The following is a 64436-nucleotide window of genomic DNA, read 5'->3' as shown; positions in this document are numbered from 1 at the left end:
AAAAGCAAAGTTTTGTGTAAGAAGGATGCACAAATGCTAGTCACACTTCATATCTCGTGAAGCATGCTTATAGGGTCTCTTACATGAAATGATGTATCATACCCATGAAATGTTGCCAGAAATAAAGCTAGTCAATAATAACTTATCTTGCCAGAAATAGAGCTAGTCAATAATAACTTGTATCACGGACCACTAAAACAATTATAAGTTGTGTATATTGGACTCCAGGTGGGGTGCATGAATATTATACAAGTTAAGATATCAGAAGGTAATACTATGGCAAAAAACCAATACTTGTGTCAACCATTACCTTACACCACCCAACTTTCATTCTTCTCCATTGTTATTTTCATCCTTCTATCCATTTGTTGTGTTCTTCATTGTCAACCAATGGCACATGCGCAACCCAGACCAATTGATGGCTCCTTGTTGCGCTTACAAGACAACCATATTTCAAATCAAGTGTGGGAAGGCCAAGAGAGAATGATTCGTCTGAGGTATAATTCTATTTGGGCTTTCACCCACTTAGATCGGATAGATAATCAAGTAAAAAATCTAATCACTTTAGCTAGTTTCAGTCATGTTATAAATGTCAAAAAAGTTGATATTAACCAACATTTGGTTAGTGCGTTGGTTGAATGTTGGAGAACCGAGATGCACACATTTCATTTTACACATAGAGAGGTAACCATTACTTTACAAGATGTGGTCGTACAGTTGGGCTTGAGGATTGATGGATTACCGGTGACCGATATCATCACCGGTGATGTACATGTTGCTTGTTAGACATTACTAGGGGAAACTCCACCTGATAAGTATGTAAAGGGTAAAATGATTTATCTAAGTTGGTTACGGCAAAATTTTCAGCAACTTCTCATTGATGTTGATGATGTTGTCATTGCACAGCATGCTAGAGCTCATATCATGATGCTCATAGGCGACTGTTTGAGGCTAGATACATCAGGTGCAAGAGTTCATTTTATGTATCTCCTTTTATTATCAAATTTAACTAAGGCAAGTCATTACAGTTGGGGAACGACAATATTAACATCCCTTTTCCGAGCTCTAGATCGAGCTATGAAGTCAGACCAAACATAAATTGATGGATGTTTGTTGTTGCTACAGTCATGGGCGTGGGACTGTATTAAATGTATTACCCCAAAGATAGATCACCTATCCATGGAAGAAGTACAAGAAGGACTCGAATTTCCTCTTGCACAAAGGTGGTCTCATCCAAGGACCGAAACAAATATTCCCACCAATTCAGTGAGATTGATACGCATCATATTTGATAGACTACATATGAATGAGGTTCATTTCTTAACTTTGATGACTTAACTATTTTTTTCTGTTTCATATTCAATTATAAATATGTGACAATAATAATGTATATGTTGCAGTTCTTGTGGACTCCTTATGATACACTAGAAATAAGGCCATTAATTAATGATGTTGAGGTATCAATGATTATTCGGGCAAAAGTCTCTTTCATATGTTTTGCAATTGTGGAATGACATCCAATTGACAGGGTCATGAGACAATTTGGATTGCGACAAATTATTCCAAATGACATACCAATCCTTGATCAACTCCATGACATAAATATTAAAGGGAGAACAGATATTTTTTGGCCTCACCATCATCATCACTGGATTGCCAAATGGAATCATTGGAATGATTATATTGTTTATGGTGAAATGGGCCAAGGTCTTTTGCATGAAAATTCAGAATACATGCAATGGTATATACGTCGAACTAGACGATATATATCCCGTGAAAGAGCACTATCTATTGAGGTTGTAAGTTTAATTTAAAATTTTTTTAAAAAATATTGATATTATTATTCATTATTATTTCTAACTTTGTAAATTTGAACAACAGTATTGTCTTGGTCATCACCAACATCAATTATATGCAGAACCCAGTGTACCTCCAGTGCATGTTCCTAGATATATGTCCCAACATCATCCATCACAAGCACAATATCAATCAACAACCTTCTCTAGATACACGTCTCAAGGATGTCAACAAAGTTTTCAACCAGTAGGGTTCTCATTATATATGCCTCAATACTCATTTCAAGTCTCTTTTACCTCAAATGTTTTTTTAAGGCCCCTCACAAATGTTTGCCACCACTTTCAACACTCTACCATCTGCATATAATCTACTACCATCGAGCTCTTGTTATCATCCATCATTACCTACTTAAATGCGTGACATGGGTCATGAAGATGAGGAGGATGATGATGATAACAACAATACCAACAATAACGATGATAATGATGATGGTGATGATGATGACAACGGTAATGATCATGTTTCTCAACAACAACACACAATTACACATTACACGTGAGCATCTTAGAACAAGAGAAGGTAGAGGTCGTAGACCAATAGGACAACAAACACTGGCAAATCCAGTTCAACAAGATGAGAAACAGAGACACATATCTAGAAGAAATCGTTATGAGACATCATCTCATTATTAGTTAAAAAAACATGTAATTTTCATTTAAATGTCATCAATTTTTAAATTAATGTGTTTCAAATTTTTAGTATCTCCTTTTAATTTTATTGTGCATTTTTATTAATAGATTATCTAAATTTTAAATAAACGAAAACATTTAAATAAAACAATATTAAAAATATATAACATATTTTAAATAATAAAACATTAAAATAAATTAATAACATATAAAATAAAACCATAAAAAATATACACCATATTAGATAAAAACTATTAATAAGCAAAATTAAAATTATTTATTTTACATTTAAATATTTTTTAAAAAATTAGAAAAAAAATAAACCGTAAAAAAATTATAAACTTTGAAAAAAACAGAAAAATTAAACATTTTTTAAAAACAAAGGTTTACGACTTTAAAGTTGTAAAACAAACAAAAAAAAGGTTTTACGACTTTAAAGTCGTAAAACCAAAAAACAAAAATTACTTACTACTTCAAAGTCATAAAATCTTTTTTTACTAAAGTCGTAAATAATTTTAGGACTTCAGTTAAAAAAAATAGGAAGTCGTAACAAGTGTTACGACTTCTAACTCAGAAGTCGTAACACCTGTTACGATAAGATCTGAGATAGGACAACCTATCCAAGGGAAATAACATGGAATTACCTGTCCTTGATGATGATGATGAACTCTGGCCCTGAAAATTCTTAGCAAACTGTCAGAAGCAAGTTGAAGCGGGATATATGGAGACAATTTCTGCATTATATAGCCAAAACTTTTAAGGAGTAACATTCCAAAATTAAGAACCACATTTTTGTGGAATAAACTCAATATAGTTGAGAGAGAGGGGGGGTGCAACGGTATGCAATTCATTAGAGTCCTATAATTGTGAATACATACATCTACATCCAACAATGACAATTATAGTCGGGTTTAATATTGCTGAATTAGCATACTAAAGCATTTCAAATTTTTTCTTTTGGTGGTTAACTTGTGATATTAATCTTTTGATGATAAGAAACGTGAGGAAGTTGATTCATTTATCATATACATCACATCCAACAAATGCACACCGGGCAGACACTTCCATAAATTACGTTCTTGTTAATAAAACTTGGTATTTTCAATATGCCTATTGAGTGGTGGCTTGCTTATGCAGTAGCTCCATTGACTAATTTATAATATAATTGTTTGATATACAATAAATAAAACTATTCATGAGTCATCTCCTAACAATTTGAGGTTTGGGATAGTAGGCCATTGACATTAGTATTATACATCCCATGCCAAACACTTAGGACTCAGGAGTTTGATTGATGCAACCCTTATTAAAATAATGTTGAATTTCAAAATGATGTGAGTTGGACTTGTGCATTGTTCAATCTTCAAACATGTGTATAGGGCTTGCATGAGGGAACGTCTAATACAAAATCATTTATGTGCCTTCACAAAAGAGGTTAAGTTTTTGGGATAGTTGGTCCTTGACAATAACTTTAGGGAAGAGACAAGGGTAATACCACCCTTCAATCCTTACCAAAGGGCTGAACAAGTTTAAAACCTGATGGTCTTGTAAGGGATAATTATTTATTTATATTCATAATGTTAGTGTTTAAGTGCATATCATTTTGCCAACATAAAAGTCCTTGATATAACACACGGTTCCGTACACATATTTTCATGTCGACAAATCCCTTCTCCTTTCACTTTACACTGCAAAATATGTACTTTTTGTAGTAGAATTAGATGTAAAGAACAATTTGCTGAAGAAATTATGATAATATAGACTGGGTTAAATACCTCTAAAACTTGCAATGGATCTAGTGATTCTCCATGTTTATGGAGAAGGCAAACAACACCAGTAAACAGATGATCCCTACCATCTTGTGGATCCAAATACATTTCAAGCAACCTAAAGACAATAAACAAAAAGTAAAAACATTTAAAACAAACTTGTTAAAAACCTCAGCATAAATAAATAAAATATTGAAAGGGTAAATACGAGACAAACTGCATATATGCATAAGTTCTTCCTATCTCAACACAATATTTGCTCAGCAACTTCATTGTGTTCCATTTTCGTGGGAACCATAATTATAATAATAACAACAACAACAATAATAAAGACAAAACTCATTGTTTGTGATTTAACACATTGAAGGCCAATTGATTCTTTTGCATGTGGTTTATTTATTCACATTAAACCTGATTATACTAAAACTATGGGAAATCCAATTGTATGCTAAAATACATATCCAATGGAGTCGAGCTTATTGCAAAATCCCATCTTCAGACAATCACATTAGTGTGCAAAAAATATGGTAGTTATTTGTGTTGGACAAGTGGCCTCAATAACTTAAGAGGGAGGGTGAATTAAGTTTCAAAATTTTCCACTAACAAACTTTTAACCCCCTTCTAAATGATAGGCTCAGAATGCAAAAGAAGAAGTAGCAATCAATCTAATAATGTTATTTAAACATGCAAGACAAAATTGATTGCAATTACATAAATGAGATAAGGGAAGAGAGAAATGCAAACTCAATTTATAATGGTTCGGCCATTTTTCGTGCCTACGTCCAATCCTCAAGCAACCCACTTGAGATTTTCCACTATCTTTGTAAATTCTTTACAGACTTTGAACACAGCTTGGGATCCCTCACCCTTGTGTTCAAAGATTATCCAAGAGACAACCTGCCTCTTAATTACAATTCTCACTATCCAAGAGACAACCAGCCTCTTGATTACAACTGACTTTCTGAGATAAACAAAAATATTTCTCTCCTTTAGAGTGGATGATACAAATTGAAGTTCCTAGAGGAATTTCTCTCTTTTAGAGATGATAATACAATTTGAAGTTCCTGGATGAATTTTCAATAGATTTGCAAGTGTTTGCCCAAGAGTTATTGAGAGAGCATTTGTCAATTAAGTTCTCTTGGAATATCTCTCTCTTGCTTTTCGAAGTCAGACACACATATATATAGGCCCTTCGTGCCTTTTCAAAATGGTTTGAAGAGATGTGTCTTTTTAAAAAGCTTTTTCTGAAATTCTTCAATGGTAATCGATTACACAGTTATATTTTGAAGGGTCATAACTTTTCAAATTGAATTTCAAGATTTCCGTTGCTGGTAATTGATTACACATCAATGGTAATCGATTACAACTTTTAAATTCAAATTTCAAAACCCTTCTAAAAGCTAATTTTTCAAAATTGTCTTATGGTAATCGATTACACTGCCCGGTAATCAATTACTAGAGCCTTGATCTCTTGGAAACACTTTGTTTTGAGGCAAAAACTTGATCTTGAATTAATCTGTCTTCTGGTAATCGATTACATTGCCTGGTAATCGATTACTAGAGCCTTGATCTCTTGGAAACACTTTGTTTGGAGGCAAAAGCTTGATCTTGAATTAATCTTGAAGCAATGCTTGTTTGTTGAAGCAACCTTGTATTAATCTTGAAGCAATGCTTAACCTTTGAATGTTTGTTGAAGTAATCTTGAAAGCAACCTTGTTTGATTATTCTTTGGCATCATCAAAATTATGTATTCATACATTCACAATTTGATGGATAAGATGGAAGTTCACTATAACATCTCATTTAAGCAAACTGATTGGAGATACACCTTAGTTGATAAGTTATTTGAGGCATGCATATTTTGATCAAATCCAACTATGATACTCTACGATGAACATAATGTGTATACCTTGTCATTCTAAAACTAAGGACATGTTGTTAGCAGTGCAATTTAGATCAACATTTTTTGTATTCTATTCTCTAACAGTCTTCTTGCATGATGAGTAAGCTAATTGAAGTTTGAAAGATGCAAGATTGAACTTTGAAATTCACTTGTTTAAAGTTTTAGCATTATGATATGAGCTTATGATTAGCTCATTTATGTATTAGTTTAACTTGTATTAGCATAGTTTTGAGTGAATTATATGAAAACTAGTGTAATTTTGAAGCCAATTAGACACTTACAAAGCCAAAATTTGGAGGACCAAAGTGTCCTGCCCTAGTCCTCTACATAGAATAGCCTGTCAAGTAAAGCCAAATTAACAAAAAGAAAAAGTAAAGAATGTTTAACATCATTTTGAACATATGGGAGTTTATCAGCACACCTCCAAAAAGTGTATGATGACAAAGAACCATTAGTAACATATATACCAACGTGTGATAAACAAAACTTAAGATAGCACAGTCAAAAGTCTCAAAATTAACTTTTATAATCACAATTCTGATCCTTCAATCAAGTCATAAACTTCTTCTGAATTATACAATTGTGAGGATTGCAAAAATATCTATAATCTTTTCCCTGGCACGAATCTGAGTACACTATCTCTAGTAATATTGAACTAAGTATAAATGTCGTATAACTAATGTAACCCTTTCTAACACTAATCAGCTAGTATATTTATTTTTGTTGAGTTGGAGTAATTATGGGATGAGCGACCTTCTAAGAAGTTTTCCAGAAAGTGTGTGAGTGAGGACAAAACATGTTGGAAAGTCTCATGTTGATTTGTGGGGGACTGTCATTGATCCTAGAAGCAGGAGAAACAAATTGTCGAGGTATCAAAAAGAGCTATCTACGAAGGGTTCTGGTTAATAAAGGGTTGTGACCAACAAAGATGTTGAGTGAAGTGTCGTAGTGTGCAAGTTGCTGATAAGCCAATAATCTGGGATGTTACACACAAGGCTTTAGATGAAGAACTAGAGTGGAGAATCCATCCATTAAGAGACAGCAAATACTTGAAGATGAAGGCTATAAGTAGTAGAAGCTTTGAAGAAACAAGGTACGAATCAACTCGCACAAAAACATTCTTTCATTTTTTTCTTGTAAAACTTTATGTAAATCTTTGTATAGATACTAAGTTCTCAAAATACCTTGTATACCTTGAGAGAAAAAATTAAAAGTATTGAGTGATATATCTGTTTGTAAGACAATTATATCTTATTCATTATGCAAATTTCCAATAAATCTTGTTGATTTGTTTTGAGCCAACAATGACTTGGTAGGAAAAAGAATATCGGGTTGAAGTCAAGCATGGGGTAGAACTTGTCTTTGTAAGAGCCAGAAGTGACAGTAAATAATACTTGTAACTTTTGTTAAAGTTAGCGGAAACTTGGTGAGTTGTCAAGAACTAGACGTAGTTTCGATGGTTAAGACGAACTAGTATAATTTTTTGTGTGATATTTTTTATTGCTTTTCTTTGTGATTATTTGACTAAGGGTCTAAATTTATTTTTAGATCTTATATTTGTTTTTAATCTAATAAGAAAATTGTTTCCTCATCATTTGGCAAAGCTTTTTTTCTAACATATTCTATTTGTTTCCATTGAAACTTGTATCAAATGATAAACGTACATTTTCCTAAAGAAAAAGTTCTCTAATTTCTAAAAACACAATTCAAACCCCTTTCTTATGGTTTTGTTTGTTTGTTTTTTTATTATTTTATCCTCAAATTTGTGGCGATTTTTAACCCAAAATTGTATTTTAAAATCTAAATTATAAAAAAATGTGTCTAAACCTAACTGTGCACTAAAAAATCACACATTGTATATTTGCGATAATGAAAAACAGACAAAATTTTTGGGACAAAACGATTTGTGTATTTTATAGGGACGAAAAGCATATTTTAACCACAAAAATATATTATCTATGAGTGTTCTAATTAAATTTAAATTATATAAGTATCATAATTTAAAATAATCTTCATTACCTTAATTAAAATATATAAGTGTTTATCACAAATTAATTATTTTAAATCAGAATATATATTTTTTCTAATTACCTTAATTACTCATATAATTTTATGAATTAAAAAATAGATAAAAAAAATTCCCCTAAATTTTATCCCCTCAATTGCATAAGATTTTTTTTAGTTACTTCTTTAGTTTTAGGCTTAAATGCAACTTTGGTATCTTATTTTGTTGAATACTTAATTTTGGTCCTTTCATTTTTAAAATATAGAGACATTTTGTCTCTCTATTTAAAAAATCCGTGATTTAAATTTCCATATTTCAAAATAGAGACTTTTGAACCTTCTATTTTTAAAAAATTCACAATTTTGATCTACATATTTTAAAAAAGTGTACTTTTGATCCAATCTTCAATTTTATCTATGTTTTATTTTTTTTATTTCTTACATTATAGTTAATTAAATAAATTTTTTATGATATCTTAAATGAATATGTTAAGTCTTCAACTAGATTAAAATAAAAAAATAAAAAAGTTGGTAAAATTGAAAATTTGACTAAAATTATATATCTTTGTAAAATAGAAAGATCAAATCTCTCTATTTTAAAATTGAGAGACCAAATTACAAAATAAGAGAACCAAAATTACATTTAAGCCTTATTTTTATTTATTACAAAAATATTTTATTTATAACTCATTTTTAAGGAGTAAAACTCCATTTTAGTCTCCAAATTTGCGAGAAATTCTTGTAATAGCATATGAAGATAGAAATATGTTAAATAAATTCTTAAAATTAAAATTACTGTTATTTTAATCCTTAAAAATATACAACTTATCATTCATTTGAGGGTATGCTGGGTGGGCGACCGCCCAGGGCCTTATATTTAGAGGGTCACCAATTTTTTTATATAAATATTAAAATAAAATTTATATACTTTTAAAAATACATAAAAAATTATTATAAAAATAAAATAGTTTTCAGTAGATTTTTTTTTGAAACAATACCAATAATTAGTCAATTAATGGCTATGTATCCATTTATCAACAAAATTTATTTACAATTTCAAGAAAAAAATAGACAATTTAAGTACAATGTTCAACATAGAAGAGAAGAGCATCGCATATTATTTTCTTCCATTGCTATTAGCATTAACATAATTACACAAACAAAGTTCTTGAACCAAAAATTACAATGGTTATGATTCAATTCAAACTACAACAATGAATCAAAATCAAACTTTGATATTGATTTATTTTTTAATATTTAATTGGTTTTCTGATGCATGTATAACTTATAAAATAATATTAAATATTATTGTTATAATTGCATGAAATCCTGCCTAGGTTAGCTTTGCTATTCTTAGCCGGTCCCAAGCCCGGATAAAAGGAGAGGGTTGTGTTAGGCTTTTGACAGCCAACGTAAAACTTTGTCGAATCTCTACGACATGGATCAATTACGTAATAATGTGAATGCTAGGTCGTTGCCCGGAAGCAACACGCTGTATGGCTCGAGTACAGTGTCAAAAGAGCAAGGGCCGCTGCATCGCCGCCCGGATGTAGTGAAAAGTAAGCAAGGGTTCCCACATTTTCGTGAACGGGTGTGGGTAAATAAGCTAGTTCATGACAGGAGGATTCGCTTTGGCACATGGAATATAGGCACACTTACTGGAAAATCTATGGAAATAGTGGATGTTATGGTGAGGAGGAAGATCAATTTTATGTGCCTACAAGAAACTAAGTGGATAGGTGAAAAAGCGAAAGAATTAGACAACTCGGGATTTAAGCTGTGGAATACGGGAAAAATCAGATCAAGAAATGGGGTAGGGATTATTGTGGACAAGGAGTGGAAGAAGGATGTCGTAGATGTAAGAAGAGTAGGAGATCGTATCATAGCCTTAAAATTGGTAGTGGGACAGGACACCTTTAATGTTATTAGTGGGTACGCACCTCAGGTTGGGTTAGCAGAACACTTTAAGGTAAAATTTTGGGAGGATCTAGAAGGGGTACTTCAGGATATACCCCAAGGAGAGAAAGTTTTCCTAGGAGGGGATCTCAATGGACATGTAGGTAGCGTGGATAGAGGTTTTGAAGGGGTGCATGGGGGTTTTGGCCTAGGGGAGATGAATGGGGAGGGTAAATCCATCTTGGAGTTTTCGGAGGCTTTGGATCTTTCTATAGCCAATACATGGTTTAAGAAAAGAGAGGAACATCTTATCACTTACAAAAGTGGAGGGACATGTTCTCAGATAGATTTCTTCCTTATCAGGAAGTCTGATAGGAAGTATTGCTTGAACTGTAAAGTTATCCCGGGAGAGAGCTTGACTACCCAACATAGAGTTTTGGTTATGGATGTAAGAATTAGAGATAGGGCAAAGAGAAGAAGTCCTATGGTAGCACCAAGGATCAAATGGTGGCACTTGAAGGGTGAGAAACAAGGAATCTTCCAACAAAAGATATGGGAGGGATGGTGTGGACAATCACAAGGAAGTGCAAATGATATGTGGAACAAGACGTCCCAAGAGATTATTAAAGTGGCTAAAGAGACGTTGGGTGAATCTAGAGGTTTTGGACCTAGGGGTAAAGAATCGTGGTGGTGGAATGAAAGTGTTCAGAGCAAAGTTAGAGTAAAAAAGGAATGTTTCAAGGAGTGGTCTAGGTGTAGAAATTCTGAAACTTGGGATAAGTATAAGATAGCTAGAAATGAAACCAAAAAGGCGGTGAGTGAGGCAAGAGCCCAAGCTTTTGACGGACTATACCAAGCTCTAGGAACCAGGGACGGAGAAAGATCTATATATAGGCTTGCTAAGGGTAGAGAGAGGAAGACTAGAGATTTGGATCACGTAAAGTGTGTTAAGGATGAAGAAGGCAAAGTCTTAGTGCATGAAAAAGATATCAAGGAAAGGTGGAAGGTGTATTTCCACAACTTATTTAATGATAGATATGGATATGACTCTAGCAGTCTAGACACAAGAGAAGAGGACCGGAATTATAAGTATTATCGTCAGATTCAGAAACAGGAAGTAAAGGAAGCGTTGAAAAGAATGAGTAACGGTAAGGCGGTGGGGCCAGACAACATACCTATTGAAGTGTGGAAAACTCTTGGAGATAGAGGTCTTGAGTGGCTCACCAAACTCTTTAATGAAATTATGAGGTCAAAACGCATGCCGGAGGAATGGAGGAGAAGCACGTTAGTGCCAATCTATAAGAACAAGGGGGATATACAAAATTGTGCAAATTATAGGGGAATCAAGCTCATGAGTCATACCATGAAATTATGGGAAAGAGTGATCGAACGGAGATTAAGAAAGGAGACTCAAGTTACTGAGAATCAATTTGGTTTCATGCCGGGAAGGTCGACCATGGAAGCGAGTTATTTATTACAGCGGGTGATGGAGCAATATCGCATGGACCAACAAGACTTGCACTTGATTTTTATTGACTTGGAGAAAGCGTATGATAGAGTGCCTAGAGAGATTTTGTGGAAAGCTCTAGAGAAGAAAGGGGTTAGGGTTGCATATATTCGAGCTATCCAAGATATGTATGATAGGGTATCGACTAGTGTTAGGACACAGGGTGGAGAGTCAGACGATTTTCCCATCACAATTGGTTTGCATCAAGGGTCAACCCTTAGCCCCTACTTTTTTACCTTAATTCTGGATGTCCTCACGGAACAAATCCAAGAGATAGCGCCGAGATGCATGCTTTTTGCAGATGACATAGTCCTCCTTGGAGAGTCGAGGGAGGAGTTGAATGAGAGGTTGGAAACTTGGAGACGAGCTCTAAAAACACATGGCTTTCGCCTAAGCAGAAGCAAATCGGAGTATATGGAATGTAAGTTCAACAAAAGTAGGAGGGTATCTAACTCAGAGGTGAAAATAGGAGACCATATTATCCCTCAAGTCACACGGTTTAAATATCTTGGGTCTGTAATACAGGATGATGGAGAAATTGAAGGGGATGTGAATCATCGCATTCAAGCAGGATGGATGAAATGGAGAAAAGCATCGGGGGTGTTATGTGATGCAAAGGTACCGATCAAGCTAAAGGGAAAGTTTTATCGGACTGCGGTAAGACCGGCGATTTTGTACGGAACAGAATGTTGGGCGGTCAAGAGCCAACATGAGACTAAAGTAGGTGTAGCGGAGATGAGGATGTCGCAGTGGATGTGTGGTAAGACTCGACAGGATAAAATTAGAAACGGAGCTATTAGAGAGAGGGTTGGAGTAGCGCCTATTGTAGAGAAGATGGTGGAAAATAGACTTAGGTGGTTTGGGCATGTAGAGAGAAGACCGGTAGACTCTGTAGTGAGGAGAGTAGACCAGATGGAGAGAAGGCAAACAATTCGAGGCAGAGGAAGACCCAAAAAGACTATAAGAGAGGTTATCAAGAAGGATCTCGAACTTAATGATTTGGATAGAAGTATGGTACTTGATAGAATATTATGGCGGAAGTTGATCCATGTAGCCGACCCCACCTAGTGGGATAAGGCGTTGTTGTTGTTGTTGTTATAATTGCATGCATTAAAAGAATTTATGATAAAATTCTATTGAATATTATTTTTAAAAATCTTGATTGTAAACAAAGTATTAATGATTTTGCCAAAAAAGTAAAATACAAAAGGATAAAGTTCAAATGATTAATTAGGGTATAATTTTCTCATATCGCTTAGGCACAAAAAAACTCAAGGCGGATCTTGCAACTTATCATTATTATAATTCCTAAATTTTATAACTTACTGTTACCATAATCATAATTTCTAATAAAGCTAATTATAGAGACTAAAATAACTATCAAATTTCAGTTTCTGATATTTATTTGATATTCTTTAAAATTGAATCAATTTATTTATTGTTGAAATAAGTATTTATTTTAATAAAAATGAGTAATTTCCTATTTTTAACGTGCTTGTTTAAATTATTTCAACTTTTAAAACATAATTTTATTTATTTATTTTAAGAAATAAATCTTATATATTTCTTATAATTGTTTATATAAAAAATTTATTTTAAAATTACTTTTTAAAGTTTAAACACACTTATCCATTATCTCACAAATTCAAAGAAAACAAACGGAAACTTACTCTTTTTCTAAGTGAATTAACCGTGTCCGTGCAAGTTAAAAAACACGTTTACTTCAGTTCCTGCGCTGCTCTTGCGTTTGGAAGAACAAAACAGTGTTCAACTATCTCACACTTTTCTCCTCCTACGTTGCAATCCCTCTCATTTCATGGCTCGCAAGCCTTTCAAATTCAATGGTAACCCAACAACTCTGAATTGCATCACACTCTTGTTGTTGTTGTTGTTCTTCTTCTTCTTCTTCTTCTTCTTCTTCTTATATAATTCTATCTTCTTTTCCGTGATTCCGTCACTGTCTCTGTCTCACCAAACAGAGAGCACACGCAAATTTCGAACTCGCTTTTCACTGTTATTCGATTTGTTTTTGTGACCATCATCAGAGGATGTTCTCGAGCAACTTAGAAATGGGACTGCGAAATTCGAGGTTGTTTCTTCCCCGGTTCCTTCAGTTGCTGCTCCTCCTAACCGGAACACGAGCTTGTTTGGGATTGGGAATAGTAGCACTGTCTTATTCGCCAGAATTGGCTCATCCTTGTGAGTTTTTCGTTTCACTTTTGGTTTGTCTCTTTCTTCTGCGTCTGTGATGTGTTCTTTTTAATTTTTTTTTCTAGGTTGAAACGTATTCTTAATATATTTACGTGACATTCATTTTCAATTCAGTCCTTATAAAAATAGATCTTAATTTGTTCCTATACGTGCTATCATTTTTAATATCTCTGGCTATTAACAAGATGTGTATCTCAGTAAACAGTTTTTTTAATGAAATCAAGTGGCAAGAGATTGTACTAGTGGTCTCAAGTTCGAGCCCTGAATATGCAGCTATGTTAAATATTTGGAGGGAGAGAGATTTTTGTTTCCCATAGTAATTTTAATAGGCTCGAGCAAGATTGATTACTATGGAGGATACTCTTGGTCTCTACCAAAATTAATCTTTTTTAATAAGAGCTTATATCTTAAGCTTGATGGTAAAGCATACTGGAATAGGCTAATAAAAGCTTATTTTGATAAGCTTCACTGTCAAGTTTATTGAAATGAGCTAAAAGGAAGCTTATGGAAAGGTCATAAGCCACTTTTTTAAGCCAAATAAAATTTGCACAAGTCCTTTCAATCTCCTCCTAGTTTACAAATTACAAATGAGTCTCATAAATAACTAGCAGAAGGACTATAATTTTTAGTCCTGTGACGGTTCCTATACTTCACAATAACTCCATTAGTCTTATGGTGTTTATAAGGGCAACATATGGTGAAACTGACATTGAAGATGATTATACGTATTGGAACCAAATTGAAAAGGAGTATCATGCATAGGGGTAAAAAATATATTTTAGTCTATTATTATTATTGTTGTTGTTGTTGGGAACAAAAATGGGTTTGTCTATTTGCCTCAAAGCCTTAGTCAATGGTCACTACTCACTAGAAAGTTTGTATGCTAAAATTTCATGAATATATCCTTATCAGGGGCTTTCAGAATAACAGATTTGGTTGATAGGGTTGAATGCTCTAGAAAAGTGGATCATATTTGATCCCTTTTCTCAATGCTTTAGAATTTTGATGAGTTCTCTCTCACTATGCCTTCTCAGTGGTGGACACTCTCCAGCAATGAAGAAACTTGAGCATTTTTCAGTTCAGAAGGTTACAGGGGATGGACGGTGTCTGTTTCGTGCACTGGTATCATCTTTTTACCTTTTGTTTCAATCACTTTTGCGGTTTCTTGTTAGTGGAATTCAATATGATGTCTTTCTGGCCATCAGGACAAAAAAGATTAAAAGAATTACAAGAAGGGAGTCCTAAATCAAAGTAATTTATAATTTGGATAGTATTAACTGAACTATTCATATTAAGTTTGAGGTTGTTGGTAAAGGACTCCTTTTGTTGAGAGTTGAAATTTCCAAACTGGTACTAATCCTTGTGCTCAAGCACTGATATTTTACTCTAGTGCGGTAATAATTTCTATGTCATCAGTGTAGTCTGTGTAATGTAGTGCAGATAATATAATTAGCTTTGAGATCAAGACGATTCTTTGGATGGCACTGCTCTTCAATAATTGGTATAGAAAAGTTGGATGGGGGAATAATCAATAAGCCTGGATAGTGTTTGCAAGATAATAATTCATGATTAGTTGTCTTTTATGGAATAGGCCTTTTTAAAAAAATAAAATAAAATTGTATGAGTTGTGATGGCACATTCTTTTGGCCATATAAATTTGTTAAATATAAATTGCCAAGTTCCTTCATTAGTTTGAGCTTCCACCATGCAATTTTTTCGTATTAATTTTAGTGGTAAGTGGTAACATTTGGTTCAATGACATTAGGTCAAAGGAATGGCTTACAATAAGGGAACCACTCTCAATCAACGCGAGGAGAGAGAAAATGCAGGTATGCTGATATACCACTGGCAATATGCATGCTGATACCCTTTTGTTTGTTTTGCTTTCTATTGCAGAATTTTATTATATGACACAGCTTGGGTATGATAGTATTAGCTGCTTCTGCTATTAACTGTGCTTCTTGTCTGCCTACCATGTTTATTCCTTTTTCATGCCTTATAACCTTCGTTTCCTTTCTCGTTGTTTTTCTATTCTTGTCAATGTTTTGCCTTGCCCATGATAGCACAGATGAATTAAGAATGGCTGTGAAAGAAGCTATATGTGAAAATGAAGGTGAACGTAAATTATACGAAGAAGCCCTCATTGCCATCACAGTTGACGAGCCTATAAAACGGTATGTTTTTGGAAGCATTAACAGAAAATGAAGATCTTGAAGTATATTGTTAGTTTGTATTAAATGTCATGATTAAATGTGTTATTTTGCAGTTACTGCCAGCGGATTGTGCGACCTGATTTCTGGGGAGGAGAATCAGAGCTATTGGTTAGTGCTTCTTATGTTTACTTCCTAAATCTTGCAAGCTTTACTTTGCTATATCTTTTATATCTTAGAGTAAATTAGTATTTTAGCTTATTCATTGCACATGCTAAATGTTTATTTTTATATGATTAAAATTGAAGCTAAATAAATATTTTTGAATATATAAATTATATTATAATTAAAATTCATAAAAATAAATAAATATCTTTGAATATATAAATTTTATTTTGGATTTACAATGAACACTATAAATTGTGATATAAGGTTATTTTGCTATTGATAAATTCTTAAAAAAAACTATTGAAAATCAATTTAGAGTTAGAGATAAAAGAGGGTAAGTTGAAAGGGATAGGTGGTTAAGAAGATCAAGTGTACAAATAAGAGAGTAGTTTGAGATGATTGATATAAATTTTTAGGCTAGTTGGGGGTAGAGTGTGAAATGCATATCCCAAGGAGAGAAAAGAGAGAACATTGAGAATGTCTAATAAGAGAATGGAGAGTGAAAGCCTCATTCTTATGTATTCAAATTTATGATACAAGAGCAGATTATTTCAACATCCCTTCTATTTTTCGCTTCTTACTCAAAATCTGTTTTGTTTTCTAGACCTACACAAAACCCCTCATTTTTAAAAATGTGTTATAATCAAGTCCAATTTTTGATGATGTACTTAATCGGACTGTTAGTCAATAGTCAACAGTTATTTTAAGTCAAATTGACAAAATCAACCTTATTTCAAGTTTTAACTCATCATGCAAAACCCCCTTATAAATAAATTCACTTCAATCTAAATGCTATTCATACTATTAGAATGAATGTATAAAAATAACTGTTACAAACAGTTATTGTAGGACTGTTAGTATAAGCTAACTACTTTTTTTCACTAACAGGATTCTGTTAGTTAGTTTGTGATTAGCTTCAAGGTCTAGAGGTTTATAAATACCTCTTTTGTAACTATATTAAGACTAACTTTTCTAAATCAATAAGATCAGTTTTACTATTTTCTGTTTTGTTCTTTTCCCTGTTCTGAAACTCTGATATGGTATCAGAGCATATCCAATATTATTCAAAAGGGCAACCCACCATTGTTATCCACACACCAAGCCCAAGGACGTGAGGGGGTGTATTGGAAAAAACCCAAGTTCCACATTGGAAAGCCAAGTAATAGTATATAAGTGAGGGGCAATGCTCATCCCTTGAGCTAGCTTTTGGGATTGAGTTAAGCCTAAACTCACATTCTAAGAATCTAAAGATGGTATCAGAGCTTGTTTTCATGTAAAATTCACTTTCCTCAGTTTATCAAGCTTCATCTTCACGATCATGGCTTCCGCATCTCAAGGTTTTAATTCACATTCATATCCGACGACAATAGCAGGAAAATTGGATGATTCCAATTATCTACACTGGTGACAAAAGTAGAGGTTCGTGGTTGATCCAATCGTTCCACCTTAATTTCTCACAGAGGATGATCGGATCATGGATCGCGTTAATCTTGAATACGAAGCCAAGGAAGTGCAGGACCAAACGTTGCTTGTTTGGCTTCAGTCGACACCCTCAAAGTCTGCCCTTTCTCGCGTGCTAGGCTCAAATCACTCCGATCAGGTATGGGAGAAGATTCACAAGCATTTCAGTCTTCACACCAAGTCTAGGGCACGTCAATTGCGAACGAAAATGCATGCTGTCTCACTTGAAGGGAAAATGATGGACGAGTACCTTCGCAAAATCAAAAACTATGTCGACGAGCTCGCCAGTGTTGGAGTTCCAGTTCGCTGTGAGGAGCATGTTGATGTTATTCTTGAAGGTTTACCTTCGGATTATGCACCAGTGGTTTTCGTGATTGAAAGCAAAAAATGTACGCCATCTATTGCAAAGATTGAGACTCTCCTTTATGGCCATGAAACTCGCTTGGTTCGATACAATCACGACACCCAAGTGCTTGTATCTTCATCTGTTAATTACTCTTAAGGCTATTCATATGGAAGTTTGTCCAAAGCTAATGATTTTAGTGGTTTCAGAGGAAGTTATGGCAGAGGTAATGGTGGCCACAATATGTCGTTTGGTCGAGGTGGTGGTCACAGTGGTTCTAGAAGAGGTCGCGGTGGAGGCAGGTTTGCTAACTTCCAGTGTTAAATCTGCCTCAAGTATGGTCACACTGCTAATGTGTCACTTTCGTTCTGATATGAATTTTCAACCTCATGAGTCACTCACCTTTGTTGATCCAACTACACTCCAACCAATTCCTTATTCGATTGCCTCGGGTAAGACCTCAAACACTTGGGTTAATCCTAACTCCAAACCAGTTGCTCAGTCCTCCAGCCAACCTAGTGTGATGCTTACCAATTCGACACCTCAGGGTAATGGTTAAGCTTGCTCAACATTGATTTCAAATTCTGGAGCTAGTTTCCATGTAATTGGTGAATCTCAGCATATCAAACAGTTGTCACATTTTGATGGACTTGACCAAATCTTTATAGGAAATGGTGAAGGTTTAAGCATTTCCAACATTGTTTCTTCATCATTTTTGTCTCCTAATGACTCTCATATTACTTTCAAACTTAATAAGCTATTACATGTTCCTTCCATTTCTAAAAATTTGCTAAGTGTCAGTCAGTTTGCTAAAGATAATGTTGTTTTCTTTGAATTTCACCCTCACTTATGCCTTGTCAAATCATAGGGGACCAATAAAGTGCTCCTTCAGGGTGCTATGGGTGCTGATGGTCTCTATTCTTTTCATAACATCAAACTCCAGGATCACAGACCTTAGCTGTTATCAACAACATCTTCTACTGCTAATAAAGATTCTACTGTAACATCTAGTTCTGGTTTTTCATCTCCTAACACTGTTAACCTTAGGCATGCTAGGTTAGGACACCCTAATAGTCATGTACTAAAACTTGTTCTTGATCAGTGTAACATTTCATCATCTAATAAAGTGGTTACAGATTTTTGTGCCTCTTGTTGTGTGGGAAAATCTCATAGGCTGTCTTCTCATGCTTCCACTTCAGTTTATTCTCCTTTAGAGCTTGTCTTTATAGACTTATGGGGGCCTTCTCATTTAACCTCCTACTCTGGTTTCAAATACTATGTATCATTTATTGATGCCTTTCCACGATATACTTGGATATTTCCTATTAAAACCAAAGCTGAAACTGTGCCTGTTTTCCAAACTTTCAAGTTATCAGTTGAACTTTAACTTAACACTAAAATAAAAAGTGTTCAATCTGATTGGGGTGGTGAATATAGACCCTTCTCTGCTTTATTAGCTTCCTATGTCATTTCACATAGGTTAATCTGCCTACACACTCATCATCAAAATGGTGTAGTTGAAAGGAAGCATAGGCATATAGTTGACCTAGGACTCACATTACTTCATCATGCAACTCTACCTCTGCAGTTTTGGGATTATGCTTTTGTCACTGCAGTCTATTTGATTAATAGGTTACCCACTGCATCACTCAACTTTGCTATTCCATTTGTTACTCTTTTTAACAAAGAGCCTGATTTTCGCTTTCTTAAAACATTTGGTTGTGCATGCTTTCCTCTGTTGAAACCCTATCATACTCGCAAACTAGATTTCAGGTCTCAAGAGTGTGTTTTCTTGGGCTACTCCTCTTCACATAAAGGCTATAAATGTCTGTCTTCAACTGGTAGAATTTATATTTCTAAGGATGTTTTGTTTAATGAGTTGAGGTTTCCATATTCAGATCTGTTTTCCTCTTCCTCTAGTTCAACACAGAATATTACTTCCTATTTTAGTCTCAATCCTGACCTATCTCCTCCTGTTTCAGCCTCTACACCTTCACTTTCCCAAATACCTTCCTCCAATTCCCTTTCAGCTCCCTCTGTTCCTCCTGGTTTCTCTGCTGCTGCCTTAAATCAGACCTCATCTGAATCCACCTCCACTCATCCTCAATCATCCAATACAGTGTCATCTAGTGAATCTATACCAACTGCACCCTCTCCCACTCATCCTCAATCATCAAATACTATGTCTCATAGTGAATTTGTGTCTGCATCAACTCTAATTTCCATTAACACTCATCCTATGCAAACTAGGTCTAAATCTGGAATACACAATCCTAGGCTTCATCCTTCATTATTTCTTACTCATTTTGAACCTAAAAGTGTAAAGCAGGCCCTAGAAAGTTCAGAATGGTTTGCAGTTATGCAGGAGGAGTATAATGCTCTAACGAAAAACAAAACTTGGGATTTAGTTTCATTACTAGCTGGAAGACAAGCTATTGGATGCAAGTGGGTCTTTAGAATAAAAGAAAATGCTGATGGTTCAATCAATAGGTACAAAGCTGGACTAATTGCTAAGGGGTTTTATCAAGTTCATGGCTTTGACTTTCATGAAACATTTTCTCCTGTGGTAAAACCAGTTACAATTCAAGTAGTTCTAACTCTTGCTCTCTCACAAGGCTGGGATTTATTTCAGCTTGATGTCAACAATGCATTTCTAAATGGATTACTTGAGGAGACTGTCTATATGACTCAACCAGCAGGTTTTGAAGTTGAAGGAAAATCCATGGTTTGTAAACTTAACAAGGTTCTCTATGGGTTAAAGCAAGCTCCAAGGTAGTGGTTTGACAGGTTAAGGTCAACACTAATACAGATTGGGTTTGTAGGAAGCAAGTGTGATCCCTCTTTGTTCATTATACACATCAACAACCCACTGTCTACATTCTAGTTTATGTAGATGATATCATCATCTTAGGAAGTTCTAATTCTCTCATTCAACAGTTAACTTCGAAATTGAATATAGCCTTTTCTCTCAAACAGCTGGGTCACTTGGACTATTTCTTGGGGCTGGAGATTAAGTATCTCCCTAACAGGTCTATTTTGATGTCTCGAAGCAACTATGTAAGAGATCTACTTCATAAAACTCAAATGGCTGAGACACATTCTGTCTCTACTCCTATGGTTACAAACTGCAAATTGTCCAAACATGGAGTTGATCTATTTCATGATCCAACTCTCTATATGTCAGTAGTGGGTGCCCTACAGTATGCTATCCTTACTAGACCTAAGATTAGTTATGCTATTAATAAGGTTTGTCAGTATATGGCTAATCCATTGGATTCTCATTGGGCTGTGGTCAAAAGGATATTAAGATATCTCAAGGGTACTATATTTCATGGTTTATTCCTTCAACCTGCTTCTGTTTCAAAACCTATGGCACTCTATGCTTTCTGTGATGCTGATTGGGCATCGAATATTGATGACAGACGTCCCACATCAGGAGCATCTATCTTTCTTGGCTCAAACTTGATATCCTAGTGGTACAGGAAGCAGAAAGTCACGGCAAGGTCCAGCACTGAAGCTGAATATCAAAGCTTGGCCCAAACATCTATTGAATTGACCTGGATTCAAACTCTTCTAACAGAATTACATGTTTATTTTCAAACTCCTTTGATTTACTGTGATAATCAAAGTGCAGTGTCCATAGCTCACAATCCAGTGTTCCATAGTAGAACAAAACATATAGAAATTGATGTCTTTTTTGTAAGAGAACAAGTTTTGGCCAAACAGCTCTCAGTTGTGCATCTTCCTGCCTTAGATCAATGGGTAGATGTCTTAACCAAGCCACTTTCCTCAACAAGATCTGAAGTACTGAGGGACAAACTCAATGCGAAGTATTTTTCTTTAGAAAAACCTTCCCCTTGAGTTTCCGGGGGTATTAGAATGAATGTATAAAAATAACTGTTACAAATAGTTATTGTAGGACTGTCAGGACAGTTAGTATAAGCTAACTACTTTTTTTTTCACTAACAGAATTCTGTTAGTTAGTTGTTAGTTAGTTTGTGATTAGCTTCAAGGTCTAGAGGTTTATAAATACCTCTTTTGTAACTGTATTAAGACTAACTTTTCTGAATCAATAAGATCAGTTTTACTATTCTCTGATTTGTTCTTTTCCCTGTTTTGAAACTCTGACACATACATTGACAAAATAAATAAATAAGTACAAGAATAGTATTTGCTACCAAGTTCATGACATGTGCTTGTGTATATTTCATTCAATTAGAAGTGAGTTGTCAAATATCATGTGATCAACTTGTGATCAATGTCCTATTGGCCTTATTGTTTAGCTTTAATTTTGCAACTAAAGCAGTAAGTCTGAGCCTGTACTGAATGTTGTTTGAAAATATAATTTATGAGCAAGCCTATTCACTCCAAGTAGGGATTCATGCTTTTATCAATTTTGTTTCCTTCATCTTGTAAAAATATGCAATCCCTGTACGTATTAATCCATGGCATATTCAATCAAAACATTCAAACTCCCATAACCCCAAAACATTTAAACCCCCATTCCTATTGTTGTTTATAATCCTTGCTTCACCTATCAGAATGAAGAGAAATAAAAAAGAAAATCCCTTTTTCAAAATCAGATCCCAATAACCCCAAAACTTGAGCCATCAGTGGCATATTCAATGAAAAAATCAAGGGACGACACTAGGGAGGTGAATGGTGTTGTTGAATTTGGAGGGATGAGTTTGCTGTGTGCAGGGGAAGGAAACGTACACATGAAGAGGGAAACAAGAAAACATGTTTAGTCTTCAATTAACAAAAGGATATTGTTGGATTTTTAAACTTATAAAAAAAAATGAAAAAAAGACTTAAATATACTTTTGATCCCTAATAAATATCCGACTTTTGGGTTTATCCCCTGATAAATTTTTACTTGGTGTTGAGTTCCTAATAAAACAACAATTTTGTTTTGGTCTTTGACACTTTTTTTTAGTCCTCGATATTAGCTAATTTTGTGTTTGTTCCTTGATAAATTAATGAATTTTATTTTAGTCCCGACTATTAACAAATGAAAACAATTTATCAGGAAGCAAACACAAAATTCGCTAATTTATCAGGGACAAAAATAAGTGTCAAGGACAAAAAAAAAATTGTTGTTTTATTAGGGACTCAATGCAAACCATAATCTTATTAGGGAGCAAATTAAAAAAATCAGGTATTTATTAGGGATTAAAAACATATTTAAGCAAAAAAAAAAGTCTTGAACTATTCTTAACTGAGTTAGGTTTATGTAGGTTTAAAATAGAGGTGGTTTTTGTGTCAAGTGTGAAATAGAGGGAAGGTTGAAGTAATTTACTCTAAATTTTAGTATCATATTTGATATTTAACCATTGAGAGAAAGTGATGCTATGTTACTAATTTAGTTGGAGTTTCTGAGAACAACACCAGTTGGAACCTTTCATTATCACTTCTTTAGAGGAGTTGGTCATACTTTTTCATTGGTTTAGGTTAAGTGTTTCTAGAGATACTGACCAATAACAATATTCTGCAGGTACTGTCAAAGTTATGTAAGCAGCCAATCATTGTGTACATACCAGAGCATGAGGTATACCTTAAACAATTCTTATTGGGTTGGCATTTATCTATTTTATTTGGGAAGGAAGAACTAGTAATTAGTGTGCTAATGTCTATCCTCTGATTATAATCAAACTGTGTTTGCTACAAGGCAGGTCAATTTTTGTTTTATATCAAATATTATGTGTATGAATAATATATCTACAGATAGATAAAGGTGCTCATAACTTCGTTTTTGCTAAAATTATGTTTGGGATTGATTGGCCATAAATCTTGTATTTTGGGAATAACATGCAGAGAGGTGATTTAGAATATTAGTGCATTTGTAATGATAGGCTGTCTTGTGTCTACTTTTAAAAAAAAAATGGTTCTTGTGTTGTGTGATCTTAAGCGAATTTATCATGACCAATTGTAGCTTATGAAAGAAATGATGCAGTGTTTATAATATCAGGTTGCAAAAGATTTTGTCATTAGAAAAGGCATTCTGGTGCTATAGAGGTCCTGTTATGCACATTTAATGCTAATTGTGGTATTGTATGAAGCTCTAGAAGTAAAAGATTCTACAGTTATAGCAAGTGATATTCTGCTTAATGCTCAATGTGGTATTGTATGGAGTCCTGTTCTGTTCATTTAATAAATATTAGTTGGGAGTGCATGATTTATTTGAAGATGATAGCATAATGACTGGATAAGATGCTACTTACAGGATATATAAAAGAGATTGAGAAGTGCAAGTATAATTTAACTAACATTGGTTTGACGTAAACATTGCTTGACTTATGGAATTAAGGCAGGATTGCAGTTTCCTAAGGCAGGATTTGGCCTTGAATCAAAACACTTCTAGGTTTAGTGATTATAAGGTCTGAGATTTTGGAAGTTAAAGCTTAAAATGATGTTTTAAATAGACATGGCCGCTGAATGTTTGAGGCAGCAGCAAAACTTAAGTGTGTAGCTCTCTAGGTTTTGTGAAGCTAAGGCAAGAGTTATTAATTAGAGTTATGAAAAAACAAAAGGAAAGAGTTTGAAGAGCAGATATGTGCCTTTGAACAACCCCCATTGGCCCAAATGTGATGAGTAAAATAGAATGGGAAACGGAGGGTGAAGGTGAGAAATAAGGAAACTTGAGCCTTTAAGCACTCAATTGTCTGTGACTTTTATGTCCACAGCTAGAATAAATTGGAAACTAAATGCAAAAATGTTGGCAAAAGAAAGACTGATACTGTCAGACATGGATCCCTGCATAGGATAGCACTGGAGCAAATTAAGGAGCCTTTTGAATATCAGAATGTAGGACCTTTATTAAATTCTCACTGTTTGGCCAATATATTTTTATTAGGCACTTATAGGCCGGCCTTGTGCTTCCAAAAGAGGCTAAAATTTATATAACTAGTGCATGGTTTCTAATCTGTAGCTATGAAGATGCTTGGTTGTACATTCTAATCTACTGATAAAGGGTTTCCACTGATCAGACTCTGACATGATTGATCCTTCTATGCCCATTTTGATTTTAGAATCGGGGATCCTAATCATTTAATTGCTTTTATTGTATTTATTATTTCAGTGAACTCACAGAATTTGCTTGAAATTAAGCCGTGTTATGACTTATGATTGTATTCTTTGTACCTACTTTTTAAAGCTCTTTTCTACTCATATATGAATGTATTATTTGATCTATGTGTTATAACTTATAAGGTTGTATAATTATCCACTAAAATTTCCTGTTGTCTGTTGTAAACAACATGCAGCATAGAAGTGGTGGTTTTGGATCTGGTTTCATTCCCATTGCAGAGTATGGAAGTGACTTTAGAAAGGGTTCTAGCAGAAAAGCTGTGAGGCTATTATACAGCGGTAAGAACCATTATGATCTTCTAGTATGAGGAAACATATGAACGAAGGAGAAGCAAGAAAATGAGTGGGAGATTCAAATGTCATTTTGTAACAATTGTGTTATGCTAGAATCCACATATTTTGTTTATTTTCTTTTTGTTTTACCCTTTTTTGTTAGAGTCCACCGTGAATCCCTTGTTTTGGTATTTTTCTTAAAAGTTAGCAGTAAAATGTGTCAAATTAATTTGTCGGGGTAAAATTCACCAAAAATTAAAAAGTTAAGATAAAAAAATGCAATTAAACTTATTATTTATTTATCTTGTATGATCACCTAGTAAAGGTTGGTCCTCTATTTGGCTGGAAACCAATTCGACCTTGGTGGTGGCAGCTTTAAAAATGTTTCGCTTGTTCCTTGGAATTGTTAATAGATGAAAAAAAATGTGCTAATATTTCGTTCCATTGAAATTTTAGAGTTTCACAAATTTATAGAGAAGGTTATGAGTGTGCGGATTGTTTAGCGGATCACCACGCAATTTTAGATGATTTTTTGTGGTTTTGATAATTTACCATCTTTTTGTAAAGATACCTTTAGAAATAGGTTTGGCCTCCCTAACTAGTAACCACATGTTTACATGATGTATTTTTTTTATTTTTTGGCATGCATTTTGGTTGTTGTCCCCTAATGTTTTTTCTGTTTTTCTTTCATCTTTTTGGGTATTGAGGTGTGCTTATGATGGTTGAGAAAGGAAGTATCAACATAGTTGGAATGTTCTATCTTTTTGTCATTCCTTAGCTCACCTTTACAAAAAAATTGTGCGATCTTCTTGAGTTAGGGTTGCACTATTGGAGAATCAATGAGTTTTTTTTTTCTTCAAAAAGTCATATAATCTTAAGTATCAACGAAAAAAGAATGGAACCTAAAAAAATGTCGAATACCCTAGATATTATTGTTAGAAACTAAATTTTAAAACTGTGCAAAAGTATATATTTTTTAATATATATATTTAGTATTTATGTACATTAATAAATTTATTTTTTAAAATATTTAGTATCATATTAAATATAATTTTATGATAATTTAGAAAGATAACTAATTACATTTTTAATTGAGGAGATCTTGCCTTTAAAAATATTAAACATGATGAAGTTTATTTTGATTTATTCTTTCTCTAAGTAATAATAATGATGTATAATATCAATATGAAATGTATAAATTTAAAAAATATATTAAATATAAATTTATAATTATTTAAATGTTATTGTGTATACTGTATTTACATGTACTTGAATATTTTGTATGTTTATGGTTAATAGTTTAGTGTAAAATTAAAATATTATTTTAAAATGATATTTTAATCATTTCGAAGATATAAGTTTTAATTACGTGATATTCTTAAAGTTTTGAATTGGTTAACCTTATTTTGACGTATATTGAACATTATTTATCAATGCAATTATATATTATTATTATTATTTAATTTTAATTTCATTACTTGCTATATTTCAAAATTATTATCTATAATTGCTTAAAAAACAATCTTTATCTATATAGATTATTATGTGATCCAAATTTTATATCTTATAATTTAATTGTTATAAGTATTGTTTATATATACAAAATATTAGTAAGAAAAAAGAATTGGACGAAAATATTGTTGATGATATTCACCGGTTATTATTATAGTATAGATCATATGATGTTGTCTAGCAAATAAAATGAGAGGAATTTTTTGTCTTCTTTGTTAAGAAATACTTCTAGTCGTATAAAAAGTAATATATTTATTGGTATAAAAAAATTTCAAATAATGTATAACAAAAAATTATCCTATATATTTTTTTATGAATAGAAAACTGAATTTAGTAAAACATTTATTAATATGATTTTGAAAATAAAAATATTGTTATATTTATAATTATTTTTATACATCTTTGGATGTTATAAAGCTTGTCTAGGCTTTTGCAAACAAAAAGTTTGATTACGACAAATCAACTTACAAAATGAGGATATGGGAAATTAAGCATAGACTCTGCAAAGCAAAGGTTATGAATCTTTTAGAAAGTGTAAAGGTAGCGTCTATAAAAGCTTGAGAGGTTTTCAAAGCTTAAGGTTTGGAATAATTTGTTCTACTTCTTCAATGTTCAAGTCTTCTTTATATAGCTATGGAGATTTGTTTATTGATAGAGAGAGATGGCTTTATCTTCATATTCCCATTCCCATTCTAAGACTCCACAAATGCATGAGAACATCTTCACATTTCTCCTTCATATGTGTCTTGATTAGAGCATAGAGAGACAAAACAATTATCTAGTTTATTATTAAAAAAGTGTTTTCATATTTACAGTTCACCAGGACCTTTACAATGATTTTGTACACCACATTACAAAGATTGATTGGTCTAAATTCCTTAAAGAGGTGGGGTGATATTTTTTAGGAAATAAGAGCATTAAAGTTTCAACCAACCTTATATCAAATTCCTTATTTCAAAAACTTTCTTTACTAGGCACCAAACATCATCACCAACATTGACCCATCACATCTTAAAGAAGATAGGTTGAAAACCATCTAGAGCTAGAGATTTATAGGATTTCATACTTTTGAGTGCCTTGAAAACATCTTATTTTCTCACCATCTTAACAAGAGGCAATTTGCCTTCCTTTGATAGCTTCTTCGGGTTGGTGTATATAGATTAGAGCATCCCCCCACCTTTTTTATACTCAAAATAGATCTTTGAAGTATCTTACTCCTTCCTTCCTAAGTATGTCCTCATTTGTACGCCAAATCCCTGAGGGCAAGAAGCATCCATGCACTTTGTTATGCTTCCTCCATATCACAGTTTAAGCATTGAAAAATAAGGTATTTATGCTTTCTATAAGAATTCATTTCTCCCTAGATTTTTGAAACACAATGTCTCTTCTTGAAAGAGGATATATTTATATTCTCTTAACAAGTTTTGTTGAGTATATAGGAAACTTATAGAGTAAATATTCTCCATAGCTTTCTAGATACCTCACAGACAAGCTTTAATAGTCCCTTTCTTGACAAAAATATTTTTGAAATATAATTTTATTAAAGAATATTGAATCATCCATGACATTAATGAATTGAACAACATCATTTAGACTTTTCTTCCAAGCATCATGGACCATGGTAGCTTAGTTGATATGCTTACATTAAGTTGCTTGTAAACGGAATTGTCACCTTCTCTATGGTGTAGGTTATCTACAACGCAAGAGTAAGGGATTGTGGTTGGAGTGATATCACACTAAGTTTTTAATATTTTCTTAGAGTGCGTTTGGATAGAGAATTTTAACTGAGGAAAGTAATTTATCAGAGAATTTGAATTTCTGTAATTTAAAATTCATTGTTTGGATGCTTTTTATGAAAAATTTAAAATTTTGGAATTTTAAAACAAAATTTTAAATAACTAAAAATCTGGAATTTCAATTTCATTCTAAAAAGTGAGAAATTGAAATTCTCTTCTTACATTCTTCTTCAAGAAACACCGTCCGAGCTCCTAAAATATCGATCGAGTGTGAGCATAGAGGAACACGTATAACTAGCACACCAACCATATCTTCTCTTTTTTTTATTCATTTTTTTCATCCTCATAATTTTAATTTTTTTTTATCCAAACACAAAATTTTGAAAATAAAAGAATTTCAATTGAAGTATTTGAAATTCTTAGAATTTAAAATTTCTCAGAATTTTAAATTTCTTCATCCAAACACACTCTTAAGGAAATGCATATGCCAAGAATGATGTCTCATCCCTCTATCAAGCAACCTAGAAATTAGAGTACTTCAACAATTTTTTTGCTAATTTTTTTGCTAAGTGGAACAACTTCCAAAGTAATTTAAGTCTAACATGTTACAAACATTTATAGTTGTTGCAAACTTGTTGGCCCTCATGGTTGAGAAAACACTTCCTTGTTGTTCCGAAATGATCTCATTAAAGTTATCTGTCAATATTCAATAACCATGGATTAGAAATTTGTTGACAAAAGCTCCCTAGATACTCCTAGATTTGACAACGAGATGAATATATCATATTTACATAAACTTCGATAGATGTCTGTTATTAGTTACCCTTGGCAACTAAGATAAATACACATTACGGCAACAATTCCAACAAACCAAAGGTAAAATTACTAGCAGTATTCTATAGTCCCTTAATATCACTTGCATGCCTATAACCCCCTTCAACCTAACAACCTAATATCTTGTTTTATCCTAGAAATTTTTGGTTATAGCAAATTCAGTATGGGTTTCATACAAACAAAGGCCTAACATACATTTCATGATAATCTTCTTCAAGTGCCTATGAATCTTCTTATTTGCAAAGCCACAATCATTCCAAGAGAAAAGTTTAAAATAATTAAAAACTATCATGGTACACAATGGAAATGAGGGATGGAGACACTAAAAGGATATGGGGCTTGAGTCTTTGTTACCATGTCCTCCTAATGACCATATAATTTGATCCAAGAGCTCTTTCCACTCCTATAGGGTTAGGAAATTTGTCCTCTTCTAGCAACAAAAACCTATTTGCTAATAATACTTGGAGATTCATTGTTGTTTGAATGGCAAACGAATACATCCTAATATTAGGATTGTTCAAAAAATTGTTTGAAACTGAATTAAATAGAGAACTAAATTGAACTTAACTATTTAAAACTGAACTACTTTTGTAAAAAAAAAAAACTTAACCAAACTAATTAACTTGTTTGGTAAACTATTTTGGAAGTTTTAAAAAATGAGCATTTGCTGAACTAAGGCATCAAGCGCCTATGGACCTGATGCTACAGTAATTCTATGAAGAAATGATAGTCTATTAGCTTATGATTGTTATATCAACAAGCCAATAGGTAGCTTATTGGGGATTAAAGGCATTTTCAAAAATTTAATGGAAAGTCCCTGAACTTCTTCTTAAGGTTATTTATTTCTAAAATTCAAAAGCCTCTTACGAATCTTGAACAACTGTTGCACTTTTTTGTTGTTGTTGTTATTATTATTATTGGTTCAATGAAACTCTAAAAGACTAGATGATGGATTTTTGTATATATGAATACAACCTAATTGTTGTAAACATAAAGTAAATTGTATTGTGTGCATTAAAGAGCAGTTGTGTGCATCAAAAGAAAAGGAAAAATAAAACACGATAACAGATTCCACAAAACAACTAGATGTATAACAATTCAGCAATGTGCATTTTACAATTCAATTGACTTGTTGCAAAACTTAAAAAAAGCAGTTCAAGAATCAAATAACAATTTAGTTTGATTAATTAACACACAACTAGTTCATTGAACTTATAAGTAATTCAATTTCAATTCAGCATCAAGAGTAAACAATTTAGTTTAGTTCTACAAAATCATATTTTAGTTTCAGTTTTCTTTCTTGAATTGAACTATCCCTACCTAATATCATTATTTTTTGCCAAAGTAGTTAGTGGTGTGGTAGAGTTAATAAAGACCTTTGGAATATGATCATAGGAGCAAAATGGGCCTTCACTACTAAGAGTGTTCCCAGTTGGCACATTAATATGCAAGGAGATAAACTTATCTCTCTTACTAACTTTTATATCAATGTGAAATCTTTTATTTCTTGTCCCCATCTTTCCTTGATCATGGGCTTCCTTTTTAGCATTAATTGGGACATTGCTCATGATAATTGTCTCACCTTTCCTTATTGTCTCTTGATTTGTATTAAAATATTTAATATGTTATTTTCCGAATCAACTCCCCTTGACCGATATAAATTCTAAGATTACCTACTTATCAAGTAATTTTTGAGGCAATTATCTCACTCTTTTCCCTTTGTAGAGGGATGTTTTAACTCAATTTGCTTTAATTTTGTTACTAGTTAAGTTTTATTTCAATAGTTTATTTTCTTGGTTACATTGTAGTAATTTGCCTCATTTTTTGTAGAAAAAAGGAGAATAAAGATGAAGAACATATTATGGAGTTGAAAATTGAAGTACTGAAACTTCAAAGGATCATTTGAGGCAACAATTTGCTGAAGTAGAAGAATCTACCAGATAGCTAAGCCAAAATTGATTTTGCTTCATTATATAAAGGTTTGACCTTCATTTGTGAAAGAATTCTAGATTATTTTATAGAGGACACAAATATGAACAATTCTCTGGAGTAGAGAAGCTCCTCCTTCCTCCATGAGAGCCTTTTCTTCCATCTTCTTCCTTCTTCCTTGCATTTTGATGCTACCCATGCCTACGGGTAGCTAATTTCTCTATTGTTGGGCTTAGATATGTAACATACTCGAACTTATTTGTATCTTTTGATATTACTATTATATTATGCGTATTTGTGTTCATGTTAGTATCTTGCTTCTTTGCTTAATACTTGTTGTGGCTTGATCACCCATGACGTGATCTTAGGATGTAAATGATGTTGGGAAGCAATTTTATTGTTCAAAATTGAAGTAAAATACCTAATAGGCTTGATGTCTAGGAATGGAATCAAGTTTGATGGTAATCTTTTGGTCACAACTCTTAATGTTGATGCCTTCGTTAAGTTGTAGAGGGATCTTGACTTAGTGAATGTTACTTAGACTCTTTTTACCTAAGAAATTAGGACTAAGAAACTTTTATTGGTTGATTTTGACATTAGAACATGAATGAAGTATGTATTGTGTGTTTAATACTAGAAGCAAGTAAAGTTGGTGAACTTTAACCCCGACAATGACTTTGTTTTCTATTTTTAACCTCTGTTACAACTTTGTTTTTATTATAAAAACACAAAAACATCATTTTAACTTTGTTTATGCACTTGATCAATTTTAGCTATTCACAAAACCAACAAAATTTTGTGCATTTACCACTTTCTTGTGATATATGTGAGCTTACATAGTAAATTTATGAAATTATCCAATATTGAACAAGTTCTTGTGGAATCGATATTCAGACTTTTTGTTTTATACTACTTGTATGATTTGGTATGCTTGTCATGCCCCCAACAACCAACTCCCGACATTATTGGAATCATTAACTACGAAATTTACAAGTTGGTCAGATTTATTTTGTCTTTTATGATGAGTTACCACCCACCAATTTCCATAAAGGTCACGATTTTCTTGATTGGTTGTTGTCATATGCTTAATGCTAAGGTTTATTTCCTGAATTCTTTTGTGTCTCCCTTCTCCCTTGTCAAAGAATTCAAAACGACACAATCTGAGAATTCTTTTGATTATTCCCTTTCCCTAATACAAAAGTATTCAAAAGACTAACCGCCTGAGAATTCTTTTGTATCCCCATTCACAAAGTATCAAAGATTTAACAGCCTGAGATCTTTGTCTTAACACATTGGAGGGTACATCCTTTGTGGTACAAGTAGAGGGTACATCTACTTGGGTTTGACTGAGAACAAGAGAGGGTACATCTCTTGTGGATCAGTTCTAGTGGAGGGTACATCCACTAGGTTCAAAGAGAACAAGGGAGGGTACATCCCTTGTGGATCTTTGCTTGTAAAAGGATTTTTACAAGGTTGAAAGAAATCTCAAGGACCGCAGGTCGCTTGGGGACTGGATGTAGGCACGGGTTGTTGCCGAACCAGTATAAAAACTCTTGTGTGTTTATTTCCTTCTTCCCTACTCTTTTACTTTCCGTTGTGCATTTAATTTTTGCTTTTACTTTCTGTTAAGTTTCTCTTTTACTCCTCATTCTCTTAACAAATTAGTAAAAGCCTTAAAAGAGTAATTTTTAATTAGTAAAGGTTTAGGAATAATTAATTCAACCCCCCTTCTTAATTATTCTGAGGCCACTCGATCCAACAAACTTTATAACAATGTCTTTCTGAAAAGAGTAGGTGATACTTTGGGGAAGTTTTTGAAGGTGGATAGATTAATGTCTTTGTAGTCTCATGGGAAGTTTGCCAGGATCTATGTTGGACTGGACTTGGAGAAACCCCTCGTACCACACTTTTATGTTATAAGTGATCGAGGCCGTACCCGAATCAAATAAACATGAAAATGCAGTAACTAGGAAGTGATCCTAGGTCGTTTCCCAACGAGCAATGACAAACCAAATGTTCATAATATACTTGCGCAGTAACAGTAACGATTGGGGGGGGGGTTGTTTGTTTTGTGATTAAAGAGCAGAACAAGTAAACTAGAATATGAAACAACTAATATTAAAAACGAGTTGTTTCCTCTGATTCAGAAGCCATTCTCTTATCCTGGGTTATGGAGAATTCGTCCCTAACAGTCGACCACTTAATCCAACCCTATTTCAATTTACTAAGCGAAAATCAACTTAGGGTTGTCAATACGTGATTAGGCACCACATACACCAGTTAGCCCTTCGTCCATTAAGCATGAACGCAAGTTAGGCTCAGAGGCAATTAATCGAACACGAAGCGTGCACTGATTAATGTTCACGAATTTGGGATAACTGGTGAAGGGAAAACTGCCAGGAAACCACATTACAAACGAAACCTCAAAGAGAGTTGGGCTTCATCCTCAAAAGGAAACAACACCAGAAAAACTAGCCTTCCATAGATTCAAACAGAAAACGCAAATGAAACATGAAGCAGAAACGTAAATGAACAGAAATGTAAATGAAACAGAAACGTAAATGAAAGTAGAAGAAGAAGCAAGAACGAAATTGTAATTAGAAGCAGAAAACGGAAAATTGCATTAAGAACGAAAACAGTAGCCTTAGAACATAAAAACGTAGAAACCTAAAACAAAAGCTCTGAATAATAAAATAGCATAACAGAATGGCCTTGCACGAATCCCAAGGCTGCTATTTAAAAAGAGTCACTCAAAGTCACTGGGCCCTATTACAATACTCTGGCCCAAAACGAAATAAACACTGAACAACATAAAATAAAATTGCGAAATTTCCTAATTAGAAATTAACTAAGGTAAGCGCTGCTTTATTTGCCCTCTTCAAGTCCATAACCAAAATCCGGATTAAGCCCAATGTTTCATTAATTCCTGAAATTAGATTAAAAACATCAAATTAGCTAAATGAGCCCAAATAATAAAACTGCCTGATTAATTGACAATTAAGACCAATCAGTAATTAAAATGGTGCAAAAAGGGTTTAGAAAATAGAAGAAAATGATGGCACATCAATAAGTTATAAACTGAACATAGAGTATAAGGGCCTTCATGCAATTTGTTTCCAGTGTGGGAAGTTTGGTCATAAACATGAATAATCTGTGGAGCTTGTTGTAACAACAATGGCATATACAACTGAGATAGTGTAGATAACAGGAGATGAGGTGAATATAGTTGTGTGATAATTGTTGTGCATAGATATATTTTGTAAGTAAGTCATATAAAAATTGTTATACTTCCTCTATTTTATTGCTTCTTTTTATGCGAATAATTAGAATTTTAACATCATTTAAATTTTTGTCCAATAGGTGTTTAAACTGGTAAATTTATAGTGCTTTGGTGTTATATGTGCTGCAAAAACACAGAGTAAAGCTTGAGAGAGAAGTTGAAGATCTGAAGACTCTCGCTCAACGTGGCATACGCGCTCAGCATGGCGCAGACGCTCAGTGGGCAGCACTCGCTCAGGGTAAAGAAGTCACATGGAGAAGCTTGATACATGAAGGCGCGTCTAGTGCGAGTCGGGCGCTAAGCGCGTGACCACCGACTCACTCGCTCAACGGGGCGGTCACGCTTAGCGCGAGGTTGCGTAAAAGTTAAGCAGACTATGCCTATTAAAAGAGGAGGAAGGAAAGGAAAAACACACACAAAATATCCACAAAATTAGAGCTTCCCATAGAGAGCAAAGGCTAGGATTCATGCAGGAATAGGGGAAATCAACCATTAGGAGCCATTCCTTTCCCCATCTCCATTCTTCTTCTCTCCTCATCAACCCCTTTCAATTATAAAGCCTCTCATGACAATAAGAGGTTAAATCCTCCCCATTGTTGTGAGCTTAGCAACCAGACACTCTTGATGTAAATCTTTCCTACTATCTATTTAATGCTATTTTAATTTCATTGTCTCTTTTCTGCACTTAATTTCATTGATTGTGGCTTGATCACCCATATTCATGGTATGTTTTAGGGTTTAGGTATTGGGAGATGTTTATCTCTTAAGAACTGGAAAAGGACATCTAAATGATTCATATCTAGGGATAAAATGACATTATTTAACCTGTTTTATGCATCTTTGTTTATACTGCAATTCAACTAGTTTACTCTCTTAAGGGATTAGGAGAGGAATTAGGTAAATTAGGCTTTTTCAATTGCGGGATCATGGTTATAATATATGAGTAGATGCAGGTGATCATTGGAATAATTCTAAATAGAGAAAATTCATTAACATTACACTGAGAATAGTTTTGGTAGGCTAATCCCTAACACCTCCATATTCTGAATCAACCTATGCTTAAAGTGTTTGTTTTTCTTCCCTTGCATGTTTTAGATAATTAGTTTAATTTTATGTCAATTTATTTTTATTGTTCCTTATCACAATTATTTAAATTAATTCATTAGTTGCTTGAGAATTGGATATACACCAATCTAAGTACAAACAAAGTCCATGTGGACTCAACACTCGGACTTCCATTTTACTTTACTACTTGGGACAATTTGGTGCACTTGCCAATGAGTTAGCAAGTTTTTGGCTCCGCTTCTGAGGACTTTGTTCTTTGTACTTGGTTGTTTGCATATTCTAATTTTAAAACAATCGTTCTTTATTATTTAATTCTGTTTTAATTCTTAAACCAATAACTCGCGCTGTAGTTGTTTTCTTTCTTGTATGTGAGGTATAACTACAAGGGAAAACCTTGTTCCATTGAATCTTGAGATTGAAGCAACTTGCAGAAAAAACAACGTTGCAAGAAGAAGAAAAGAGCAACAGAAGGTACAAACTAATCAAGGAGATAAAGGACCCTCACGATGAGAATCCAAAAATTGCCCAAATATAGGGACCTATGACCAGGAGTAGGACCAAACAGTCAGAGGATACCCTCCAACAAATGATATCAGACATACTTAACAAGGCCTAAGTAAAGAAGGATGAAGGTCCAGAGACACTACCAAGAGTCTTAATTGTTGCTGAAGGCCCAAACTAATTTGAAGACCCATGCCAAATATGTTTTTTCTATTTTTGTTTTAATTTTAAATTAAATAAAATTGGTGTCTTTCCAACTGCACCTCAGATACACTATGTATTGAACTCTTTTTCAATAGAAGGGACTTTTGGCATTTTAAGGATATTTTGTGAGAGCTTGCCTCTGGGTTTCTTGTTGAACCAATCTCAGACTTATCAAGGCAATCCTTGTGGCATCTACCCTGACTCATCTTCCCTCTCTGGAAGTGGCGTCATCCAAACTCTGTGACCTGTATCAAGCGATCTGCTCCTAGTATGGATCACATCACCTCATCCTCTTCCTTTCCTGTGATCATCCCACATCCCAATTTTGAATAACGAATTATGGCATAAGATTGTCCATTAAGGATAACTCTAGAGGATTACTCTAGTTCCTTTACACCTCAGTACTTTACCAGCATAGCTAGGCCAGAAGTTCAAGTGGCTAACATTACATATCCACATTTCGTTATCCAAATGATTCAAGGCAATCTTGTTGGACAAGTGACCTCAGATATCTTAAGAAGGGGGGGGGGGTTGAATTAAGATATTACAAATTATTTCCCCAATTAAAAATTCTATTTAACTTTCTATTCAAGTTATAAATTCCCTTAATAATGAATTTCTTAAATATTGATTCAAATAGAACAATTTGAATATGAATATAAAACAATAATAAATAAAGGAGTTTAAGGGAAGAGAAAGTGCAAACTCAGATTTATACTGGTTCGGTCATACCCTTGTGCCTACGTCCAGTCCCCAAGCAACCCGCTTGAGAGTTCCACTATCTTGTAAATTCCTTTTACAAGTTCTAAACACACAAGGACAATCCTTCCTTTGTGTTTAGAATTCTTTCACAACAAGAGACCCTCGGTCTCTTAATCCCTTTTCAGAATACAGAAGAAGAGAAGAAGAAATCTCTCTTGAAAGAGATAGATTGAACAATTTGAGCACTCAAATAATTCCTTATTGAATCACAAGTATTTTGGCCAAGGAATTTGTAAGAGGATAAAACAATTTTGCTTTTTAAGAGGATAAGACCTTTTTGTTCTGAAAAACTTTTTTCAAATTCGTGTCTCAAGTCACATATATATAGGCCTTTGATAGCCATTCAAGAACCACATAAAAAGATGTGACTGTTGAGAATATTTTCTGAAAATTTGCTCTAGTAATCGATTACAGTATTTGTGTAATCGATTACAAGCTTTAAAATTTGAATTAAAACATTCAATAACTGCTGGTAATCGATTACCATATATGTGTAATCGATTACACAGTGCAAATTTTGAATTCAAATTTTAATAGCTGTTGTAAATCAGTTTTGGCCACTGGTAATCGATTACATCCTCTGGTAATCGATTACCAGAGAGTAAATTTCTTTGAAAAAGACTTTTTAAGTTAAAATTCTTGGCCAAACCTTTTGCTACTTCAATTGGAATTCCCTTCCTATTTAATATACCCTTTCTAAGACTCTAGAGACTGTCTTGATCATCCATCTTGAATATCTTTAATTTCTTTGTCTTGAATAAAGCTTTGAGACGCATGTGAACCTTTGGCATCATCAAAACATTCAGCTTGATCCTTTGTCTACAATCTCCCCCTTTTTGATGATGACAATCCCTGAAATCAAGACAAGCTATATACAAGATGATAGCACGTTCACACAACCCTTACTCCCCCTATCTTTTGGCATGTATGCCTAACTTTACTTAATGATAAATTTCTAATTGATTTCTAACCCAAGTTTGATTTCTAACCCAAGTTCTCTCCCCCTTTGGCAACATCAAAATGAACTAAGCAACACAATCAAAATCCAAACATAGCCAAAATATTAAACCAAAATAAATCCATACATTGTCATAACCAACCAAAACAAAGTCCAGAAATATAATAATAGTGCAAGAGTACGATAACTAGAGCAACAAAAAGCCAAATACACGGCGATAAAACAAAGTACTAATAATACTTAATTACTAATAAGACTTAGTCATAATAATAACAATTAATCTAGAGGATGATGGAGGCGGTGGTGGTGGATCAAAGCAAGTACGGATAAAGGAGACATCTTCAACTTGTGTGAGGCGAATATCCATGACGGCAAAGCGTGTATCCAATGAGTCGAAACGTTCACCAACATAAGAACGAAGACCTCGTAATTCGGTAAGGACTTCATTCAGGAGTGCTGAATCTTCACGCTGAGGAGGAGGTGAAGGAGTACGCTCATCTTGAGGAGGGAGTGCGTCTTTCTTCAGCCATTGACCATTCTGATCCTTACGGTAACCAAAGGAAGTCACAACACCAGCACCAATTGCAAAGGAACGCTTGACTTGAACAAATGGCTCATCATCAAGCGGAATTTGAAAATGACGTAGAAACAAAGTTATCAACTGTGGATAAGGTAGAGGTGCATTGGCCCGTAATGCCTTATGCATTCGGTACCGAACCAAATGGGCCCAGTCGATCTGACGACCGGTGAGAAAAGCCCACATCAGAATCAAATCCTCCTCAGAGGCTTGTGCTAAATTTGAAGACCGGGGAAGCAAAATTCTAACAATTATATAGTGCATGATGCGATTATCAAAAGTTAATGATCCGGCCAGCAATCTACCGGTCATTTCAACCTGGTCATTGCAGACCATTCGACGAGCATCATGACTAGAATAATCAAATTTCCAGTCATCAACAATGGTGCCCTCAAAAGGTGCACCTTGACTGGGTAAATGAGTTAAAGAAAAGAATAAGGACTGATCAATGATCATAGGAATACCATGCACCTCAGAGGAAATAATGTCATCCTGAATTTTCAAATTGCAGTAGAAGACTTTTACAAGTTCAGGATAATGTGGCAGTTTTAATGACATGAAATCAACAAGACCAGAATTTTGAAATACTTGATAGCAATCAAACGTTTCATCAATAAAGAACTCTACATCTAGGTACTTAGGGTCTAAGATGATCCTAGAAGAAAATTGAGAGAGGTACCATAGACGCTGATCATCAGAATAAAACAATGTGGATGATCTTGGAGATGATAAAGATGGATGAATAGGTGCTGTGGATGCTTCAGATGGTCCGTGGCGGCGATGGGCAGCAGCAGCGGCGGTGGAGGATGATCCCTTTCTCTTCTTCGATGGCTCTGCCATTTGATGAATTTTTAGTGGATTTTAATCGGTGAAAGTGAAAGAGGATTGAAAAAGAGGAAGATTGGGCTTTACGGGACGTGATTTGGTGAAGATTTGAGTGAGATATGAAGATTTGAAGTTCTAGGTATGGAGGAGGCGTGAGGGGAGGCCGTGGCTGCGCAACAACTCTGATCTCGTGTGTATTTATAGACGAGGACGAGTTGTAATCGATTATAAGGCTTGGTAATCGATTACAGGAGTAATGAGCCTTCTAGTAATCGATTACAGGATGTTGTAATCGATTACAGGCTGTCTGTTCTTGTGTAATCGATTACAATGGATGGTAATCGATTACCAGAACATAACCTAGGCTAGTTTCTTAAAAAAAATATCTATGTCTATGCTAAACACATCTAATATGATTAATCATCACTACTAATGCACTTAAATCAATCATTCAACTATAAAACACACAGGAATACATAAATTCTATCATAATAACAAGAATTTAAACAAAATCAATCAAAGTAACATATAAACAATCAATCATAAGAGTAAATTAATAAATCAATCATAAAACTTTACCTATCCAAATCACTAAGGTCTAAAAGTCCTAATTCTCTTCTTATTGAAAAGAATATATCCTTTGGGAGAGGTTTTGTAAGGATATCAGCAAGCTGATTCTTTGTATCAACAAACTCTAGCAAACAATCTCCTTTTAGAACATGGTCTCTTAGAAAATGGTGCCTAATTTCTATATGTTTCGTTCTAGAATGTTGTACAGGGTTTTTGGATAGATTTATGGCACTAGTGTTATCACATCTAATAGGTATTCGATCAAGAAGGATACCATAATCAGATAATTGTTGCTTCATCCATAAAATTTGTGCACAACAACTGCCGGCAGAGATATATTCCGCTTCAGCAGTGGATAAAGCAACACTGTTTTGTTTCTTACTATGTCATGAGACAAGAGAGGATCCAATGAATTGACAAGTTCCACTTGTGCTTTTTCTATCAGTTTTAGATCCGGCAAAGTCAGAATCAGAATATCCTATTAAGTTACATGTTGAGATCTTAGGATATCATAATCCTAAATTTATTGTACCTAATAGATATCTCATGATTCTCTTAACTGCACTCAAATGTGATTGTTTGGGGTTGGATTGAAACCTAGCACACATGCATACACTAAACATAATATCAGGTCTACTAGCAGATAAATAGAGAAGAGATCCGATCATACCTCGATACTGTTTCATGTCTATAGATTGACCAGATTCATTTTTATCTAAGTAACAACTAGTGTTCATCGATGTAGCCATGTGTTTTGCACTTTCCATCCCAAATCTTTTGATCAATTCCTTGCAGTACTTGGCTTGATTGATGAATATACCTTCTTGAGTTTGCTTGATTTGTAATCCCAGGAAGTACTTTAGTTCTCCCATCATTGACATTTCAAATTCACTTTGCATATCAAGGGAAAACTCCTTGCACAATGAATCATTGGTAGATCCAAAAATTATATCATCAACATATATTTGAACCAACAAAATATCATTATGCTTTCTCTTTATGAACAATGTGGTATCCACTTTTCCTCTATAAAATTCTTTTTCTAGAAGAAAATTACTTAAACGTTCATACCACGCCCTAGGGGCTTGTTTCAAACCATAAAGAGCCTTTTGTAATTTATAAACATGATTTGGTTTATCCGGGATTTCAAAACCTGGGGGTTGTTCAACATATACTTCTTCTTGAATTAAACCATTTAGAAAAGCACTTTTAACATCCATTTGATAGAGCTTAAAATTCATTATGGATGCATATGCTAAGAGCATTCTAATGGCTTCTAATCTTGCAACTGGAGCATATGTTTCTTCATAGTCTATTCCCTCTTCTTGATTATACCCTTTTGCTACTAACCTAGCCTTATTTCTAATAATTATGCCATGTTCATCTAATTTATTTCTAAAAACCCATTTTGTTCCTATGAGAGGATAATTTTCAGGTTTTTCTACTAGTTTCCACACATTGTTTCTTTCAAATTGATTCAGTTCTTCTTGCATGGAAATGATCCAGTTATCATCTACTATGACTTCTTTTATATTTTTAGGTTCAATCATAGATACAAAAGCCATATTATTGCATAAATCTTTAAGAGAATGTCTAGTTGTTACCCCTTTTGATATATCACCAATAATGTTGTCGAGGGGATGATCTCTTGAGGCTTTCCATTCTCTTGGAAGTTCATTATTTCCTCTAGCCCCATTATCTTGAGAATCCTCATTGCTTCCTTCATCTTTTTCTTTAGAGTCATTTCCATGAATATGTGTATCTTCTAAGGAATCTGAAATATCATCTAAAAAATCTTTCCTTGGAAGAATGGCATTAGACTCATCAAAGGAAACATGTATAGACTCTTCAATTGTCATTGTTCTTTTATTATATATTCTATAAGCTTTACTATGCAGAGAATATCCAAGGAAAATACCTTCATCTGACTTAGCATCAAATTTTCCTAAGTTATCTTTTCCATTATTCAATATAAAACATTTACAACCAAAGATATGAAGATGTGAGATGTTTGGTTTTCTGCCATTGAACAATTCATATGGAGTTTTCTTTAAAATGGGTCTTATTAAAGCCCTATTTAAAATGTAGCATGCAGTGTTAACGGCTCCAGCCCAAAAGTATTTTGGAAGAGGAGTATCATTTAATAAAGTTCTAGCAATCTCTTCCAAAGATCTATTTTTCCTTTCAACAACACCATTTTGTTGAGGGGTTCTTGGTGCAGAAAAGTTATGCTCAATCCCATGCTTATCACAAAATAATTCAAATTCTTTATTTTCAAACTCACCCCCATGATCACTCCTAATAGATATAATCTTGAGATTTTTCTTATTTTGAATGATTTTTGCAAGTTTTCTAAATGCTTGAAATGCATCATTCTTATGAGTGATAAAAAGAGTCTATGTGTATCTAGAATAATCATCAACTATAACAAGAGCATAGTAACTTCCTCCAAAACTCATGATGCTGGAAGGACCAAACAAATCCATATGTAGTAATTGTAAGGGTTGAGTAGTTGAAACAATGTTTTTAGATTTGAAAGAAACTCTAGTTTGTTTTCCCTTTTGACAAGCATCACATAGCCTATCTTTTTCAAATCTTAGTTTTGGCAAACCAACAACTAAATCTTTTGATATTAATTTATTTAAGTGTTCCATGTTTATATGTGCAATCCGTTTATGCCATAACCATGGATCATCATCTTTACTAAGAAAACATTGATTATTATCTAGTTTTTGACTTAAGTCTATCATGTAAACATTGTTGATTCTAAACCCTATATGCTTTATATTTGTATCATGTTTATGTTCAATGACACACTTTTAAGAATCAAATGATACCAGATAGCCTTTGTCACATAATTGACTCACACTAAGCAGACTATGTTTAAGACCTTCAATAAGTAGAACATTTTCAATGGAGGTTGAAGAATTTGTACCTATTTTTCCAACTCCAAGAATTCTACCTTTGTTGTTGTCACCATAAGTTACATGTCCGCTTTTCTTGGGAGAAATATGTGTGAATTTTGATTCGTCTCCCGTCATATGTTTTGAGCATCCGCTATTTATGTACCACTTTTTCCTCAAGGGTTCCTACAAAATCAAGGTTGTAACTTAGGTACCCAAACTTTATTGGGTCCTTGTGTGTTAGTATGAATAACAGATCCTTTTGGGACCCAAATCATTTTAATATTGTTACAATTTCTTCTAAAATAGCATGTAGATGTGCCATGCCCTTTTCTTCCACAGTAAAAACATGTGATAGAACTAGAATTATATTTTTGTGTGGAAGTAGAGAAATTTTTATGAAATTTTTGTTGTTTTTCAAATTTATATCCTAGTCCAGCCTTATTGGAGGCATGTCTTTGTTTTCCTAATATGACATCTAAATTATTTTTACTATAAGAAAATTTTGAAAGTGAATTTTTCAACTCTTTAATTTCTTTTTCATACTTTTCACAACAACTACAAGAATCTGACATTTTCTTGTCAGAAATAGTAGAGATATGAACTTTTTCATTTGGTTTAGAAATTGAGACTTCATTTCTAAGATGATCTAATTCTTTGTTTAATTTTGAAATTTCATTTTCTAAATTTGAAATTGTTTTCTTTGAAGATGAAACTAACTTAGCAAGTTTAATTGACTCTTTATGCAGATCAGCAAATGCATCTTGCAATTCATCAAAAGAAATAGATAAGTTGTTTGAAGATGTTACCTCTTCATCACTTTCATAACTTTTAGCCATAAGGCAGAGGTTTATTTCTTCATTTTCTGAATCTTCAGAAGATTCCATATCCTTTTCATCCCATGTAATGTATGCTTTCTTCAATTTCTTTTCATTGATATTTTTCTTTTCAGACTTTTCTATCTTTTTCTTGAAGATGGGACAATCAACCCTCAGATGTCCAGGTTGATTGCACTCAAAGCATTTTAGAGTAGAGGATGAAGTTTATGTCCTTCTTTTAGGTTTAAAATTGGGTCGCTTTTGATTTCCTCTGACTCTCAGGAACTTGTTGAATCTTTTTACAAAAAGACTAATATCTTCATTATTTTCCAAGTCAATTGAATCTTCTTTATCACTATCTTCTTGGATTGCAGATGAGGCTTTAAGAGCGATTCCCTTCTTCTTCTTATCAGTTTCTTCATGCTGATTTAATCTTAGTAATTCCATTTCATGCTCCTGCAATTTTCCAAATAACGTAGCAAGAGACATACTGGACAAATCTTGAGATTCTGTGATGGCTGTTACCTTTGGTTGCCATTCTCTATTAAGACATCTTAAAACTTTATTTACTAGATCTTCATTTTGAAAAGTTTTTCCTAGAGATGCAAGATGATTAACTATGTGTGTGAACCTCTTTTGCATGTCTTGTATACTTTCATTTACATTCATCCTAAAAAGTTCATATTCACGAGTTAAAGTGTTTATCCTAGATCTTTTAACATCTGTTGTGCCTTCATGTGTTACTTGTAGTGTATCCCACATATCCTTAGCACTTTTACAATTTGAAACCCTAAAGTATTCATCTATTCCTAGGGCATATGTAATAATATTTTTGGCCTTTAAATTATATTGTACTAATCTTCTTTCTTCCTCAGTCCAATCTGCTCTAGGTTTTTCTATTGTTGCACTTCCGGCTATTATAGAGGGAACATAAGGTCCTTGTTCTATGGCTTCCCAAATATTTAAATCTATTGCCTCTATAAAGATTTGCATGCGGGTTTTCCAGTAGTGGTAACCCACTCCATTAAAGATAGGAGGTCTATTTATAGAATTTCCCTCGGGAAACAAGTAGTTTGATGAGGCCATAATTCTTGAAGCTTCTAAACTTTATACAAGAATGAAGCTCTGATACCACTTGTTGGACAAGTGGCCTCAGATATCTTAAGAAGGGGGGGTTGAATTAAGATATTACAAATTATTTCCCCAATTAAAAATTCTATTTAACTTTCTATTCAAGTTATAAATTCCCTTAATAATGAATTTCTTAAATATTGATTCAAATAGAAAAATTTGAATATGAATATAAGACAATAATAAATAAAGGAGTTTAAGGGAAGAGAAAGTGCAAACTCAGATTTATACTGGTTCGGCCACACCCTTGTGCCTACGTCCAGTCCCCAAGCAACCCGCTTGAGAGTTCCACTATCTTGTAAATTCCTTTTACAAGTTCTAAACACACAAGGACAATCTTTCCTTTGTGTTTAGAATTCTTTCACAACAAGAGACCCTCGGTCTCTTAATCCCTTTTCAGAATACAGAAGAAGAGAAGAAGAAATCTCTCTTGAAAGAGATAGATTGAACAATTTGAGCACTCAAATAATTCCTTATTGAATCACAAGTATTTTGGCCAAGGAATTTGTAAGAGGATAAAACGATTTTGCTTTTTAAGAGGATAAGACCTTTTTGTTCTGAAAAACTCTTTTCAAATTCGTGTCTCAAGTCACATATATATAGGCCTTTGATAGCCATTCAAGAACCACATAAAAAGATGTGACTGCTGAGAATATTTTCTGAAAATCTGCTCTAGTAATCGATTACAATATTTGTGTAATCGATTACAAGCTTTAAAATTTGAATTAAAACGTTCAATAACTGCTGGTAATCGATTACCATATATGTGTAATCGATTACACAATGCAAATTTTGAATTCAAATTTTAATAGCTGTTGTAAATCAGTTTTGGCCACTGATAATCGATTACATCCTCTGGTAATCGATTACCAGAGAGTAAATTTCTTTGAAAAAGACTTTTTAAGTTAAAATTCTTGGCCAAACCTTTTGCTACTTCAATTGGAATTCCCTTCCTATTTAATATACCCTTTCTAAGACTCTAGAGACTGTCTTGATCATCCATCTTGAATATCTTTAATTTCTTTGTCTTGAATAAAGCTTTGAGACGCATGTGAACCTTTGGCATCATCAAAACATTCAGCTTGATCCTTTGTCTACAAATCTCTTTCATGGCCTACCGAATGAAGACCCATATGCTCGCCTTGCCACATACATAGAGATCTGCAACACTGTGAAGATAGTAGGAGTTCCAGAAGATGCCATCGGCCTCAACCTATTTTCTTTTTCCTTGGCCGATGAATCAAAAAGATGGCTTCATTCATTCAAGGGGGAAGGTGGAGATCTCATCATTCCACCAATTCCCTGATGAATCATTAAGTGAAGCTCTAGACCATTTATATGGTTTACTCCAGAAGACTCCAACCCATGGGTTCAACGAGCCGGTTTAGCTAAATATATTCATTGATGGTTTGCGACCCCATTCCAAGCAACTTCTTGATGCATCTGTTGATGGAAAAATTAAATTCAAAACCACTGATGAAGCTATGAAGTTGACTGAAAATATGGCAGCTAGTGACTATGCCATACTCCGTGATCGAGCATATACACCCACAAAGAAGAGTCTCCTTGAGCTTACATATCAGTTAGCTCAAAACAAGCTCCTAGCCAAGCAAATAGAGACCCTCACTGAGACACTAAACAAGCTTCCTCAACAATTGCATGTTGTGCAACCTGCTTCATCCTCAGTCATGCAAATTGGGGGATGCAACATTTGTGGTGGAGTCCATGAGTCAGGCATGTGGCATGGCTCACGATGATACATCTAAAGAGGTCAACTATATGGCCAATCTGAACCGTCAATGGTTCAATCATGGAGGACACTCAGGGTACCAGCAGGGAGGAAATTTCTCTCAAAATCAAGCCCAAGGTTGGAGATCCCACCCGGAAAATAACTTTAACAAAGATCAAGGAGGTCCATCTAATAGGCCTCCCAATCAAGGGCCAAATTTATATGAGAGAACCATCAAGCCAGAAGACACCTTGACTCAATTTATGCAACTTTTTCTATGAACTTAGGGTTTACTCCCTACAGGGATCTCGCCGGAAAACTTAAACTTACTTGAATCATCTCTAACAAGGGTTAAGGTTAATTCAAGGAATCCTAGAATAACTTCCTAGTTTGGCTACTAGTTAGGGGTGTCTCATCTTAATCCTTAAGTTTCCTCTCATCTCAAAACAACTTCTACCCAAGAAGGATTTATAGTTATTGTGGTGTGTGACTCAAAATCACAAATGGCACAAGTGGGAATGTGTTAAGTGGTGCAATCATAACTGTTTTCAGTTATTATAACTGAATTAGTTTTGGCACCAAAGTATAGCCTTTGTTCCTAGGACTAGCTTTTAGAATGTATATATACTCTTGATCATGTAATGCAGAAAGAAGAGAGTTTTTTGAGAGGCTGAAAAATAGAGTTTTTCTTGCAGAGAAACAAAGAGTTCAATAGAGAAAGAGAGCTAGGAGATTGAGAGAGGTTTTAAAAAGAGAAACCAAGAGGGATCAAGCTAGTTGCTGCTTGTATTGAACTTGTAATGTTTCATGATCAATGTGATGATGATGAGCTGCATTTCCCGTGGATGTAGGCACATTGCCGAACCACGTAAACTCATGGTGTAGATTCTTGTATTGCTTTGCTATGTTTTCTGTTTTTTTCTTGTTGATCTTGTAGGTTCTTTTGGTAGCTGATCAAAGGAGTAGAACCAACAGTTATCTCTCACCTAGACGTAGCATACTCTAAGGGTCATCCTCATCTAACTAAAATGCATAACAAAACTCCTAGCATGAAAGGTGATTCCCAAGGGTCTATAAAAACCTTAAGATAATCCGCAAACTCCAACTTAACTAGAAACACACTAAGCACTAATCATCGAAACCACTATAAGAGCTAACTTAGGGTGGGAGATCCTGTCCATGCATCCCGCGAACACATAGGGGCATCAATCATGTTAAGACATGACCAGGTACACGTAGAGGTCACGATAGGTACTAAGGTATTCCTCAGAGCACCCTCAGATGTTTCCCAAATTAAGGTAAAGAGAACTAAGATTTATCTCGCTAATCATACAACTATCATCACTAATCCTTTAGGTCATCTACCTTACGCAAGAACACTCACTCTCAAACCTTCCATGCTTAGCAATTAACACCTTACTAACTACCTTACACTCTTCTTAAGGTTTCACACTAAACCTCTTAACTACTTTTCATAACTTTTCCAACAACTTTATACTCTTAAACAACTTGATACTAGACATCTCCTAGGAACTACTGTTGTAGCTTTCTATGGGCACTACACCTACAAGATTCTCAATCTCGCACTTAGGTGGTAAACTAAGCGCATCCTCAAGGAACACAAGTATGACACTCACTAAGATTGACTTCCATCTACCATTAACCAGGATCATGCATACTCTAGTGTTTCCTCTCGAAACACCTTAACGTGATTGACATAGGTGAAAGTCTCTCTCTATTCGTAACGAAAGTAACAACATGACAAGTTATCAAGTAGTTTCATAGGGCATGATTGGAAGATAATTAGCCCATAACAAGATTAACAATTGATTGACTAGGAGGCAATTATTTTAAATCAAGAAGGATTACTCATTCAGAATCAACAACAAATATTCCAAATGAATTCTAGAAATGAAAACATAACCATAGTGTACACTCATATGGAGACGTTAACAATCGCTTGATTGTGATAGAAACATCAGAAATCAAAAACTGTTTGATGTAAGCTCACAACACCGAATGAATTATGCTTGGGCTTGCAAGTATAATCGAGTTACTTGACTTCAACATGCAGCATAAGAAAATAGGTTGTACTAGAACTGGAAGGTACGGTCAAATGAGTATTCCTTATGAAATATATCTCAATATGGGTCATCGAACTATAGGGTATTAGCATTGCTAAGAACAAGGAATCAAAAACATTTATATAACAAGCATACATAGACTTATAGTTTCCTACCACAAGCATATAACGTACATACAAGAAATAAGAATCAAACCGTTATTAATGGTGTATTACTACATCACAAGCTTCAACAACCACATTCTTGACTACACACAAAAGAAGGGAGTCAAGTAGTCATGCATTTACACATCAAGAGAGACACACTCATCCAAGGCATATATACGGTTCAAAAGGTTTTCACAACACTAATCCACACATCAAGAGAGAAATAAGCTTATTAACAACATACAAACAGGAAGATAAGGAGGACTCATTAAGACATTATCAATCAATATCAAGACTACCTGCATCACCTAACGGCTTGCCATAATGTCCAACCGCACTTCACAAATTATAGAGATGGTCGGTCTCATAACTCGTGACTCAACAGTGGATTTATGATATAATAAACATTAATGATGCAAGGTATATCACAAGCATCATTTAGTCTCATTTAATCATGCAGAAGAAAATACAAATAAAAATTCAAGAATGCTCAACAAAAGTACTCATAATTAATCACACAGAGCGCACACCAGAATATGCTAAGCACATAACACACTGGCCGAAAAGTTCGACCTGCTCTAATACCACTAAATGTGACGCTCTTTACTTCAACATACATATAAATAAGTAAAACATACAAAAATATGGAATTTAATTAAATCAATTTTATTCACATTACTTAAACCAATTTACATGGGTAAAAGTGTCACATTCGCTTCACTATTACCAAATAAACTTTATTAAAAGCATTTTTGGATCAAAACAAGGTTGTCCAAGTTTACAAAATGACTTAATTTAAACAGCAAAAAAATAAAGTAAAATACATCTTTGAAACATCACGCAATTAAAATAGAAACCCATGCCCCAATGTCACATCCTATCAGAGCATTGTGTCCCAGTGTCCTTTAGAACGAGGTTCTTTAAAGTCATACACCTAGTCATTTGCTCTCATGAACACAAGGTTAGAAATCATCATAGGATCCAAATACAAATAGCACACGGGGAGTGAGTTATCACATTTCTAAATAAAACACAGATAAACAAAGATATAATCAAAATACATTATAGAACTATTTATAACATAACTCAACTTAATAAATCCACATCACTTCACTACTTTATTAATTAAGATTCATTATAGAAATCATCAATCACATTATACATGATTCACACACTCGAGTCAAGATGTAACAACACTCACAAATTTAATTCAAAGGCGTTATGCAACAATTATACTAAGACTCAAGCCTATATGCAATGTGGTACCATGTCAGTGAAAAACTACACTAGGGCGCTTAGAAGTACATAACAAGACATGCCACACAATGGGTATGTCAGGTCACTCTCACTAAGTAAAATCATAAGGTGACCAGTCAAGGTCACTCTGTTTTGCAAGAATGCCCCAACCATATGAGATCAACATAGACTTAAATGAGCACTCAAACCGAGTATCTTTACCCCCAAGGCCTGGACTTCAAAGAATCCATTAGGGCCTCACCTTCCTGATTCAAGTCCAACCCTTAAAACATTTTGCACGCAGACACTGTTCATGAATTTTACAATACCCATGATCTCACACTTGTTTTCAAAAATGTTTAACAAATTGTGCTACAACTTAACACTTCAGGTTCCTAACTTGGAAGTCTGCATTTTCCCTTTAACACTTTGCGCCTAAACACTTTTCTCAAGGTAAACACCAGTCAGGTTATTGTATTATTCACAACTCACAACACAAATATCATTGCATCGAGTATTAACTACACACTTATTCACAATCATATCTCATGTCCACAATTTAACATTTCATAATGTCGCAATCCACCATCATATGTTTACGTGTATCTCATAAATTAACACATGTTCAACTTTACTCTTATACTCAATTTCAATAACAATGTTATGATCTCAAAGCAACATGTTATCTCATAATTCATCACATATCCAATTTATCACCGACACACAATTTCAATCACAATTTCGTGATCCCAATATAAATCTCGTAATTATAATCATATTTGAAGAATTACAATACAATAAACATCCAAAAATAAATCTCAATTTGATCATCTAAGGATCCCACACATGTTCATTTTAACCCTAATTGCAATAAAATCATCCCTTACCTCTAAGTGGGCTCACATGTGTAGTTCAGAAGTGATAGCGGTATCTCTAGATTCCCCAAGCTTTTCCTCTGGTTGCTCTGCTAGGATTTCCAAGCGTCAGAAAGAAGGAGAAGGGATTAGAGCCTTCATTGCACTATCTGCGCATGATGACCATTTCTCCATCCAAAGACACTATTGTTCAAATCCCAACAGTGAACATGTGAGAAAATGAAATATAAACCCGGTTTTAAAATTTCAGAATGATCAAACGGTTAACGAGTTTGGGATCATAGTTTTACTGGAACAAATTAGAGTGTATGAGGGAAAATGAGAGCTACGTGCGAGGAACATTTCTCTCACCGCACGCTTCATTTAAAAAAACCTAACGGTTGGGATGTGAAAAAATGAGTTTAAAACCTAGTGTTCAAATTTCACGAGTATTCAATGGTTAACAAGTTTGATATCATAGTTTTACTGTGATAGGTTTGAATGTATGCGGGAAAAAGAGAGAGTTTTGGGAGAAGGGAGAGGGAAGAAGAAAACGAATTTGAGAGGAAGAGATGGTGGAAAGGTGCATCGTAAATGTAAAAACTGACCTAATATGTCTATTTATAGCCAGGGTACACTCAGTCTATTATTTACTCTATTTTTCTTTATTTTATTATTGTATAAACAAAAACTTTATTTTACTCCCTATCAAATGAATAAATAAAATATTATTTTTATTTTCTAAGAACATCTATTTATTTTATTTACCTTAAAACCATTATTTTAATTAATAAAACTATTTCTCTTTATTTATTTAATTACAAAATTTTCATTATTTTTCTAAAACTCTATTTGTTTTTAAACAAAATCTTTTTTAATTTATTTTACGAAAAATAGGGTGTTACAATTCTACCCCCTTAAAAGAATTTTTGTCCCTAAAAATTTACTGAAAGACTCAGAAGAAAGAGATTACACATGTGGTTTCCGATACCAAGTTGTGTCCTAGTTGAAGCTCCTTTCAGTGACTTCAAGCACAAGACTCCTCTGTACTTAGCGACTAAGTCTAGCGATTCTCGTTTCCTCAATAATAGTATTTCATAAGTCAAGTTTTCTCACAATAGTGACATCTCAATGATAATAGAATGTGAATGACATATTATTTGGAGTTGAGTAATATCATAGGAGACACTGATGACAATTTGAAACAAACAACAAGATACAAGAAAACATGATTGACCACATGACCGACTCTTTTTCAAACATGAGACGATTTAAGAAAAGAAGTATATGTTTTGAGACTTCAACACTCTACCAATCCTAGTCCACATGTGACTTTCGAGAATACATGATTTACCTACCTTTGGATCTAGGTATTTTCCCTCAACATAATCTTCCTCACTTTGGTATACTTGACTTATAACTCTCACTTAGGTTCAAGGGATTCTAATGGTTTCCTACCAGACACTAAGCGCGACATAAAAATTTAAATATAAACTGAGAAGGAAGACCTAAGGACTTCGTCCTTGGTGCGCTAAGCGAGCCACACTCGCTTAGTGCAGGTGTCACTAATACAACTGTAACTGACAGGTTGTGCGCTTAGCGAGTCATGCTCGCTAAGCGTGAGAACCTTAACTGCATGCAGTTTGAGAACTGCCCTAAACCCACTAAAACCATTCCTTTTCATTTCTTTTCTTTCTCGCACAATCTCTCTGCTTCTTATCTTCACCAAAAATCACACATCTAATTCACTTGCCATCTCTTCCTACTCTCCACCAACCTAATCTTCCTCATCATTCACTTTAGTTCCCTTGCTATTGTGTATTAGGTATAGTTTAGGAGTTACTTGACTTTTCAAATTGATTTTTGTTTTCAATTTTGTGATGCATTTTGTTTTTGTGAGTAATTGACATAGTACATTCATGTTCTTGGTGTTCATTATGGTTTTGTTGGGCAAATATTGTATCGAGCTCACTAAGCCCATAACCATGGCTTAGCAGATTCAAACATTTTGGGGGAATCCTTGCAATTCTGGGTTTTTCGTGATGAACTCGCTAAGCATGCACTACACACTTAGCAAGTTCATACGTTTTGTGAATATGTTCATGCATTTTCTGGGTTTCTGTTTGAATGTCATTACTGGGCTTAGTGATGGAAGCTTGCTTGTGGAGCTTCTATGGAGACTGGATCTTTGAGCTTCAATGAGGTCCTTCAATGGTGATTTTCCACCATGGAGATGCAGCGGAAGACAAAGGAGAATAGGTGAGAGGAGGCGTCATCCACTAGGGAATAAGCCATGGAAGAAGGAGCTTCACCACCAAGATGAGCCTTGGATAAGAAGCTTGGAGAGGATGCTTCAATGGAGGAAAAGAAAGAGGGAGAGAAAGAGAGAGTGGGGAGCACGAAATTGAAGGAAGAAAAAGGGAGAGAAGTTGAACTTTGAGTTGTGTCTCACAAGACTCTCATTCATCAAAGTTACAACAAGTGTTACACATGCTTCTATTTATAGACTAGGTAGCTTCCTTGAGAAGCTTTCTTGAGAAAACTTCCTTGAGAAGCTTCTTTGAGAAAAATTCCTTGAGAAGCTAGAGCTTAGCTACACACACCCCTCTCATAACTAAGCTCACCTCCTTGAGAAACTTCCTTAAGAAGATTCCTAAAGAAGCTAAAGCTTAGCTACACATACCTCTCTAATAGCTAAGCTCACCTCCTTGAGATGAGAAGCAAGAGCTTAGCTATAGACACCCTATAATAGCTAAGCTCACCCCCATGACAAAAAAACATGAAAATACAAAAAAAGTCCTTACTACAAAGACTACTCAAAATGCCTCAAAATACAAGGCTAAAACCCTATACTACTAGAATGACCAAAATACAAGGCCCAGACGAAGGAAAAACCTATTCTAATATTTACAAAGATAAGCGGGCTCATACTTAGCCCATGGGCTCGAAATCTACCCTAAGGCTCATGAGAACCCTAGGACCTTCCCTTGGATCTCTAGCCCAATCTACTTGGAGTCTTCTACCCAATGCCTTTACGGAGTAGGGTTGCATCACTTAGCAATAGCAGCGCGCTAAGCCCAGTGTCATTTTAGTCCTCATGCATGGGCTAACCACGCAGTCTTGTGCTACGCCTCAGTGTCGTTCTACATCCCATGTGTCTTTTCATTTTTTGCATGGGCTTAGCGTGCCACCTCGCACTAAGCCCTAGAGTCTGTTTGTCTTCCATGCATGGGCTTAGCACGCAATTTCGCGCTAAGCCCCAGTGCCCTTTAAGGTGTTGGTATGGAGGCTTAGCGTAACACGTCACGCTAAGCCACCATTTCTTTTGTTGCATTGGCGCTAAGTGCCCCATGGCGGCTTAGCGCCTAATGGATAATCTAATTTTCTTTTGCTTTATTCAATTACTTTAATCAATTTACTAATATTGGTCCTATTTTGATATTCTTTTGCAGATGGACTCGAGGAAGTGTAGAGCAGGACCCAATCAACCTCAAGGGGGGATCTTGCTTGGGACTCCTCCCATTTTGTATCTAAGGTTGCCTAGCTCCACTACCAGGACAACGTTCACCTTTGGAACATTCTTCCAGAGAGGATTATGGAGCTCGCCCCCACCATGTACAATGAGTTTTATGACGAGCTCCAGCGAAGACAATGGCATAGACGCCTCACATGCCTACCAAAGAAATAGATAGATGTGACTTTGGTGAAGGAGTTTTACTCCAACATCTATGACCCAGAGGACAATGCCCCGAAGTAGTGTAGGGTCTGGGGGAAGCTTATTCCGTTTAATGCTCAGACGTTGAAAACTTTCCTCAAGACACCTGTCATCACCCAGAGGGGGAGCAGTAGCCTACCTACTCCCAGTACCTCCACACATATCCCAACCACCAAGCCATCGTGGCCAAGCTATACACACCGAGCAAGCAGTTCATTTTGAACACCGACAGGAATTCGTGGAAGATTCTATGGAAGCACCTTACCACCCAGGCCAAGACGTGGAGCATTCTCAGCTACTTCAACCTCACTCCTACCTCTCACACCTTTAACCTCAATGTCGATCGTGCTTGACTCATTTATGGGTTGGTGATGAAGATGGACATGGACCTGGGCAGCCTCATTTCTTCCCAGATTACCCAGATTGCCCAATCCATTACATCTCGGCTCGGCTTCCCTGCCCTAATAACGATGCTTTGTGATACCAAGGGGGTCACTTCTGACTCCCTATCTTATGATTCGCTGAGTCCGAGATCAACTTGGGCTACATCCGGAAAAACTGCTGGAATCCAACAGATTCTTCTATTGTCTTCTCGGGGCCAAGGTGGGTTAGGGCTCGAGCCACTCCAGACACTCCACCAACTCCTCCTCCGGTGATCCCTCCTCTAGCTGTCGCAACTCTGCTTGCAAGCCAACCTTCACTCCCTTGTTCATCCCAGCTGGAACAGCTCATTTCGATGATGCAGAGCCTCCACTAGCTCTAGCTCCTTGTCATTCAGAGCCTCCACTAGCTCTCCATCCAACTCTCCCTCCAATCACCACTGATGACGCTAGAGGACTTCCTATAGCAGGTTGCCTGGGCAGAGTCCAGCTCTCTTCTGTTAGGGGGGTGACACCTCTGGCACTAGAGATGACACCAATGGCGGTAATGCTAGAGATGCTACAAAGGTCGGGGTAGATGAGGACTATGTTGTAGACGTCACTACTACTCAGGAAGCTTGGGACCATTGACCCGCACAGGATTGAGGCCCATTTTGATCAGGACTTTTCTTTATTTTATTTGTATTCTTATTTTATTTTATTGTACTTTCTTGCATTTATGATAGTTTGATTTCAATAGTTTAAAATTCATTCATTCAATAATTTTAATTTAGTTCAATGCATAATAGAGACATAGGTACTTATGGATTGGTTGCAACATGTTTTGTGTGAATCAATTGCATGAGTGAGATGAGCTACGTACTGATAAAGATTATTGTGAAAATTATGATTCATGTGTGAGCAGGCATCATTGTAAGTGATGGAGTGTGAATTAAACGCACACGAGTGAAAATGTTAGCATGTCTGACAGAAAATCATGGAACGATAAAATGAGTGCTAAAGAATACTAGATGAGTTGTGTGAACTTTAATTGTGAGAGAACGAATGATTTTAATTTCCCGATCTTGCTTGATTCTTGGACTGTTTGAATGCATCCATGATGTGGAGATGATCAAGGCCCTGTTGTTATTTTGTCTCATCTACTTAGCCAAATAGCCACCCTGTCATTAGTGAATGAATGAATCCCTTGCACCTTATTGATCCTGATGTGAATGCATTTGTTGTTGAAACTTGAGCTGAATGATACTATGTAACCACCTTATCTTAGGTTATACGAGAGCACTCATGGATCAAGACAAATTTGGGGGAGTTTCTTAGGTAATAATAACAATACATAGCTAATGTGAGTTACAGTATGTGATAAATTGCTCCAATATTATTGTTATTTCAATTGTAAAAAAATGTTTATTTATGTTGATAAATAAAAGTTGGAAGAAACTATGTGCCAAATAAATTCTGTGTGTTGTTAAGTGTAGCAGAACAATAAGGTTGGAGTTGTGAAATATGAGCTATGGTTTGTAAAGAAAATACGAAATGAATGCTCTCCTATAACCTAAACTTTGAATCCAAGAAAAACCATGATTTCTTTGCTAGTCCGACCACGTTACAAGCATGATAAAGTCCTTAGTGATCCACATTGTGTATGTATGATTACATTGAATGAGATGATGTGAAATGTTGGGAATTATACTTTCATTTGTTGTGATTGAAACACTCATAACTGAGACACTTGTGTGCTTGAGAGAAACACTAGTCTTATGAGGAATGAAACATGGTTAATCTTCCGTGATGCATGTCATACTTGCTAACCTATTTTATCTCCAAGTGCATCCTTTCATGCTTTTATCATGAGATCATGACAAATATGAACTTGGGAGTTGGCAATTGGAGTGGTTTGAAATGTCATGTAGTTATCTCATTTATTGTGGTCGGTACATTTTGAACCTTGTCATTGATCTAACTTAGTGTAGTTAGCTTACTTTTGCTTGAGGACAAATAAAGCTTTAAATTTGGGGGAATATGATAACTATTGTGCATAGATATATTTTGTGAGTAAGTCATATAAAAGTTGTTAGATTTCCTCTCTTTTATTGCTTCTTTTTACATGAATAATTAGAATTTTAACATCATTTAAATTTGTGTCCAGTAGGTGTTTAAACTAGTAAAGTTATAGTGCTTTGGTGTTATATTTGCTGTAGAAACACAAAGTAAAGCTTGAGAGAGAAGTTGAAGATCTGAAGACTCTCATTCAATGCGCCATATGCGATTAGCAGGAAGCACTCACTTAGCGCAAAGAAGTCATATAGAGAAGCCTGATACGTGAAGGCGTGCTTAGCGCGACTCGCGCACTAAGCATGTGACCACCAACTCACTTGCTCAATGCAGCGGTTTGCATAAAAGTTAAGCAGACTACACCTATCAAAAGAGGAGGAAGGAAAGGAAAAACACACACAAAATACCCATGAAAATAGAGCTTCCCATAGAAAGCAAAGGCTACGATTCATGCAGGAATAGGGGTAATCAACCATTAGGAGCCATTCCTTTCCCCCATCTCTATTCTTCTTCTCTCCCCATCAACCCCTTGCAATTGTAAAGCCTCTCATGACAATGAGAGGCTAAATCCCCCTATTGTTGGGAGCTTAACAACCAAACGCTCTTGATGTAAATCTTTCCTACTATCTATTTAATGTTATTTTAATTTCATTGTCTCTTTTCTGCACTTAATTTCATTGATTACGGCTTGATCACCCATATTCATGGTATGTTTTAAGGTTTAGGCATTGGGAAATGTTTATCTCTTAAGAACTAGAAAAGGACATCTAAATGATTCATATCTAGGGATAGAATGGCATTGTTTAGCCTGTTTTATACATCTTTGTTTATAATGCAATTTAACTAGTTTATTCTCTTAAGGGATTAGGAGAGGAATTAGGTAAATTAGGCTCTTTCATATGCGGGATCATGGTTAGAGTATACGAGTAGATGCAGGTGATCATTGGAATAATATTAAATAGAGAAAAATCATTAACATTACATTGAGAGTAGTTTTGGTAGACTAAGCCCCAACACCTCCATATTCTGAATCAACCGACGCTTCAAGTGTTTGTTTTTCTTCCCTTGCATGTTTTAGATAATTAGTTTAATTTTATGCCAATTTATTTTTATTGTTCCTTATCACAATTATTTAAATTAATTCATTAATTTCCTGAGAATTGGATATACACCAATCTAAGTACAAACAAAGTCCATGTGGACTCGACACTCAAACTTTCATTTTACTTTACTACTTGGGATAATTTGGTGCACTTGCCAATGAGTTAACATGGTGCAGTCATTAGGGAGTATGCATGTTGGGGGTAGGGCTAAATTTAGCAAATCTTAGGAGGGGGGAGGCAAGGAATTGATGATAATTCTAAAACAACTAATGATGAGGAAAACAACAGTTTTGGTAAATGGATGATGGTTCAGCGACTTTTCAAGAGAAATAAGGTATCTTTAGTGAAAAATACAGAAGAAGATTTCGGTGAGGGGTCTAATAAAGGAAATAAAGTTAGGCTTTTTATTGGTGGCAACAAATATGAGATCCTATCTATTGACAAGAAATCTTATATTGCACCTAATTTTGATAAGGAGATATTGGAAACAAACGAGATCGGGGTGAGTTCTGCTAGTGGGGACAGTTCAAATAATGGAGATCACACCAAAGATATTGGTGCAAAGAAGGAGAATGTCATGCATACTACTCACATGAAGGCCAATAACAAGTCTATGGCCAATAATAAACTTGTACCTTACAAAAAAATATGTGGAACCTTCTCAAAGCCCTTTAGAGTTGATGAAGGAAAATTCGCAATAGATGTTGCAGGTGAAGGTTCAAAATTTGTAGAGGGAAGAACCCATAGGGTGTGAAAATAGGGGACTATGGAGTTGGAGGAAAGTCAAATTTCAAAAAGAATGTCAACTTAAAGATAAAATATAAAGAACAAGTTGGGGCACAAATTGTCCAGCAGGTTATGAACAAAGATAATAATGAGGAGAGCTTAAAACTTATTAAGATGGCCTTTCATGTGTCAACAAATGAGGTTTATGAGCCTTTCATTGCTTATGCACATTATGATGAGGAGGTAGTGACTTTTGTTCTAGGAAAAAGGTCAAAAATAAGAGATCCATTGGCGACTCATGGAGATATGGACTATACAGATGAGACAACTATAGGGATGGTGGTGGCCTATGTGGAAAGTGGTGTTCATTTGCCAAACAATCTTGTAGTTTCCTCATGAATGTTATTAGCTGGAATTGTCGTGGAATGACTAGTAAAAGATTTAACATGCTTATATGGGGCATGATGAAACAAAATAAATCTTCTTTTTTTATTCTTTTGGAAACTCACACTAGTGGTGAGAATGCAAGAAGCATTATAAGAAGAATTAGTCTCAAAGGTTGTTGTGTAGAGGAAGCTAGTGGCCACTCGAGTGGAATTTAGTGTTTATGGGACATGAATAATTGGAATGTGAATGTCAAAAGGACATCAACTCAATTTATCCATATGGAAGTGAGATGTCACAATTAGAGACCTTGGTTCCTTATGATAGTATATGGTGCTCCTCAATATGCTTGGCGACAAGCATTATGATGACCTCATTGAGATTGGTTCCACTATAGCTACGCAATGTCCCATTGTAGGATATTTTAACTGTACCTTGTCAACTAGTGAAAATGTGAGGGGGTACTTCAAGAGGAGGCCATAGAGATATGGAAGCATTTCGAGATTTTGTCCATGATTGTAGTCTTATGTATATGGGAATTCAAAGAGACTCCCTGACTTGGTGGAACAGGAGAATGGGGTAAGGCTTGATCATTGCTTGACAAATTTGGACTGGACATTGAGATTCAAAGAGGCCACTTTGATCCACCAAGGTTGTCTTAAGTTAAACCATAGGCCACTTTTCTTGTGTCTTGAGATTCCATCTCACAGGAATCTACATAGACTACCTTTTAGGTTCGAAGCAGCTTGGGTGATGCATGCGGCATTTCCTAACTTTGTGAGAAGCCACTGTAGGAAAGATAATGGGGTAGATTTGTGGAGTGGTACTATGACTGAATTCACCAAGGATGTCAAGTGTTGGAACCAAGAGGTGTTTGGTTGCATCTGGAAAAGAAAAGCTAGTTTGAAACGTAAATTGGCAAGATTGGATGCCAGAAGCAAAGGCAGATTTGATGCGAGGGCAGCTTCAAAATATAAGACTTGGAGAGAGTACGAACAAGTCTTGGTTAAAGAAGAGCTTCATTGGTTTCAGAAGTCTAGAGCTAAATGGTTGTATTTGGGGGACCGACATACAAAGTATTTTTATGGAATTACAATTATCAGAAGGAGGAAGAATAAATATGAAATGTTGAAAGATGAGAATGACCTACTGTGACACCTTCTATCCCGATATACATATTTATATAATAAAATACATGAAAATATGGAATTACATAAAATGAGATTTTATTTTAAGCATAAAATAGTTTACGTAGGTAAAATGTTCACATTCACTTCACTATTACAAAATAAAACTTCTCAGAAACATTTTCAGCTCAAAACATCATGCAATTAAAACATAAACTCCTACCCCAATGTCACATCCTATCAGAGCATTGTGTACCGACATCCTCCAGCACAAGGTTCCTTACAGCAATCCACCTAGTCATCTGTTCTCACGAACGCAAGGTTTGAGATCACCACAATATCCAAACACAAACAGCACACAGGAAGTGAGTTATCATATTCCTAACTAATAGAGAGAAATGAGACAACGTGTAGATATAATATCATATAAATGAAATACAACTTAAACATAGTTCACGTCATTCCACCACTTATCGCGTAACATCACATCTCAACATTACACGTCTTACACATTTTCACATCATTCACGTACTCAAGGATCAAAACACAATATCACTCAACCAATCAATATTGATCAATACACAAGCATTATGCAACAAGTATACTAAGACTCAATCCTATATCCAATGTGGTACCATGCTAGTGAAAAATCTCGTCGGACGCCTAGGAGTACATGACAAGATAAACCACACATTGGTAAGTCAAGTCACTCTCACTAGGTAAAATCATTGTTGGATCAAGTGGCCTCGGAATAATTAAGAAGGGGGGGTTGAATTAATTATGAATTTGTCTTGACTAATTAAAAAATTATCTTTCTTAATGTTACTAGAATCAATTAGGCTTTACTACTAAGTTATGAGAAAATAAAGAACAAAAACAATAACTTAGACAAAAGTAAAGCGGAAATAAAAAGTGCACAACGGAAAAGTAAAGAGTGTAGGGAAGAAGAAAGCAAACACAAGATTTATACTGGTTCGGCCACAACCCATGCCTACGTCCAGTCCCCAAGCAACCCACGGTTCTTGAGATTTCCAATAACCTTGTAAAATCCTTTACAAGCAAAGATCTACAAGGGATGTACCCTCCCTTGTTCTCTTTGAACAACCAAGTAGATGTACCCTCTACTTGAAGCGAACCACAAAGGATGTCCTCCCTTGTGTTCACTATAACAACCAAGAAGCTACCCGCTTCTTACATAGAATTTTTAGACGGTTAGTTCTTTGAATTCAGTGTTTGGGAAAAGAATTCTCAGACGGTTAGTTCTTTGAATTCTTTGTTTGGGGAATCAAAAAAATTATCAAACGGTTAGTTCTTTGAATTCTTTTGGCAAAAGGGAGAAGGAATGAAGAAGAAGAATATCACAAGTTTTTGGCCAATGAACTTTTCTTGAATAAAGAAAGTATTGAACAAAAACTCTTAGAAGAATACTTTGAATGAATGAAAGAAATCTCTTTTTGAATGAAAGGAATCTGAAAGTTCTCACTTTTTAAAAATCGTGCCATGGTCATATGTTTATAGTCATTTGAAGACTCAAGTTAAAGTTTGTGACTCTTGGCAATTTCTTTAAAACTAGTCACTTCAAAAGTTGTGACTCTTTTGAAAACTAGTCACTTTAAAAGTTGTGACTCTTTCTGAAAACTAGTCACTTTATGATGTGCCATCATTTTCTCCTATTTCTTAACCCTTTTTGCCCCATTTTAAATACTGATTAGTCTTAATTGTCAAATTTATTAGGCAGTTTTATTATTTGGGCCCATTCAGCTAATTTGATGTTTTTAATCTAATTTCAGGAATTAATGAAGCATTGGGCTTGAATCTAGCATTGGGCTTGAATCTAGAATTGGGCTTGGACTTGAAGAGGGCAGACTAATTTATTCTATAAAATTAGATCTTATCTTATCTAGATATTATTTAGATTTGATCTCATCTAGATATTATTTCATCTAGATCTTATCTTATCTAGATTTGATTTGATTTTACTTATGGGCTTGGATTTAAAACTACTTGTAAGCTTTGGGGCTGAAAAAAACTATATAACAGCACCAAGGTTCTAGTTTAGGACGCCCCCTCTCTCCCTCGCGGGAGACTCTCTCTCTCTCCTCTCTCTCTTCTATTTTTCGTTTTTAGTTTTAGTCTCTCTTCTCTTTCTCTTTTATTTTCGTTTTTTTCAATTCCAGTTCAGACTTTTCGTTTTATCAATAAAATTTCATTCTCTATTTGATTAATGGAAGGCTAAGTCCGCAGCGTTGTTTTCCCTTGAGGATCAAGCACAGTTCTCTTTGAGGTTCTATTATTACTGTTAAATTCTGTTTAGTTTTTCCTCTTCACTAATTACTTTGAATTTGTTGCTTTTAATTCATGCATGCTTAGTGCTTGATTAATTGTCTCTGCGCTTAATTTACGTTCATGCTTAATGATCGTTTATGAGTAATTGGTGTATGTGATGCTTAATCACATAATGAATGCCTTATGTTGAATTTCGCTTAGTAATTTAATTTAGGGTTGGATTAAGTGGTTAAACTGATAAAGGATAAACTCTCATAACCTAGGATAAGAGACTTGCTTGTGAATCAAGGGGAAGCAATGTGTTTTAATTCTGATATTTTCTAATTCACATATATTCGCTGTTTAATTTACAAAAGCAAACAACCCCCCCCCCATCGTTACTGTTACTGTTACTGCAAGTATATTATGAACATTTGGCTTGTCACTGCTCGTTGGGAAACGACCTAGGATCACTTCCTAGTTACTGCATTTTCATGTTTATTTGATTCGGGTACGGCCTCGATCAAATTTGGCGCCGTTGCCGGGGAGCAGTGTCCAAAGGTTCATAATAGCTAGCTATTGTTGTGTGTTTAATCCTTTCGTGTTTTATGTTTAATTGTTAGTATTGTGTTAGTATGTGTGTTAGTGTTGATTAGTTCACTGGTATTGATAACAGACAAATCCAGAGTCCATATATCTAGGCTAATTAGACTTGTCAGGTTTTAGCGATTTTAATATATAGATTTTAGTCCTTATTTTCATTGTCGGTCTTCCTTAGAAGTAGTTATTCCTTATTTTTTACTGTTGGGTTTTAGGAGTAAGTATTTAGATTTAGTAGATTTAGATCTTATTTATTTGAATTTCTTAGAAGTAGTTATCTTTATCGCAATTTAAATATTTTATCATATCTTATCTTTAAATTTTTTTTATCTTATCTTATCTATTATCTTTATCTTCTATTTTGATCTTTCAATCTTTTATCTTCGAATTTTATCTTTAAATATCTTATCTTTTCTTTGATCTTCTAATTTTATCTTTAAATATCTTATCTTTTCTTTACCTTATCTTCTATCTTCTATTTTAAATTCTTATCTCTTGCTTTTAAATTGGGTTTGCATTAATCTAAATACAAACAAAGTCCCTGTTTCAGTCTTGGGTGTTTCGCTGTGAAGATTGTGCAGCCAAGCAGGAAAGATTGGAGTACCAGGCTTGATGATGCTCTCTGGGCACATCGGACTGCCTACAAAGCACCCATAGGAATGTCTCCTTATCGGGTTGTCTTTGGAAAGGCATGTCATCTTCCAGTGGAAATTGAGCACAAAGCATACTGGGCAGTGAAGACTTGCAACTTCTCTATGGATCAAGCTGGCGAGGAAAGGAAGTTGCAACTGAGTGAGTTAGATGAAATCCGCCTAGACGCCTACGAGAATGCCAAGTTCTACAAAGAAAAGACCAAGAAGTTCCATGATAGCATGATAGTTAAAAAAGACTTTGTGGTTGGGCAAAAAGTGTTATTGTATAATTCTAGGCTTGGACTCATGAGTGGTAAGTTGAGGTCTAAGTGGATTGGTCCTTTTGTTGTTACTAATGTTTTTCCTTATGGTACAGTTGAGATCAAAAGCGACTCCACAAACAAGAGCTTCAAGGTCAACGGACATCGACTTAAGCCATTCCTCACGAACCCTTCTTTAGTGGACGTAGTGGTGGAAGAGACTTCCTTACTCCACCTTACTCTTCCTCCACCATGACTTAGGGAGTTTTTCTTTTCCTATC

General features: G+C 34.7%; 1 protein-coding gene across 1 annotated transcript; it reads left to right on the top strand.

The window, feature by feature from the left end:
• The first annotated feature begins 13262 nt into the window (after positions 1–13262).
• LOC114406278 (OTU domain-containing protein At3g57810) lies at positions 13263–25555 on the top strand. Its single transcript, XM_028368945.1, has 8 exons — positions 13263–13409; positions 13611–13764; positions 14811–14898; positions 15542–15605; positions 15845–15950; positions 16043–16097; positions 23393–23446; positions 25161–25555. The coding sequence occupies exons 1-8, from the start codon at positions 13382–13384 to the stop codon at positions 25290–25292; spliced, it is 681 nt and encodes a 226-aa protein (XP_028224746.1). The 5' UTR covers positions 13263–13381; the 3' UTR covers positions 25293–25555.
• The last annotated feature ends 38881 nt before the right edge of the window (positions 25556–64436 follow it).

Source organism: Glycine soja, chromosome 3 (assembly GCF_004193775.1).
Source record: "Glycine soja cultivar W05 chromosome 3, ASM419377v2, whole genome shotgun sequence".
Classification (NCBI taxonomy): Eukaryota; Viridiplantae; Streptophyta; class Magnoliopsida; order Fabales; family Fabaceae; genus Glycine; species Glycine soja.
Note: the sequence above shows the minus strand (reverse complement) of the source record. Positions and strands in the feature narration are given on the sequence as shown.

What these genes read in the sequence shown, in the direction of transcription:
- LOC114406278 (XM_028368945.1), top strand. Translation starts at nt 13,382, where the DNA reads ATGGCTCGCAAGCCTTTCAAATTCAATG. An exon ending in GTTGACGAGCCTATAAAACG is followed by an intron (nt 15,951 to 16,042) that starts GTATGTTTTTGG and finishes GTTATTTTGCAG; the next exon opens with TTACTGCCAGCGGATTGTGC. An exon ending in TGTACATACCAGAGCATGAG is followed by an intron (nt 23,447 to 25,160) that starts GTATACCTTAAA and finishes AACAACATGCAG; the next exon opens with CATAGAAGTGGTGGTTTTGG.